This window comes from Vitis riparia, chromosome 5, assembly GCF_004353265.1.
Source record: "Vitis riparia cultivar Riparia Gloire de Montpellier isolate 1030 chromosome 5, EGFV_Vit.rip_1.0, whole genome shotgun sequence".
In the NCBI taxonomy this organism is placed as follows: Eukaryota; Viridiplantae; Streptophyta; class Magnoliopsida; order Vitales; family Vitaceae; genus Vitis; species Vitis riparia.
Window position 1 is genome coordinate 17,081,766 of NC_048435.1, and position 72,089 is coordinate 17,153,854.

Here is a 72,089-nt window from a genome sequence, read left to right on the forward strand (position 1 = left end):
CCCCAACTACAGCTCATTGGACAGCAACCAAGCGTGTCCTACGTTATCTGAAAAATACTCTGAACTTTGGCCTCTTTTACAAACTCGATTCTTTTGCCATTAACGTATACTGTGACTCGGATTGGGCTAGTGACGCTAATGACAGACGTTCAACGTGTGGCTATGGCATGTTTGTTGGTCCTAATCTTATCTCTTGGTCGGCAAAGAAACAACTAGTGGTCTCTAAATCAAGCACTGCGGCTGAATATAGATGTCTGGCTCTAGTTACCACTGAAGTATATTGGTTGCGTATGCTGTTATGTGAACTGAAAATTTCTCTTGATTCTCCTCCTGTTATCTGGTGTGATAACATTAGTGCTCTTGCACTTGTCTTTAATCCTATTTTTCATGCCCGTTCTAAGCATATCGAAGTGGACTATCATTTTGTGCGTGAGAAAGTAGCACATCAAGACATCATTTTGGAGCACATTTCTACTTCTATTCAACCTGCAGATATTTTCACCAAAGGACATACGGCTGATAGATTTTGTTTCCTTCGTGACAAATTAGCTATCTACAATCTTCCCGCCAGTTTGCGGGGCAATGTTAGTGATAACGATAATGATAATGATCATTCAAATATTCAAAACTCAATTCAGTGAGTTGCGTTTCAATCAAACCAGTGAGCTGCGTTTCCGAGTTTATCTCCAATGGCTCTATCCTATATTTGAATGTTAGTAATCTATGTTTAAACGTTTATCTCTTGTAACAACCTTAGATTTTCTAAGGTTTGATCTGATCCGAATGTAATTACTCCGTTATAAATATACGTATATACTTTGTATCTGGAAGTTTTTTCTAGAACAGTTTTGGTTTCTTCAAAGAGTATAAATTTTTCTTGTATTTGATTGTTGATTAAAAGGTTGAGGGAAAGGAAAATAAATGTCTATGGTTTGCATTTAAAGGAAAATAAGAAAGAAAATATTTTCACATTTTTTAAAATATTTTATTTCTTATCATTTTCCTTGGTACCTAAATATAAGGGGAAAATATTCATATTTGTTAGTATATTTTTTCCTAATTTTTAAACACCTTTTAGGAATGAAACATACCCTCGCTATTTAAAAAATAAACCAAATTAAGCATAAATTCTTAAATTTACAAAGGAAAATTCTAAGATATCGTATGCATCTCATGTTGAAGTCAAAATCTAGGTCTTTAAAGTAAACAATAAAATTTAAGTTGCTAAATAAAAGCATAAAAAAACTTGGTTCGATGACAATATTTCTAGATAAGAAGGTTTTGCATTTATATATAAGAAGGTTTTCAACGGAATAAAAAATATATTAAATTAAATATCAATTGCATTACTTACTTTTCCTAATACATGTTAGGAATATTGTTTATATGAGTCTGTTGACAATATTTTAATAAATTATTCTTTGCAGCATTTTATGTAAGTTATTTTAAAATTGGCATAAAATCAAAATTTTTTGCCTAACGGTTGTTAGAATTTTTATAACTTCATTATTAATTATTTCCTTTTTTATTTAATTTTTATTTTTCTTTTAAAAACAACTGAACTTATTATTATTATTTGTGTTTTTTCATGTCATTTAGCTTTTTGAATAATAATTTCTAATTTAGTATTAATTTAAAAAAATTATGCAATTTTAAAAAATTAATAAAGCTTAATTACATCAATAATAAAATTATTTAAATATAAAGTTTATTAACAGTAAATTAGTATAAATTTATTAAACAAAAATTATTATGATGAATTTTCATATAATAATAAACTCATCGAGGAGTCTAACCATCTAATTACTATTCAATATGGACAATAATAGCTTAGGAAGAAAATTCAAATCAATCTACTAAATTTCAAAGAGCATTCTAAACCGTTTTAATTTATGAAAATTTGGAAATTTTTAAGAACTTTTGTGGTACTTTGTATTTTAAAAAATAACAGACTCTTGAAAGAACTATCCATCCAAGTATGGAGTCATGTCAACCATAATAATCTAATAAGAAAATTTAAGACAACTTTATAAAGTTTAGTTTGTTTATGAACTTTTGGGCATAACTAATGAATTCCTCAAATTTTAGATAATTTTGGAAATTAATAAAGTTATTAATAAGTTCAAAGCATCAAAGCTCACATCTTTGGATTTGTTTGCTTAGGAATAAATTTGCAGAATTTTGTAAAAAATTCCAATGAATGAGTGGAAGTGAAGTAATTCTGAATAGGTGATTTTTATGACAAAATTGTTAATCTAACCATTACATTAATGTTTTCTTCAATTGAGGATTTATATGTTTTTATTTATTTTTATTTTTTCAACTTATTCTAGTATAACCATTGTTTTTAAACTATCAATGTCAACAAGTAAAGAACCTCACTGATGGGGTGGTTGCTTCTACTATAGACATGTCTAGTCTCATCTTAGTAAAGAGTTCATATCACTTAATTTCTAGAGTTCAACCTGCCAGTTGGGTGATAATGAACCCAAATCAAGATGGGTTTCACAATGAAGGTTGTGGACTTACCTAAGGTCTTCTCTTACTTAATCTTTTGAGATAAATAAGAGCATTTTAAAACCATTAATAATTTCTCTTATGAATAAATTATTTATTTTAACAATTTTCAAAAATATTTATTTCCTAATTAGATACTTAGTGTAATAGGAGAATATGAACTTGAAAAATTTAAAATTTTCATGAGAGTAAGTTTCAAAAAGAATTTTGATAAATATTCATTCTCAAAATTTTAAAATCTATTTTCATAAAATTCTTTTTCCGTATACAATTCCAATTAATAAATATTTTATTTAGGAAATGTTTCAAAGAATTTATTTCCATCAAATTACTAAGCCTTCTGGTAATAATATTTTAATGATAAATTATTTCTAATAAATATTTTTAAAATATTTATTTTTAAAATTAGAAACTTTAGTGTAATAAGGAAATTACCAATTTATGATATTTTGAAAATCTTGAGAGCACCTTATCTAAAAAAGGAACTTTTGTTTCTCATATTCAAAAATCCTTATAAGATTTACTTTCCTTATTCCTTATACTTTTCCAACTTAATAAACATTTCCATGAAAACTTCATAATAATTTATTCCATTAAGTACTACCAAAAACAAAACATTTTAGTAATCTCTTAATGGATCATGAATAATCTACACCCACTTAATTCATTATAAATTTCCATATTTTATATTCGACTCCATGTGATTTGTCTACTATTCTACCCATGGACTGCTAATTTAATTTTTAAATTTGATAGATTTGAATCTCTTTAAGCCACATTTTCTTATATACAACGGTCAAATTAATATTATATATACATATATTGAATGGCTGGCCACCCCATGCATCCTCGTATCTTATTAGATTATAATTTTGCATGTGAGTACATTGACATTCTTGTATCTTATTAGATTCTGATTTTATATGAGAGGAGGTTGATTGAATCAAACACAGCAACGGTGTTGTGTGAAAGGTGGGAGATTGGGAGCTGATAAAGTAAAAAATCTCTTTTATATGTATGAGATATGATTCAATGGTAAAAACATTACAATTTTAAATTAATTTCTAATTTTAAAATAAGTTTTTTATTTAAAAATAAATATTAAAATTTTAAATTTTAAATTAAAATTATGATTTTAATTTAAATTTCTAATTTGAAACTAATTTTCTGATTTTTCAAACAAAAATTTAATTTTTAAATAATATATAAATTGTTATTTTAATTTTTATAATTATTTTAAATTTTAATAATTTATAAATTATATATTTATGACATCACAGGTTCGATCGCTAGTCCGACTAGTGAACCGTGAGCCGGTAACTTTTCCGGTTCAATGAACGGTCCAATTCTGAAAACATTGTTATTTTCATACCTATTTCGAATGTATGATGGCCTTTCTATAGCGATGAAGCTACCAATGTGTTTCATGCTTCATTAATGTCTTAATTGCCATTAATCGGCATGCAAATAATGGTTCGCAACTTGTAGTTAGACGTTCGTAGTCAATTACCACTAGGGTTTAATATTTGTATAACGGTTTCGTGTATTTATTATGTGTGCAATAAATTAGGGTGTTGTCCGAACGTCTCTTTGTACAACTAACATTTGGACAGCCACGGGATAGTCTCCATACGATCGTGGGGTCTCGTAATGACCATAGGCTATTGCTTTTAATTAATAAAATGTCACTACCCATCACATTATAATATAAAGTATAGTAAATAAAATACTATATACTAATATGATATATTATTATTATTTATGTAGAAAAGAAAAAATTTAGAACAAATATAAGTATTTAGCCACTTTCATTTAAAAAAAAAAAAGTACCCTAGAATATATATATATATATAACGTTTAAAATATGAACAAAATAATAAAATTTGTTTAGTATATAAAAAAACTCTTAAAATACTAATAAATTTACATTTTATTCCTATCATAATTTAATATTTTATATTAAATATAAAAGATAAAATATCTTAAAAAACTTTTTTGTAACTTTTTATAATTAGTTTTAATTTTAATAATATATAAAATTTATATTCATAATGTCATGTTGATATCAAGATTGGACCATGATTCATCCATGGCTCTATCCCATAATTTTTGGTTCAATGATCATTCAATTCTAAAAACATTAATAATAACTATAAAATTTTGTATATATAAACTCATCGGCATGATTTTCAAACAAGTAAATATTTTTTATATTTATATTTTTTTATATATAAATACAATTATATTAATTACCACTTGCATGCATGGTGTTTCCCGGACGCTTCTCTACCTATTGTATCATGAAATTCACACCTCCAATGCATCATCAATAACCTACACCCACTTAATTCATTATAAATTTCCATATTTTATATTCGACTCCATTGTGATTTGTCCACTATTCAACCCATGGACTGCTAATTTAATTTTTAAATTTGATAGATTTGAATCTCTTTAAGTCACATTTTCTTATATACAACGGTCAAATTAATATTATATATACATATATTGAATGGCTGGCCACCCCATGCATCCTCGTATCTTATTAGATTCTGATTTTGCATGTGAGCACGTTGACATCCTTGTATCTTATGAGATTCTGATTTTACATGAGAGGAGGTTGATTGAATCAAACATCTAACATCCATCATGAAATAGATATATAATGCATTAATAATACATTAATCCATCACATCAATTAAACACAACGTTTTATATTTATCACCACTTGCATGCATGGTGTTTTTTCCCGCTTCTTCAACACATAGAGAGAGAGATGGCTCACTCTAACAATAACCTTTTTTTCCTCATTAGCTTGAATTTTGATATATGTGAAGTTTTTCAATTTGCCTAATTTCTTTTTCTTTTATTTTTTTTATTGCAATTTTGTGTTACTTTATTTTTTATTGCAACTTTGTGCTACTTTTATAAGATTGAGTTTTGTTTCGGGAAATTTTTCAAAAAAAATAAAAAAGAAAAAATAGAGAGAAAAATAAAATATAAGAGTGAAAAAAAGTGAAAAAAAAAAATTACTTTCACATGCTTTTTTTTTAAATTATTTCATTTTTTTCTTTATTTATATAAAGATTAAATAATTTTAAAATATATACTTCACTTTAATTAATTTTAATTATATTTGAATTTATAATTTGATAATAATTTAAATATGATAAAATCATTTTTCTTAATTTTCTTTTTCATTTTTTAATATCTTCCACATGCGTTTATTCTTTTTTAAAATATCCAATAAAACAATGACCTTTTCAAGTCAACCAAACACCCATTGGGAAAAAAAAAAAGAATAAACCACACAAGCATACTACACATTTCATCTAAAGTTGGAATATCAATGGATGTGGGCATGTGGAGCCACATTGTATGATATTGTATTGCTTCGACATCTTTAATAATAATTCACATTTGTTTATGCATTAATAGTACCCATATTTTCTATCATGGTCACATGGGGCTTTAGTCGTAGGTAGATAAGTTGATTGATTTGGAATGGTAAGATAATTAACTTAAAGTGAACATGTTCACTGATCAATTTGGAGCCTTCACGTATATAATATAAAGTGGACAATTGAAATGCTTTAGAGTCTTCACCTAGTGTTCCTACTTTCTATTAGGAGCCACATGGCCTAGAGTAGTTCTAAGTGGACAACTTAGCTTATTTCATATCTCCATCTACCTAATGCATAATTGACATGCGTCACATGATTACTTACATCCACCCACAAAAATTTTTAATTCAAATAGTTATGAGCTTTGATAATTATGGGCAAGAAATTCTTATGAATTAATTTCGACAACTTTGTTATTCTTTTAAATAATTTTTTTTTATTAAAAGTTTTGTAGTATCGTTTGGATAATTAACAAATTAGCTGGCTTGAATTTTAATAATTATAAGCTTCTTCATTTGATTTTTTTCTAATTTTTACATGATTGTGCTTTGTTTTATAGATTAGTTAGTTAATTATATTTATTTTATCTTAGCTTTTCATACATATTTTATGAAAGGATTGTTCATGTAACACATAAGATGAATGTACCCAATGGCAGAGTCAAAAATATTGGTGAGGGGGGCAAAATAGAAAATTTGTGAAATATAATAAATATAAATAAATTTTCATATTTTATAAATCGATAATATTGATACCATTTAAGAAAATAGGTAATAATTAATATTAGCTATTAAAGGAAAAAAAAATATAAAATATGATTAATTAAATTACAAAAATACTAAAAACATTGACGTAAAAGTCTTAGATTTTATTAAAAATTATCAAAAATATTCAAATAATATTTTCAAAAATTTAAAAGATAGTAAGAAATCTGATTATTTTATAATTTTAAAAAATCATTATATTCTTTTCATATTTAACATTATAAAAATAAATATGCATGTAAATGTTTGAATTTATTTAAGAGTTTAAACTCATGAAAAAAAAAAAAAAAACTAAAAAACAAAAACAAAAACCCAAGATGATATTAGTATATACTATGTCCATCAATTTTCATAAACCTTAAAAGTAGATTAGTGGTAGTGCTCCCCTTACTCAGGTAGACGTGCACGAGTGATTGCTATCCATCTCCCGCATATAAAAGGGATTGTTCTTTTTGGGCACCGAAGTTCAAACTTAGATATAACCAATTTTAAATTGAAAACTTTGAAGTGGGATTTTTCAACGCTTTTAAAATATGATACTCACTAGTTTTGACATATAAATATATAGTAGAGATATATTTGTATGACTATTTGTAATCTCCACATATAATTGTGAAGTGTGACAACTTTGAATTTGAATAAAAGTTTTGTTTCTCCATTTAACAAATTGTTTACGGGGTTTTTAATAAGTTTAGATGTAAAGTATTCGGTTTTGAATGTAAGAGGATACCACCAATCCAATAACTTTTTGGATTCATTGACTTATTCAATTATAAAAATATTAATAATAACTATAAAAAAAAAATCATGCACGCTTCTCAAACAAGTAAATATTTAAAATTTCTTGGTCCTTGTTTTTCTTATACATTTGAGCAATATTAATGGTTGAATTTTTTATCTTAATATGAGTTGTAGAAAGCATGGCGTTTCCCACTTGTCTACTTATTGTATTGTAAAATTCACACCATGGATGCGTCATCATAAAAACCACGTCTACTACATGTGACCCTCATGTGATATGTCCACTATACTCTTTTCCAACTCTTCCAACTTACCACAATTTGCGCACAAATAAAAGTTTTATACTTTTTTTTAAGGGAATAATCAGTTTTTAAATTATTTTTTTCACACATTATACATTTTAAATTTTTAATAACAATCCACACAAATATTTTTTTTTTTTAATTTCTCTTTTTGCATTTTGACAACATTAATAATTGAATATTTCATCCAAATCAAACAGTGAAATTAAAATAAAAATTAAAATTAAAAGAAAGATAAATAAATAATTAAGTCTTGTAAATATATAATAGTTTTTCATAAGAATTTATGAATTAATAATCTAATAGCTCTAGGCATACATGCTATATTGAGAATGGATTGACAGCCTTACTCTATGAATGGCCCTTTCTCTTCACGCCTAAAGGAAATCCACATTAGCTTGAATTTTGATATATGTGAAGTTGTTCAATTTGCCTTTTTTTTTTCACTTTTTTTTTTTTTTTTTGTAATTTTGTGTTACTTTTATAAGTTAAGTTTTATTTTAGGAAACTTTTCAAAAAATATAAGGGAAAAAATCAAAAGATTAGGGAAAATTAATAAATTATTTTCAATTACTTTTTCAAACTCATTTAATATATTTTCTTTATTTATATAAAGATTAAATAATTTAAAGTGTATAATTATTTTGATTTTATTTTTCTATTATAAACTAAATATCAGAAAAAACTTAATTTTTTATTTCTTTTCTATAGGTTTTCCATATGTGTTTGTTCTTTCTCAGAAATATTCCATTAAATATTGACCTTTTCAAGTCAACCAAACACCCATTCCGGAAAAAAAAAAAAGAAAAGAATAAACCACACGAGCGTAATTTAATAATGGATGTGGGCACATGGAGCCACATTGTATGATATTGTATTCCTTGGACAACTTTAATAATAATTCACATTTGTTTATACATTAATAGTACCCATGTGACCTGATCCTAAGAAACAGGGAGCAGTCAAAGCTGTACTTCTGGATGGTGAGGAAAAACCAGAACAACTATATTTTCAATCATGGTCACATGGAACTTAGGATAGTCCATGTGACCATGAATGGGTGTTGATTAATTTCTATCAGGAGCCCACTCTATCAAGGGCTCTTTCTCCTCATGCCTATAGAAAGTCCACGTTAGGCAGAATTTTGAGATGTGTGAGGTTTTCACTTTGCTTACTTTTTTTTTTTTTCTACTTTTAATTTTAATTAGTGTCCTACTCCTACATTAAGGTTGAGTTTTGTTTCTAAAAAATAATAACAAAAATGTAAAGAATAAAGAAAAAAGTGAAGGAAAATAAAAATTAATTTAAAATTAATAAATTATTTTAATATATATATGTATATATTTCAATTTTATTTTATTTATTTTTTCTCTTTTTTATAAGATTTAATAATTTAAAAATACATAAAATTTAAATTAATTTTAATTAAATTTAATTTTCTTACTTATTTTTTTATAATAAATAAATTAAACATAAAATTTATCATAATACTTTTCAATATTTAAACATATCTTAAGTAGTTACATTTATGTGTTTGTTCCTTTTAGAAATATATGATAGAAACCTTTGTCCCCTCCCTGAACCAAATTCTAGGCCAAAGGCAGACCTACATCAAGATAATCGAGCATTCTCCAAAAATATTCATAAAATATTGACTTTTTTTAGTGAACCAAAATCTAGTAATAAAAAAAAAGTATAAATAAAAATAAGGTTAATTTCATTGAGACCCCATAGATTTGGTATAAATACACTTCACCACCATTAGTTTCAAATTTCTTATGAATGGAATATACCCATAAATTTTGAAATTTATAAAAGAAAATTCTAATATATCAAATGCAAACCATATTGAAGTCAAAATTTGAGTCTTTAAGGTATTTACAATAAAATTTGGATTGTTAAATAAAAGTATGAAAAATCTTGGTGCTTACATGCATATTAAAAATAAGAGGGATTCATATAAGAATTTAGATTTATAAATAAATAGATAGAATTAAGATACAATGAAGGATTCATTTCAATTTTTTTTCAACCATGGGATGACTTTTTATTGAATGATATCGAAAAATGATTTTTGGCATGATGTAATGAGCTATTTATGAAATTAATCTTAGAAATGTTTGAATGTTATCTTCAAAGGCACTTCAAGAATGTTATTACCATCTCGACATCAAACCACTTATAAGCATTGAATATCTAACCTTCATCCACTAAACACTTTTTACCTATAATTATAGACCACTAATTTTTGAGGCACTTTAAAATGTTATAAAATATCCAATAAATATCATACCCTAGATATTTATAAGATGACAACTATTCATAAGATGAAAAAACAAAGCATTTAGCTTTTTAAATATCCAACACTTTTTTCCCTAGCATTTAGCTTTTTAAATAATAATTTTAAATTTAGTATTAATTTTTTAAAAAACAATTATTCAATTTTTTAAATTAATATAACTTAATTACATCAATAATAAATGACTTAAATATAAAATTTATTAATAGCAAATATAAATTTACTAAACAAAAATTATCATGATGATGTTTTTGCTTTCATATTTTTTATTAATTTAAATTTTGTTTAAATTTTTTTTGAAAAAAAAAAAAAAAACATCATGATAGAAGTTAGTGGATGAGACAAAGAAAGGACATATGCACCTCCCCATCACCACTTTGCAGTAAGTGGTGGTCTTCCAAGCCATAAATTTAATGATAGAAGTTAGTAGATCACCCAACTTCGCTTCATGTTTAAAATCTTACCAAAATTCAAAAAAGAAAAAGAAAAAGAAAAAGTGAGCGCCTCCTCTCCACCACGCAAGTAATCAACGTATTCTATCATATTTAACTCAACGGTGTTGTCGGTCCTTTCCACAGTTGTCGTACATGAGCTGGCAAAATATTTCAATGACATTCTATTAATATAAAAGAAAAACATAGAAATTAAAGGCTATATTTGGTGGTTTGAAAGCTGCGTGCTTCGAACCTCAGTGCAGAATTTCAGAATATTGACATGGATTCTAATTCCAATCAGGTTGTAGCTCAAGATCCTAGCCCAGCCCAGACCTCCAACCAGGCTGCAAATGGAGATGGCAGCCACACTGTCATCACAGGCATGGATGCGAAAGTGTACAAGGCGGCAGCAAGGGGGAACATTGAAGTCCTCGAAAAAATTTCAGATCATGACTTACTAGTCCATTTAACCCCAAAGCATAACACAATACTCCACATCGCCGCCCAGTTCGGTCAACTGGAGTGTGTGAATTTGATCCTTAGCTTGCCTTCATCTCCAACTCTACTGCAACGCCCTAATCTGAAAGGGGACATTCCGCTTCACCTTGCAGCAAGGGAAGGGCATTTTGAGGTTGTGAAAGCTCTTTTAGACGCTGCCAAAAAACATCCTACAGATATTGAAACTGGGCTTGAAGCAGATAAGTTGATGTTGAGGATGACAAATAAGGAGAAAGACACAGCCTTGCATGAGGCAGTGCGTGACCAATATTTTCGCATGGTGAAGTTATTGATTGAGAAAGACCCTGAGTATACTTATGGTGCTAATGTTTCTGGTGGGACTCCTCTTTACATGGCTGCTGAGAGAGGATTAACAGAAATCGTGCAAATTATCCTAGAAGAAAGTCACAAAACCCGCACTTCACCAGCCTACAGTGGCTTCATGGGTAGAACGGCCTTGCATGCTGCTGTACTCTGCAATGACGAAGGTAGTATGCTCATAATACGGAGGGTTTAATACAATGATTGTGTTATTTTCACATATTTAGACTAAAAGGGAAACTGCCATGGTTGATTTGACTTTATTTATTTTCTTCATTTTTCTGAACTTTCTTTTTGACTCTCTTTTTTCATTTATCCATTTATCAGAAATGACCGAGGCGATATTGGAATGGAATCCAGATCTAACTAAGGAAGTGGATGAGAAAGGGTGGTCTCCACTTCATTGTGCTGCAGAGAGAAATTGTAATCCAACAATTGTGAGGCAACTGCTAGAGAAATCAGATAAGAGTGTAGCCTATCTTGGGATCAAAGATGGTAACAAGACTGCCCTTCATATTGCATCTTTCCACCATCATAAAAACATAATAGAGGAGCTCCTATCTCACTATCCAGATTGTTGCGAGCAAGTCGATAACGACGGCCATAATGTTTTTCACTTTTCCATGATGAAAAACGGAGACCATGATTATAAGCCTAGTCATTACTTTGAAAATGAATGGTTAAGAGGCAAAGGACTTGAAAATGAGAAAGATGGTCAAGGAAACACACCCATCCACTTGCTCTCTTCTTATCAAATTTCAGATTATCAGTTCGTATTCAAATGGAATGTGGATCAGAAGGCGTATAATAACGAAAACTTGACAGCTTACGACATAATTATGAGGGCCAAGAAGGACATTTCCAAGAAAAAGGTAAAAGTCTCACATCACTTCAATTATACGTGAATGTTTGATATTTTGTTATGCAACTACCTACAAGGGGTGAATAGGTAGTCCTTTTTATAGTATAATTTTTATTTTTATATATTTTCTTATCATTTTTTTTACTTGTATCCAAATGTCAAAAATAAATAAATAAATAAATAAATAAAAAGATAAGAACAATTTATAAGATTTTCTTTTATTTTATCGTTCATAAAAATGTTTAGAAAACAAAAGATTAAATTGTTGAGAAATGCACATTTTCCAAACTTTTTCCAATTTTTTCTAAGGAAAATATTTTATTATTTCCAGTTTTATTTTTTATATTTTCATGGATTCTTCCCAGACTAAATTTGGTTAATGAAAGACACTAGTAAGACTATGTTTATCTCTTTATATTTTTCTTCTCTTCAATTTTTCCCTTATATTTTTCGAAAATAAACATAACCTTATTATTTGTTTTCACTTTTTATTTTCTTTTCTTTTATCATTTTCTATGAGCAAAAAAGTCTTAAGATTTCTCAAGAACCAAACATAACATCAAGAATTAATTTTTTTTCTTTTTCACATTTTAAAGTAGTAGAAGATGAATAGGATAAAGAGTTAATAAAATTTTATTTTGTCTTCCTTCTATTTTTTTAACCGCCATGGAATTATTACCTATTCCTCCTAAATGAAAAAATATGGTAAAATTAAAGGATAATAAGGATGCATGATTCTTTTTCTAATCTATCTTTTACCTATTATTATTATTATCATTATTATTAGTAAGACTCTTGTTTATCTTATCATTGTTGCCAAGATAATTGAAAAACATATATTCCAAAACTTATAAGAGTTAAAAAATAAAAATATAAATGAAAGGAAACTTAGAACTTTTTTCCTTGTCTCTAAATTTATTGGATTTATTGAATATGCTGATGTTCAAATTTAAATAAGTTGGCACTCATCATGCTATTTTTGTTAAGAAGTTTTAGAACCAACAAGTAAGTCGATTAACCCCAGATCTCTTGGAATAAATAAGCTTGATTGGATGTATTTAATTAAAGGTTGTTTAAGTTAGATGCATTTCTCACTTGTACGTATCAGATTTTCATTGGCTTGTTTACCCAGCAATGAGTGACTGAATGTGAAAAAAACGGATTCATCAATTAAATTGAAATGTTCCTTTTATTCAATTTCAGGATATGATCCAAGGTGCCTTCGAGATGGTTATGCCTGAAACTAAATCTTCGTTTTGGGAGACAGAAACTAAGAAATGGGAGAAATACTTGACAGTTTACGAAGGGATCGAGGAGGACATTTTTGGGGAAAATGTAAGGCTCCCACATCACTTTCAGTTATATATGTTTGAGCTCATTTGAACGAAAAGATATATTTTCTTTGAAATATGCTATGTTTTGTTACTCTTAAATATGTTTGGAAATAAGATAAATTCATTGGATTTATTTAATAATTTATATTGGTGTTGAAATTTAAGTAAATTGGTACTCATCATACTATTTTTATTAAGAAGGTTTAGAGCAAACAAATAACTCCATTAACCTCAATATTTTGGAATAAATAAGCTTGATTTGCTATTGTATTTAAGTTAGATGCATATATCATTTGTATCAGATTTTCAATGGCTTGTTTACCCAGCAATGAGTGACTGAATGTGACAAAAATTGATTCATCAATTGAATTAAATTGCAATGTTCCTCTTATTCAGTTTCAGGAAATAATTACGAAATTGAAGAAAGAAAATGAAAGCAAAGAGGATAAGGAGAAACATACCTCTGCATTACAAAAACAAGGTGAAACCCATTTGATAGTTTCTGCGCTTATAACAACAGTAACTTTTGCTGCGGGTTTCACTTTGCCCGGTGGTTACGATGGTGATGATGGCAAGGCAATTTTATCAAAGAAAGCAGCTTTCGGAGCGTTTGTTGTGACGGATACCATAGCCATGCTCTCCTCACTATGCGCTGTATTTCTTCACTTTTTTATGACCATGCGTAATGGGGAGGAGTTCCTTGCAAAGCACTTGGTTTGGGCCTTTATTTTGACCATGATTGGCATGGGAGCAATGGCCATCGCTTTCGCAACCGGCTTGTACGCTGTTTTACCACATTCCTCTGCCCTTTCATTCCTCACTTGCATCCTCTGCTCTTGCTTTTTCCTCTCCTTTATATTGGAATATTTTCAAAATTGGAGAGGTATGATTTCGGGCATGGTTAGAAGAATCCACTCATGGCTCAAAAAAAAAACAGTCTCTCTATAACCCCTCGGCTCTCAGAAATTGTTTTCGCGTGTTTGTTGGTCTGTTTGACTTTGACAAGAAAATGTGTAGATGTGTAGATGAGGGCTCTCGGATATTTGGATGAGCTCTTTTCTGAGAGGGGAAAGAACCTGCTCTAAGCTTATTCATATTGAAAAAGAAGAGTCCCCAGCAAGGAAAGTTAAACAATGCCCTATCGTCTTTTATTTTTACATCGAATTTGTTTTGGAATTGGAACTATATTTGTAGATGTACGTAGAGTATTGAAGTCCTGGCTTGTCTGAGCTGAAAGTCAATGGATACAGCTGTGATTATATATGAATAAGATTAATAATTATTGTAAATTTGGATGCAATTGATTCATTGAGATCAATGTAATCAAATTGTTTTTACAAACGATTTTTATAAGTTTATATTAATAATATCAGTTCCTAAAACTTTTTATTATTATTATTATTCATTCACATAATATAATAAAAATTTTATTTTAATATTATTAATATTATTATTTATTTTTTACTTTCCAATATCAATTAATTAATTAAGTATCCAAATTGTTTCAATTAACTTAGCAAAGATCAAAAGACTTTTTGGGACTTAATGGGGTGCCTAACAACTTCTTGCAGGTAAATTAATCATCAAATCTGTTCTTGGCTCGCAAACTTTGATCCCGTAAGTTCTTTTTGGTAATAGACAAATATAAAGTTGTGTAGCTATCCTTTGGGCAAAGGTTAATTGCCCAAAGATTAATTCACAAATGCCCGTGTAGAAAAATGTTGACTAAAATGTTGGTGCATTAAAAACATTTCAACTTAATATGCAATCAATGAAAATTTTCATTATAAGAGAAAACAGTTTTCATTAATATTTTTCATAGTATTTTATTTTATTAATTTTTAAGCTTATTTAATCCTATTTATTTATTTATAATAATTATTATAATATTTTATAATTTTTAAAATTTTTACTTTTCTTATTTTAAATATCATCCGATATTAAGTGAGATGTCAAGACTAATATGTCTCGAGAGCCTCCAAGTCAATGATCACAACCACGACTTTGAACCATGATTATTATTTCTTTAATACTATAGTATCATGTGTGTTGTTAGATGATAATTTGAAGGAGCTTCTAAAGACCATTCTATCTCCATGATTTATTGATGCATAATCCGATGACTACAAGTTAGAAACCTTTTTCCGTAAATGGATCATTTGTGTTTCATATACAAGTGCAAATTTTTAATGGAGCACCTTGCCATGAAGGCTTGTTAGTTACCCACATTTAAAGAAAACAAATTATTCATAATTTGAATTCTTTTCTTAATTTTTTTTTAATTCTTAGTTACCACATAGCTTTGCAATAAAGGGTGGTCTTCCAAGCCATAAGCTTAATGATAGAAGCATGTAGCTATGGATCAAATTGCAGAATCTTAACTTGGATTCTAATTCCGAATCCAGATTTCAAAGCAGGCTGCAAATGGATATGATAACCAAAATTGTCATCACAAGCATGGATGTCATTGGACTTACAAGGTATGGATGTCATCAAAAGCATCATGAAAATTTAGTCTTATTCCAATTTTATTTTATTTTTACAATAAAAAATTTTGATTAAAGAAATTAAAATTTTAGCTGAACAAAATAATTAAAAATGTGTATAACATAATATAAAATAATATTAATATATAGTATTGATTCATTGAGATTAATTATTACTATTAATGAATAAATGATGAGAAAAAATATAATGATGAATGAAATATTATCGTAATAAATTTTATTCCTTTCGGGGAAAAATCTCCTGTACACTCAGGCCGCTTTGTCTGGCCAATCAGAAGCGTTCAAACTACTTGTGGCCATCCGGATTGAGATAATAATGGTGTGTATCCTAGTTATGTACAAAATAATGAATCCAATAAGTGAAGATCAGGACCGTTGGATTTGATGAAAAAAATCTTCCAAAATCTCTGAACCTTCTCGTCGGCTCGCCGATGATTACCTGACGGTGAACCAACTCTCCGAAACTGACCAATTGGGCGTCTGATCGGTCACCAGTTGCCGGATTCGGTCCGCTGGAGATGTCCGGGAGTGAGATGATGAATTGAGGTCTCTGTCAAAGCAGGCCTCAGAATCCGGCGTCGGTGAAGGGGCGTGATCGGAGGCCCATTCCGGAAAATCGAAAGGACTTCTTGGGGAAGTGGAGACTTCGTCGGACTGTTTCAATGGAACAGTCACGTCGGTACCGGCGACGAACGGATGATCAAGAAGCATCTCCGCCGTCCATCTCTTTCTCAGGCCACGCAAGAAACACTTTTCAAGAAAATCTTTTCCCTTCTCAGACAACTCCGATGGAATCTCCGGCGACGCTTTCCCGCCCCAAATCCTAAACAACAACGCATTCGCATCAGTCCCCGGCTGGCACTGCCACGCTGGCTTCCCACTCGCCATCTCCACCACCGCACATTCTAGAGCCCAAATATCGGCCGCCGCGCTATGCTCCGAACTTAAATATTATACATATTATATTTAATAAAATTTAAAATATTAATACATTTATACTTATCTTTATGATTTAATTTAACATATTAAATATAAAAAGTGAAATATTATTAAAATTTTAATTTTATATTTTAAATTTTATATAATATATAAATTATATATTTATAATATAACTGGTTTGACATTTTTCAACCATCTGTTCGACTATTGAACTGTGAACTAATATATTTTCTAATTCACTGATCGATTTGATTTTGAAAATATTATTAACATCTCCTTATCAAGTAAACCTACTTATCAAGTAAATTAGTCAAGAAATTCATTCTTGATTGTTAAATTTTGACCCTTTAAAGTATTGAGTTCTTTTTGGTACTTACCCATTAATGTTTTTTCATTTTTTTAAAATAATAATTAGTAACTTCAAATAAGTAAATAATTATTTTCAAATAAAAAGTGTGTAGCTATCTTTTGGGTGAAGGTTAAGTTACAAACGCACATGTAAAAAAAGTTAACTAAAATGTTGGTGCATTGAAAACATGTCAACTTAATATGCAATCAATGAAAAGAATATTATGTTAGACCTAAAATCTAAAAATCAATAATATTAATAGTGAATCAATTATTTGTTAGCTTTTTTTTTTTCTATAACGTGTGACCATATATAATTACATTTGTGTAAATATTATTTAAGGGTATCAATTGATACATAGGTGAATCAATTAATTGGGCATCCAAGGGTCTTATGTATAGAAGACTCAAATTATAAATGGGGAGTTAGAAAATTTAACTCATATAAATGTGGTGTTACAACTTTTGTAACCCCATCATTATGAAATTTATTTGGTATATTATGTTTATGAGTAATGAAGGAAAATAGAAAAGTATAACCTATGCAATTATAGAGATGAATTCAAGTTCATAACCCACCATTACCCATTAATTTGTACATAATGGGTGTAAATAATGAGTAAAACTCCTATATAGTCTTTAATGGGAAAACTAAGAGATGTACAATTTTTTATAAGTTGAGGTCCCAAGCTACACTCTCATTCTTATATTTTTTTGTTGTTTTATTTTCAACAACATACACCACACAAGTGACCCATCCACTATATGAGAGTAGTGAGTTGAAGACATTGACAATACAATTCACAAGGTGACTCAATCTCACTTCATGGATCAACGTAAGAATATGATCATTATCTTAGTATTTACATTTATTTTGTTTTATGCATCAAAAATTGTTTTTTAAAATAATTACTTCCGCATAAAGTTTATAAAAGTTTGGTTAACAATTGGTATCAGAGGCAATCAATTTTGGATCATAGAACATATTTTTTCGTTTTTTTTATTATTGTTTGATCTTATAGACAACTAAAATATATATGATGTGATACATATGAATGATGCAGTAACACACATTTTCAATGTTTCATGATTTCAATCATATCTATTGCATGATTTTATGAAAGTTGCAAAAATATGATTAGTAATTTAAATGTGTGATTATGGAAATCTCAAGAAATAACTTTTCTAGTATGTATGTTTATTTACTTGTTTGTTTGAAGATGGTCATATATATATATATATATATATATATATTTGTGTGTGTTGTTCAACTTATGAAACAAGTGTTGATCAACCCAACGGAGGATCATCACCATGTTTGATTAGATGACAAGAGTTTAATAATAAAATGTTGATGAAATTTTTACCCAACGGTATTAAACTTCTTTACGTTTCAATACTTTTATTCTAATAATTATGTCATATCTATATGATTTATGAATTATTATAATTCAACCCAACGAAAGGATTATAATAATGTACTTTTGAATTATATGATTCTAGTTCGGTCCAATGAAAGAACAATGATATGATCTCTTATGTTTATGATTAATGTGATATCAAACTTAATTTTTGTTGTAGTTAGACATTGTAAAGTGTGGTGTTAAATATTGTCATGATATAAAATAATTTTCCTTTTGAATTAAATTTTATTTTGCAACAATGAATCCTACTGCTATTACAGGCTATTTGTCTAGTATTGAACAATTAAGTGGGACAAATTTTAAAAAATGGAATGAACAAATTGGAATTGTTCTTGGTTGTGTGGATTTGGACTATGCCTTAAGAGAGCCTACACCCACAAAGCCTACTTCTGAAAGTACTAATGAACAAAAGGCTTTATATGAAAAGTGAGAAAGCTCTAATCGCATGAGTCTAATGATTATGAAAGGTTCAATCACTCCTGCAATTCGTGGAGCAATCCCAGATTCAGATAATGCAATGAGCTATATTAAATCAGTTGAAGAGAAATTCTTAGGAACTTCCAAGTCCTTGGCAAGTACTCTTATGATCAAAATGATAACAATGAAATATGATGGTCATAGTGGTGTACGTGAGCACATCATGAAGATGAGTGACATGGCTTCTCAATTAAAAGGAATAGGCATGGCAATTTCTAAAGGTTTTCTTGTTCACTTCATAATGACTTCCCTTCCTTCACAATTTGGTCCTTTCAAAATTAATTATAATACTCAGAAGGATAAATGGAAAATGAGTGAACTAATTGCCATGTATGTTCAAGAAGAAGAGAGACTTAAAGTGGAAAAGCCCGATATGACTCACCTCACTATTGGTCCAAATAAAAAAATCCTTTAAGCAAGGTAAAGGTAAGAAAAAAAAGCAAGGCAATGATGTATCTCACAATGGGCAAAAGGACGAAAATAAGATACAATGTCATTTTTGCCACAAGAAAGGTCACAAAAGAAGAGATTGTTCTGGCTTTAAGGCTTGGTTGGAAAAGAAAGGTAAAACTCATGCTTAGTATCATATGAATCTTATTTAGTTGATATACCACCAAACTCTTGGTGGATTGACACTGGTGCAAGCATTCACATAACGAATTCATTGCAGAGATACCTTATAAGCAAGAGACTAAGTAAAGGAGAGCGAACCATTACTTTGGGAAATGGAACAGAAGTGGAAATTGAGGCTATTGTCATTCTTCATTTAATTTTGGATACTGGTTTCATTATGGATTTAGTAGATCCAGTTTATGTTCCTGTTTTTACTAGAAACCTAATTTTAGTTCCAAGACTTGATTCTTATGGTTATGAATTAAAGTTTGGAAATAACGGAGTTTTCTTGTTCTATAATTCTTGTTTGGTTGGCTCCAACACTTTACATGGTAATCTTTATTCATTGAATTTAGATTGCAAATATTCACAGTCTCTTTTATCTTATCATGTGTATGAATTCTCTAAAAAGCGAAATCGAGTGAATGAAAATTCATCCATATTGTAGCATAAGCGATTGGGTCACATTTCAAGAGAAAGGATGGAACGTCTTATTAAAGATGAAATTTTGACTTCACTTGATTTTTCTAATTTCACTAGTTGTGTTGAATGCATAAAGGGAAAATACACTAAGGTTAAGAAAAAGGGTGCCTCAAGGGCTACTGAATTGTTAGAATGTATTCATTCTGACATTTGGGGACCTTATTCAATTCTAACTATTAATGGACATAAGTACTTTATTAGTTTTATTGATGACTTTTCAAGGCATTCTTATGTGTATCTTATTCATGAAAAATCTAAAGCATTAGATGTTTTTAAGATTTATAAAGCTGAAGTTGAAAATCAACTCAATCAGCGAATTAAAAGTGTAAGATCTGATATAGGTGGTGAATATTATGGTAGGTTCACCGAATCAGGTCAACATCTTAGTGTTTTTGCCTTATTTTTAAGAGAGCATGGTATCATTGCAAACTACATAATGCCTGGAACACCAAAGCAAAATGGTGTAGCAAAGCGACGAAATCGTACTCTAATTGACATGGTGAGAAGTATGATGAGTAACTCAACCTTGCCTAGATTTTTGTGGGGTGAAGCATTGAAAATTGTTGTTCACATTCTCAATCGTGTTCCTAGTAAGGCTGTACCCAAAACTCCTTATGAGTTATAGATGGGTAGGAAATCGACTTTGAATAATTTACATGAATGGGGATGTCTAGCTGAAGCTAAAATTTTTAACCCCCAAATAAAGAAATTGGATTCTAAAACCATAAGTTGTAATTTCATTGGCTATCCTGAAAGATAAAAAGGTTTTAGATTTTACTGTCATGGTTAGGGCCTTAAAATTGTTGAAACTAGACATGCTGTGTTTTTAGAAAACGAATATTTTGGTAAGGGAACTGAGCTTAAAAAGTTAACCTCTAATGAAGTATCAACACTAATGATGGAATATGGTGTAACTCAAGAGGTTTCTCGTAATGAAAAAGAGAATGTACCAACTACAGAAGTATCTTTACGTAGATCACAAAGAGAGAAAAGACCTGCTATATCAAATGACTATGAAGTTTATCTTAATGAGTGTGATTATGATGTTGGCTTGGAAAGTGATCCTACTTCTTATGGTCAAGCCATCAATAGTGAAAATTCAACTCTATGGCTTTATGCTATGGAAGAAGAGTTGAAATCAATGAAAGATAATGAAGTTTGGAATCTTGTAGAATTGCCCAAAGAAATTAAAACTATTGGTTGCAAATGGATTTATAAAACCAAACATGATTCTAAGGGCAATGTTGAAAGATACAAGGTTAGGTTAGTTGCAAAAGGATACACTCAAAAAGAAGGAATCGACTATAAGGAAACATTTTCTCCTGTTTCTAAGAAAGATTCCTTAAGAATAGTCATGGCTTTAGTAGCTCATTTTGACTTAGAGTTACATCAAATGGACGTTAAAACTGCCTTTTTGAATGGTGACTTGCATGAAGAGGTTTATATGGATCAACCTGAGGATTTTCAGGTTAAAGGCAAGGCACATATGGTATGTAAACTTAAAAAGTCCATATATGGTCTAAAGCAGGCTTCTAGACAATGGTATCTTAAGTTCCATGAAATTCTCATCACTTTTGGTTTCAAAGAGAATCTAGTGGATCAATGTATATACCTTAAGATCAGTGGGAGCAAAATTTGTATTATTGTATTGTATGTTGATGATATGTTGCTTGCTAGCAACTATATGGGAATGATTTTGGAGATCAAACAATTTTTATCCAAGAATTTTGATATGAAAGATCTTGGTGAAGCATCCTATGTGATAGGAATTGAAATTCATCGAGATAGGTCACGTGGATTATCCCAAAAGAACTATATTGAAAAAGTTCTTAAAAGACTCAACATGCAAATTGTTCTAGTAGTGTTGCTGCTATTGTGAAAGGGGACATATTTTGTGAACTTCAATGTCCCAAAAATGATCTTGAAAAGAAACAAATGGACAAAATTCCTTATGCTTCTGCAGTAGGGAGTATCATGTATGCTCAAGTTTGCACTCGACCAGACATAGCTTATGTGGTAGGCATGCTTGGTCGATACCAAAGTAATCCAGGTATTGATCATTGGAAAGCAATAAAGAAAGTATTGCGTTATTTGCAAAGGACTAAGGACTACATGCTTACATACAGAAGAACAAATAATCTAGAGATTATTGGTTATTCTGATTCTGATTATGCTGGCTGTAAGGATACCAGAAAGTCTACATCTGGCTATATTTTTATGTTATCAAATGGACCTATTTCGTGGAAGAGCCATAAGCAATCACTGATAGCTTCTTCTACAATGGAGGCAGAATATGTAGCATGTTATGAAGCCACAGGTCATGCAATATGGTTGATAAACTTTGTCTCAGGGCTTCATGTTATTGATTTGATAATGAGACCATTGAGAATATATTGTGATAATAGTGCTACTGTGCGATTCTCCAAAAATAATAAGACTATAGGAGGATAAAAACACATTGATATTAAGTATCTGGTTGTAAGGGAGAAAGTTCAAAATGGAGTTGTCTCTATTGAACATATTAAAAATACACTCATGTTGGCAGATCCATTGACAAAAGGTCTTCCACCTAAGCTTTTTATGGATTATGTTGCGTGCATGGGCTTGGTGGCAAGTTTGTCAATCTAGATTGATTGAGAGTGTAGTGCATGTGATCACATTACAATGAGAATAAAGTTCTTGATTATGATATATTGATGATTATTATGTTACTTTTATACATCCATTCTATGCACAATCTAGATGTTTAAAAGTTGATGGGACCATTATGTGAATGAATTAGCATTATCACCTTAATGTAGCTAATGTCATAAAAGTCACTGATTGATGTTAATGGAGGTGCTAGTACTATAATCCTTGAAGAATATTGGATCGTTGTGTGATCCAATCATTTCAATGATTTGGTGTTAGTGGTTCCATGAAACATAATTTTAATGTAAGGGATGCCCATTTTTGAGAAATTGTTATAGCCATATTATGTTTTAATCTATTACAAATATAATTATGTAGGCCAAGTGGGAGATTGTTAGCTTTTTTCCTATAATGTGTGGCCATATATAATTACATTTGTGTAAATATTATTTAAGGGTATCAATTGATAGATAGGTGAATCAATTGAGTGGGCATCCAAGGGTCTTATGTATGGAAGACTCAAATTATAAATGGGGAGTTAGAAAATTTAACTCATATGAATGTGGTGTTACAACTTTTGTAACCCCATCATTATGAAATTTATTTGGTACATTATGTTTATGAGTAATGGAGGAAAATGAAAAAGTATAACCTATGCAATTATAGAGATGAATTCAAGTTCATAACCCACCATTACCCATTAATTTGTACATAATGGGTGTAAATAATGAGTATAACTCCCATATAGTCTTTGATGGGAAGACTAAGAGATGTACAATTTTTTATAAGTTGAGATCCCAAGCCACACTTTCATTCTTATGTCTTTTTGTTGTTTTATTTTCAACAACATACACCTCACAAGTGACCCATCCATTATATGAGAGTAGTAAGTTGAAGACCTTAACAATACAATTCATAAAGTAACTCAATCTCATTTCATAGATCAAGATAAGAATATGATCATTATTTTAGTATTTACATTTATTTTGCTTTATGCGTCAAAAATTGTTTTTTAAAATAATTATTTCCGCATAAAGTTTATAAAAGTTTGGTTAACATTATTATAATAATAAAAAAGAATATGGGTTAGAAAATGTTTGAATTTGAATTTTGAGACAAATGTGCTTTCATAAGAGAAAATATGCCACTTCTACATAGAGTTAATTGGTCCTCTTCTCCCAAAATATACTGATTTTGTTGTATAAATTTAACTTGAATCAAATAAGATAATTTCAAACAATAGAAGAAGTTATCTAGCTTAGAAGAATCAAGTAAGAAACGTAGGTATATTAGAATCCCATCTTCTTGTAAAAAATCTCACCTATTCTTCCTGTTTAGAAAAAGATAAAGATACGAAATTAGTAAAATAATAAAATAAGAAAATAAAATAAATAATCATAAATTTTAAATTAAATATAGCACTTTAACCTTTTTTTTTTTTTTTTGTATGGATAATTTTGTCTACTCCACGCTAATTTGCTTTAATTGTGCCCTGTTGCTGGTTTGATTTTGTATAAGAGTGAAACTATCATTTCAAATGAAAGTTGATAGTGAATCTGCTTAGGGATGATAATGGGTTAAGCTTAGAGGATAATCCGCCCGCCCCTCCCCTATTGGAATGTGTATGGAAGGCTTTTATTCAAGTTTGAGATGGGTTTCGAGAAGCTTTTGAATACTCAGATTTGGGACGGGTTTGGTTTTACTCCGCCGTACCTCACCCCATTTACCAACATAATGTGTACCCTCCACCATACACCACATTACACACTCCTTAAAAGGTCATGTGTATAAAGTATCTTTGAAACCCTAGCTTTCCACTGCTTCTCTTACTCTCCATTCTGTGAAGTTCCCAATGACGCTATCATGTGTATTGTTGATGTTGTCCAACGATGTTACCATCAAGCTATTCTTCTGCATCCCACAAGCTTCGTCACAAAAGAAGGCATCATCTTCTAGAGACACCACTGCAAACCCTAGATGCACTTCTAGTGTTGATCTCTGAAGCTCCATTTTTTTAGAATCGTACAAAAAAAGATTGATGGGATTTGATTGGTTTACAAGAAAATTGAAGGGAAAAAAAATTGTATGTTGGGATTGTGGGATGGGTTGTTTTAATTTTGCATATTCCTTTCTGGGTTTTGGTTTTACCTTTTTTTTTTTTTATAGTTTATTTGTTGAACTGTATGTGTGTTGTTCATTTTGGTTGTTTGAGGAGCCTTCAGCTTCTTGGATCTAAAATGGAAAAATCAGAATTGAAGGTGCGGACTGTGGAATCCAAATATATATAAATTAGAGGTTTAGGTCATGGATTTGAGGGTTTTTTTTTTTTTTTTCTCATATGAAGGCAAATGGAGTTAAGTTTGTTCTCTTAACCAAATTTAAAAAGAAAAAAGAAAAAGGAAAAACCCTAACTGAAAGTTGACTGGAAAAAAAGAGAAAACTAGCAAGGTCACCATAATAATATTAATATATAATATTATTTGGTATTATAATATTTAATCTTAAAAAAATGCTTTTATATAGTTAACAACGTAATGCGATTTTTTTATTCATAAATTTTAATAAATGTTATTAACAAATAAATAAAAAATTATTTATTAAAGTGTTTGTTTATACACTTTTTTTTTTTTTTTTTTATAGAAAAAAGTAGTGACTTTCTATATAAAATATAAGAACCTTTAAAGCTTTATATTAGAGTTACTGATTTTTAAAAATAGTTTTAAAAAAAAATCAGATATTAAAAAAATATAGATCTTATTTAGCTATGTGATTTAAAAACAATTTTTTTTTAAAAAATAAAAAATTATTTTTAAAAATTTCTAACTTTGTTTGTTTGTTATTCTCTGAAATCAATTTAAAAAAAAAAATGAAATAGAGAACATTTTTTGAAGAATAAATTGAAGTCATTTTCACTAATTTTTAAAAACAAAAAGAAAACATATAAAATTTTAGAAAAACCGCAAAAAAAAAAAAAAAAAACCAGAACATGATATCATTTTTTTTTCTCTCTCCATAATCTAATACTGATATAAAAAATCTTTAAATATGATATTCATTTAAATTACATGTGTTTTTCTAAATCTCTTTTAACTTATTTAAAATTTTTCATTAAGCAAATAAATTTCAAATCAAACTACACTTCATACATAAAATTTATCAATTTTCAAAACTAATTTGAAACTCAAAAATCGATTTAATTAATACTAAAAAGTCATGGAACTTAATAACATTAGGAAATCATAAACCAAAATTTATTTTAAATGTTTGGGTTAGTTTTCTTTTTATATATAAAAATTTTGTTCAAATTTTTTTATCAGCCAAATAAACTCCAAATTAAGCAAAACTTAATGTGTTAAATTTATTAATGAGTTTAGTAACTTTTTAAAAATTAATTTAAAACGACTTTATTGTTTCTCTTTTACATATAATCATTATTTTGTGATTTTTTTTAACTAGTAAATAAACTTTAAACTAAACAATTCATTAATAAGTCTAATAATTTTTAAAAGTATCTAAAAAGGCAATTAGTAAATCAATTAATATAAAAAATTTATGGACAAAAATTAGTTTACAACGATTTTATTGTTTTTCTTTTACACAGAATCATTATTTTTCGATTTTTTTTTCATTAGGCAAATAAACTCTAAATTAAACAAAAATTAATGTGATGAATTCATTAACAAGTCTAATAATTTTTTAAAATATTTCAAAACTCAAATACTGAACCAATTAATACAAAAAAATTATAGATAAAAATTAGTTTAGAACTAGTTTATTAATGTTTCTTTTCTACATGAAATCATTATTTTTTTATTTTTTCACTAGGCAATGACTTCCAAATTAAACAAAAATTAGTACGTTGGATTCATTAACGAGTCTTATAATTTTTAAAAATAACTTAAAACTTAAATAATAATTTAATCAATATTAGAAATTTATGGACAAAAATTGGCATAGAATGACTATTATTTCTATTCTACATAGAATCATTATTTTTAATTTTTTTCACCAAGAAAATAAGTTCCAAATTAAACAAGATTTAATTTGTTCAATTCACTAACAAGTTTAGTAATTTTTAAAAATAATTTGGAACTCAAATAATTAAATTATTTATACGAAAAATTTATGGATAAAAATTGATTCATAATGACTCTATTATTATTATTATTATTATCATTATTATTATTATTATTATTTTGCACATAATTATATTTTATAAATTTTCTCACTTTAAAAATGAACTTCAAATCAAGTGAAACATTCTATTGAAATTATTAATGAGTATAATAATTTTTAAAAATAAGTTGGAGTTGAAAAAATAGATCTAATTACTAAAAACAATAATAGGTCAAAATTGATATATTATGAGTCATTAGTTCATTATTTTTCCTATACAGATAACTATATTTTTTGAATTTAGATAAATAAATTATAATTAAGACATAATTAATAATTTAAATTCTTTAATGGATTTTGTAATTTTTAAGAATAATTTTGAATTAAAAAAAATGCTCTACTTAATTGGAGATTAAATCAAAACATTCTACAATACAATGTTCGTAATTCAGTGCTAAATGTGTACATGAAATGAAAAACTTAACTCATTTACATGTTAAAAAAGTTAAACTTTATTTATTATTTATTTTAAATAAAATATTATTAAAAATTATTATTTTAGATTATTATTTAATTTTTAACATGAAAGAGAAAAAAATAAATAAAATAAGTTTCAATAATATACAAAAATAATCTATTAATTTTAAATTTATTTTTTATTTTTATTTAATTTTATTTCTATTTTTCTTCTCTATTTTTTCCCTCTATTTTTCTCTTAATTTTTCAAAAACCAAGCATACCTAATACGAGGAGGAAAACTAAAGAAAGAAGAGACCATGGAAGGGAAAGGACATATGCGGCTTCTCTCCATTACACAACTTTTCAAGAAAGAGAACCACCTTCCAAGTTACATCCACAAGGTGCATTACTTCCAGGATAGGGAAAGGACATATGCACCTTCACTACACCGCTCAACTATCCAATAAAGAGGACCACCTTTCAAGCAATGTTAGTAGGCGCTTTATTTAATGGGAAGTCTAAAAAAAAGAAATTTCAATTCATTTGAAGTGCTTTGTTATTTTTTAACTTCTATCTTCCTTGCAATTGTAAAAAACACATCTTCTTTGAATTATCATTTGGTATCATAGTCAAGTTGATCAGATGGTTATCCCAAGCCAACCTACCATCCCATTTTTTCAAGGAAATGGATATGATACTTGGAGCATAAAGATGAGGACTCTGTTTATCTCCGAAGATCTATGGGAGCTTGTGGATAAGGGTTATGTAGAAGAGGAAATTCCAAGAGATGCTATTAGAGATGTACTAAAGAATGATGCTAAGGCATTGTTTTTTATTCAACAAGCAATCATAGAGAGTATTTTTCCTCAAATTTCAAAGGCAACAAAGTCTAAGGAAGCATAGGACACTTTGCAAACAAAATATCAGAGCACAACTAAGGTACTTATCATTGATTAGTTACAATGAATTGAAGTCTTAGATTTGGTCAAATAAAATCAAATATATGCTCCTACTAATTTTTAAGAGTGGAATGTGTGATTCTAAAACAAATATATGCTTCCTACTAATTTGTAAGAGTGGAATGCGTGATTATGAGAAGAGTTTTGACTATAGGCTTTATTTTAATAGGTTGTTGGATAATTTATTTAGGAGTTTATTTGTTTTTGGTTGCTTATTTAATGGAGAATATGATGAATAATTTTTGAGTTCAACTCAATTAGAATTCTTACCTTTCATCCTAAACTCTTTTTAAGCCCTTTATCATTTTTTAACTTCTCCCTTCTAGGAAGGTATCTTTTTTAGATTACAGTTTACTAACATAATGACATAATAGATCACTTCCATTCATTTAGCTTTAGTTTAATTCACTTTTATTTGAGAGGATTGAAGGACCTAATCAATACTTAGATTATGTTTAGTTCCAAAAAGTAGCAAAAAAAGAAAGAAAATCAAATAAAATTATTTTCTCATGTTTAGTTTTATCATTAAAAAAATTAAATATAATTAAAATTAGTTAAACACGTATTCATTTTAAAATTATTTATCCTTTATATAAAATAGTTAAAATGAAATAAATGAGTTTGAAGTAATGTATAAATATAATTTATTGATTTTCTAATTATTTTTTATTTTCATTTTTATTTATTTATTTATTTTTACTTTTCCTCCTTTCTTTGCATTTTGCCACAAATTTTCAGGGTGTCGACAGCCACGATGCAGAATTGTTGAATGTTAACTCAGGTTCTAATTCGAATCAGGTTGCAGCTCAAGATGGAGATGGTAGCCAAACTGACATCACACCCATGGATGACCCTGTGTATAAGGCGGCAGCAAAGGGGGACATGACAGTCCTCGCCAAGAAAATTTCTGAATTTCAACTCCAATTAAGCCCAAAGCATAACACGATACTCCATATTGCATGCGAATTTGGTCAAATAGAGTGTAAAATGGATCCTTAGCTTGCCTTCATGTTCATCTCTACTGCAACGCCCTAATATGAAAGAGGACACTCCACTTCACCTTGCAGCAAGGGAAGGGCATTCGAAGGTCGTGAAAGCTCTTTTAGAGGCTGCCAAAAAACCTCCTGTAGATATTGAAACTAGTGATGGAGTAGATAAGAAGATGTTGATCAAGATGACAAATAAGGAGAAAAACACAGCCTTGCACGAGGCAGTGCGATTTGAGCATTCTAATGTGGTGGAGTTATTGATTGAGGAGGACCCCGGGTTTCTCTATGGTGCTAATGATTCAGGTATGACTCCTCTTTACATGGCTGCAGAGAGAGGATTTACAGGCTTGGTGAAACTAATCATAGACAAAAGCGTGGAAGCTGGTACTTCACCCCCTTACACTGGCTTCATGTGTAGAACGGCCTTGCACGCTGCTGTAATATGTAATGACCGAGGTAGTATTTTCATAATACTAATGATTATGTTATTCCCCCGTATGTAGATTAAAAGGGAAAATATATTTATTTATTTTGTTCATTTCCTTAATTTTCTTAAAACTTTTTTTCCTTTATCTATTAATTAGAAATGACAAAGACGATATTGGGATGGAAGCCAAACCTCACCAAAGAAGTAGATAAGAATGGTTGGTCTCCACTTCACTGTGCTGCAGAGAGAGGTTGTGATCCGGAAATAGTGCAGCTATTGCTAGAAAAATCAGAAGAGAGTGTAGCCTACCTTAGGAGCAAAGATGGGAACAAAACTGCCCTTCATATTGCATCTTTCCACCATCATACAAAAATAGTAGAGAAGATTCTATCTCACTCTCCTGGTTGTCGAGAGCAGGTCGATGACAAGGGCAATAATGTTTTTCACTTTGCCATGATGAAAAGGGGAGACGATGATTCTAAGCCTAGTGATTACTTCAAAAATAATTGGTTGAACGTCAGAGGACTTGTAAATGAGAAAGATGCTCAAGGAAACACACCCCTCCACCTACTCTCTTCTTACCAAATTCTTGATTATAAATTCATATGGGGGCATCAAGTGGATAAGAAGGCGAACAACAATGAAAACCTGACAGCCTACGACATAATTTTGAGGGCCAAGGAGGACATGTCAGGGAAAAAGGTAAGGCTCCCACATCACTTGAGTTATATGTTTTTTTTTTTTCCAAAAATGCTCCTTTTGCTATCGTTCTCAAATTGCTTGTGCTCATTTGAATAAAGTATATTTTATTTTGAAATATGCCATGTTTTGTTGCTTTTCACTATGTAATTGGTTTCCTTCCACCTAAACTTACCATCCTTTCATCCGTAGCCAATCGACTCATGTTGGGAATAGGATCCCTTACCGTAGCATTAGCTAGTTTTTTTATTTTCTTCTCTCCAAAGTTTTAGGATAGGATAATAGAGAAAAGGAAAAAAAAGGAAATAGAGGAAAAAAGAAATTATAAAATGTTTCTTGCTTTTCATTATTCATTGAGAAATTAAGCAAAAGAAATTTAAGTTTAAGAGGAATGTACTTGGCATAAACTTTTTTTCATAAAAAGAAGAAAAAAAAATTGGGAAGAAAAATCGTTAGTATATTTTATTTAGTAATTTTTTTCTTGTTAATTTTTCACTTGTGTCCAAATGTGAAAAAAAAAAACCATTTTTCTTAATATATATTTTTTTCCATTACTTTCCAAAATCAAAATGTTGTTTAAGTTTAATTTGAGGAAAAGAAAAGGAAAAAAAGAAGAAAATAAAAAGATAAGAACAATTTATAAGATTTTCTCTTATTTTGTATGTTTATAAAAAAGTTAAGAAAAAATTTTAATTATTAAGAAATGCACTCTTTTCAAACCTTTTCCACATTTTCGAAGGAAAATATTTTATTATTTCCATTTTTTTTTTCATGCATTCTTCTCAAACTATATTTGGTTTATGAAAAATACAAAGGTTTTGTTTATTTCTCTCCATTGTTTTTCTCTATTTTCTTCTTTTCACATTTTCTCTTATATTTTTAAGAAATATTAAACATAGCCATAACATTTGTTTTCAACTTTTTATTTTATTTTTTATTTTTTATCAAAAATAGTCTTAAAGACTTCTCAAGAACCAAACATAACATCAAGAAAATATTTTTTCTTTCCCACATTTTAACTATTTCTATCACATTTTAAAGTAGTAGTAGTAGTAGAAGGTGAATAGGAGAAAGAGTTAATAAAATTTTATTTTGTCTTCATTCTTTTATTCTTTTGTACCCTCATGGAATTATTACCTAAACCTCCAAATGGTAAAAATAAAGGAGAATAAGGGTGCATGATTCTTTTTCTAATTTATCTTTTACCTATTATTATTATAATTATTATTAAGACCCTAGTTTATCTTTATTGTGGAGATAATTGAAAAACATCTATTCCAAAACTTATGAGAGCTAAAATATAAAAATAAAAATGAAAGGAAAATAAGGAACTTTTTTTCTTGTTTATAAATTTATTGGATTTATTGAATAATTTATGTTGATGTTGAAATTTAAATAAATTGGCGCTCATAATACTATTTTCGTTAAGAAGTTTTATAACAAACAAATAACTCAATTAACCGCAGATCTCCTAGAATAAATAAGCTTTATTTGATGTATTTAATTAAAGGTTGGTTAAGTTTGATGGATGCATCTCTTGTATCATATTTTCATTCTCTTGTTTACCCACCAATGAGTGACTGAATGTGAAAAAAATGGATTCATCAATTGAATTTAATTTTTAATCTTCCTCTCATCCAATTTCAGGATTGGATCCAACGCGGATTTGAGTGTGATATGCCTGAAACTAGATCTTCGTATACGGAGAAGCAAAAGAAGAAATGGGAGAAAGAAAGAAGAAGCAAAGAGTACCAGGAGAAACGCACCTCTGAATTACAACAAAAAGGTGGAACCCATTTGATAGTTTCTGCGCTTATAACAACAGTAACTTTTGCTGCGGGTTTCACCTTACCTGGTGGTTACAAGGATGATGATGGCAAGGCAATTTTATCAAAGGAAGCAGCTTTCATAGCATTTGTTGTGACGGACACCATAGCCATGGTCTCCTCACTATGCGCTGTATTTCTTCACTTTTTTACGACCGTACGTGTAGGGGAGGAGATCCTTGAAAAGCACTTGGTTTGGGCCTTTCATTTGACCATGATTGGCATGGTAGCAATGGCCATCGCTTTCGCAACTGGCTTATACACTGTTTTACCACACTCCTCTGCCCTTTCATTCCTCACTTGCATCCTCTGCTCTTGCTTTTTCCTCTGCCTTATATTTGAATTTCAATATTTTAGAGGTATGATTGGGTACATGGCTTACAGAATAAGATCTCTGCTCAAAAAGAAAATAGCCGCTTTGTTTAACAAGCTGAATATGGGGTATAAAAGAAAAGAAAATGCAGATGTGTAGATGAGGGCTTTCGGATCTTTGGATGAGCTCTTTCTGAGAGGAGAGAGAGAACTGGCTCCACTGTCTTATTTTTACAATAAGTTTGTATTGTAGTGGGAATTATATTTTAGATGTAAGTAGAATATTGAACTGACTTGTGTGAATTGAAAGTCGATGCATACGACTGTGGATATGAATAAGATTAGTAATTATTGTAAATTTGGATGCAATTGATTCATTGAGGTTAAGATAATCAAAATTGTTTTTACAAATGATTTTTATAAGCCTATATTAATAAAATCAATTTTTTTTATATAAACTATTTATTTTATTCACTGATATCAATAAAATCAAATTTGTTATAAGCTTATTTATTTATTTATTTATTTATAAGATTATATTAATAAAATCAATCTTAATAAATTATTTTTTTTACTTTATTGATTTAAAATCAATTTTTTTTTTTATAAATAATTTATATTGATGCAATCAATCGTTTTTTATGCATTGATATAGATCGTTGTATAAGATATGTCATCAAGTTAGAATTTAATTTCAAAAAATTGGTTCTTCTAAAATTGATACTAGCTAATAAAGTTAGAGAATTGATTATTATAAGCTCAATATTAAGGAAATTAGGATTTAATTTATAAATTGATTCTAATATAACTGATATTAAAGAAATTAAAACTTCATTGTATAAATTATTTATTATTACAAAATTCCAAGTGTTGTCTTTAGAGGTCGTGGAAGCTCTCGTATGCAAAGCAAGAGAACTTCATGCAGATATTGAAACTGGAGTTGGAGTAGATAAGGAGATGTTGATCAGGAAGACAAATAAGGGGAAGGACATTGCCTTGCATGAGGCAGTGCGATATGGGCATTATGCTGTGGTGAGGTCATTGATTGAGAAAGACCCTAAGTTTACCTATGGTGCTAATGATTCAAGTACCACTCCTCTTTACATGGCTGCGGAGAGAGGATTTACAGACTTGGTGGAACTAATCATAAAAAAAAGTAGTACTTCGCCCTCTTACCATGGCTTAATGGGTAGAACGGCCTTGCACGCTACTGTAATATGCAATGACAAAGGTAGTATGCTCACAATACTAATGATTATGTTATTTTTCATATATGTAGATTAAAAGGGAACATGCATGCCTTCATTTATTTTGTTCATTTGCTTAATTTTCTTAAACTTTTTTCCTTCATCTATTAATCAGAAATGACAAATAAGATACTGGAGGAAACCAAACCTCACCAAAGAAGTAGATAAGAATGGGTGATCTCCACTTCACTATGCTACAAAGAGAGGTTGTGATCTAAAAACAGTGGAGCTATTGCTAAATAACTCAAAAAAGAGTGTAGCCTACCTTAGGAGCAGAGATGGGAATAAGACCGCCCTTCATGGTGCATCTTTCCACCATCATACAAAAATAGTAGAGAAGATCCTATCTCACTCTCCTGGTTGTCGGGAGCAGGTCGATGACAAGGGTAGTAATGTTTTTCACTTTGCCATGATGAAAGAGGGAGACGATGGTTTTAAACCTAGTAATTACTTTGGCAATGATTGGTTAAGGACGAGAGAACTTATCAATGAGAAAAATGCTCAAGGAAACACACCCATCCACCTGCTCTCTCTTAATCAAATTTCAGATTTTTGGTTTGTATACACACACAAAGTAGATAAGAGGGCATACAACAATGAAAACTTGATAGCTTACAACATAACTGTGAGGGCAAAAGAGGACATTTCCGGGAAAAAGGTAAGGCTCCCACATAACTTCAAATATATGTTTACTGGCAAATGCTAGTTTAATTTACCATGTTTCTCATTTCCTTGAGTTGTGTTATGTTTTGTTATTTTTATTATGTTTGGTTTCCTTCAACCTAAACTTACCATCCTTTCATCCATGGCCAATCGACTCATGCTGGGAGTAAGATCCATCACCATAGCATTAGTTTATTTCTCCTCTCCAAAGTTTCAGGAAATGATCATAGAGAAAAGGAAAAGAATGAAGTAGAGGAAAAAACTTATAAAATGTTTCTTTCTTTTCATTGTTCATTGAGAGAAATTAAGCAAAAGAAATTTAAATTTAAGAGGGATGTACATAGCATAAACTTTTTTTTCATAAAAAAAAGGAAAATGGGAAGAAAAATCATTAATACATTTTATTTAGTAATTTTTTTCTTATTATTTTTGGCTTGTATCCAAATGAGAAAAAAAAGAAAATAATTTTTAAAAAAATATTTTTGTCCATTGCTTTTCAAAATCAAATGTAGTTTAAGATTAATTTGACGAAAAGAAAAGAAAATAAAAAGATAAGAGCAATTTATAAGATTTTCTCTCATTACATTGTTCATAAAAAAGTTCAAAAAAAATTAATAGTAAATTGCTGAGAAATGTACTCTCTCCAAACTTTTTCCACTTTTTCTAAGGAAAATATTTTATTATTTCCATTTTTTATTTTTTATATTTCTATGGATTCTCCTTAGACTATATTTGGTTCATGGAAAACACTAAAATTTTGTTTATCTCTTTATTATTTTTCTTCTCTTCATATTTTTTCTTATATTTTTTGGAAATAAACATAGTCTTATCATTTGTTTTCGTTTTTATTTTATTTTATTTTATTTTATTTTATTTTTTTCCATGACCAAAATAGCCTTAAGATTTCTCAAGAACCAAATATAACATCAAGAAAATATTTTTGCTTTTCCACATTTTAATTATTTTGATCACATTTTAAAGTAGTAGTAGAAGGTGAATAGGATAAAGAGTCAATAAAATTTTATTTTGTCTTTTTTATTTTATCCTCATGGAATTATTACCTATACCTCCCATATGAAAAAATATGGTAAAACTAAAAATTTAAATAAATTGGCACTCATCATATAAACTATTTTTATTAAGAAGTTTTAGAACAAACAAATGACTCGATTAACCCCATATCTCTTGGAATAAATAATCTTGATTTGATGTATTTAATTAAAGGTTGGTTACGTTTGATAGATTTATCACATTCAGTTGTTTACCCAGCAATGAGTGACTGTATGTGAAAAAAAATGGATTCATCAATTGAATTAAATTTTAATCTTCCTCTCATCCAATTTCAGGATCAGATTCGAGAGCAGTTCGAGTGGGTTATGCCTGAAACCAAATCTTTGGAAGCTAAGAAAAGGGAGAGAGAAAAAAAAAGCAGAGCGGACGAGGAGAAATCCTTGACAGCCTACGACATGATTTTGAGGCATGAGGAGAACAGTAGAGGGGAAAAGGTGAGGCTCCCACATAACTTTAGTTATATGTATTTTGGAAAATGCTCATCTCAAACTCTCAATCTGCATGTGCTCATTTGAATGAAAAGATATATTTGTTACGTTTAAGTATGTTTGGATTCCTTGAAACCAAACTTACCATCCTTTCATCCGAAGCCAATTGACTCATGCCAGGAATAAGATCTCGACACCAGAATTTATTATTGTTAGTAAGACTCTTGTTTATCCTTTTTGTCAAAATTAAGATATATAATTGCAAAACATCTATGAGTTAAAAGATAAATTCATTGGATTTATTTAATAATTTATATTGGTGTTGAAATTTAAGTAAACTGGTACTCATCAAACTATTTTTATTAGGAAGGTTTAGAGCAAACAAATAACTCCATTAACCTCAAGCTTGATTTGCTATTGTATTTAAGTTGGATATGCATTTTTCATTTGTATCAGATTTTCAATGGCTTTTTTACCCAGCAATGAGTGACTGAATGTGACAAAAATTGATTCATCAGTTGAATTAAATTGCAATGTTCCTCTTATTCAATTTTAGGATATATTTAACAAATTAATGGACAACAAGAAAAGCAAGGAGGACAAGGAGAAACGCACCTCTGCATTACGAGAACAAGGCAAAGACCATTTGATAGTTTCTGCGCTTATAACAACAGTAACTTATGTTGCGGGTTTCACTTTGCCCGGTGGTTACAATGGTGATGATGGCAAGGCAATTTTATCAAAGAAAGCAGCTTTCGGAGCATTTGTTGTGACGGATACCATAGCCATGGTCTCCTCACTATGCGCTGTATTTCTTCACTTTTTTATGACCATGCGTAATGGGGAGGAGTTCCTTGCAAAGCACTTGGTTTGGGCCTTTATTTTGACCATGATTTGCATGGGAGCAATGGCCATCGCTTTCGCAACTGGCTTGTACGCTGTTTTACCACATTCCTCCGCCCTTTCATTCCTCACTTGCATCCTCTGCTCTTGCTTTTTCCTCTCCTTTATATTGGAATATTTTCAAAATTGGAGAGGTACGATTTCGGGCATGGTTAGAAGAATAACCTCATGGCTCAGAAGGGTTATTTCGTGTTTTCTGTTTTTCAAGTCCTTGGTCATTTGGAGAATTCAGAGATTGGTGGTCTGGTTAAAAGAAAAGATAATGCACATGTGTAGATGAGGGCTCTCGGATCTTTGGATGAACTCTTTTCTGAGAGGGGAGAGAACCCGCTCTGGGCTTATTCATATTGAAAAAGAAGAGTCTCAAGCATGGAAAGTTAAAACCATGCTCTACTGTCTTTGATGTATGTAGAGTATTGAAGTATTGACTCGTCTGAGTTGAAAGTCAATGGATACAGCTGTGATTATATATGAATAAGATTAATAATTATTGTAAATTTGGATGCAATTGATACATTGAGATTAATATAATCAAAATTGTTTTTACAAATTATTTTTATAAGTTAATATTAATAATATCAGTTCTTAAAACTTTTATTATTATTATTATTCATTCACATAATATAATCAAAATTTATTTTAATAATATTATTATTATTATTATTATTATTATTATTATTATTATTATTTAAATTTGACTTTCTATTATCAATTAATTAATTAATTAATTATTAAAATTGTTTCAATTAACTTAGCAAAGATCAAAAGACCTTTTTTGGACTTAATGGGGTGCCTAACAACTTCTTGTTTGGTAAATTAATAGTCAAATCCATTCCTAGCTCACAAACTTTGATCCTTTTAAGGTATTGAGTTCTTCTTGGTAATAGACAAATAAAAAGTTATACAGCAATCCTTTGGGTGAAAGGTTAATTCACAAATGCACGTGTAGAATAAAGTTGACTAAAATGTTGATGCATTGAAAATATTTCAACTTAATATGCAAACAATGAAAATTTTCATTAATGTCTTTCATAGTATTTTATGTTATTAATTTTTAAGTTTATTTAATCATATTTATTTTTAATAATTATTATAATATTTCTATAATCTTTAAAATTTTTACTTATCTTATTTTTGTGTATCATCTGATATTGAGCCAAGATGTCAGGACTAATATGCCTCGAGAGACTCTAAGTCAATGACCACCATCGCAACTTTGAACCATAATTGTTATTTCTTTAATACTCTTGTATTGTGTATGTTGCTCGATGCTAATATCTTGAGTTAATGACTGATATTGCAACGTTGAACCCTATAGCCAAGTGGATTAAATGGGCTTGCAATGACTGATACTCAGTTACAGACTTTTAGGACAGAATTGCCAATATATATATATTGCCAATATATGTTGGTATCAGAGCCATCGGGAAGGGAAGTTGGGTTTGTTTTGGGTGTTTTGAGCTATCCTATGATAGGTAGCAGTGTACCTAAGAGAGCGAGCCCTGCAGGTTGAGCCGTTGTTAGCCTTGGATAGGCGTTTGTTAGGCTGTAAGAGGATTGGGGTGACGTCTCATAAGGTTTGTTAATCTGCTATTAGGCTCTAGATCAAAACCCTAAAATGAGTTCAATTTTCAGAACCATGTCTAGGAAATCCACTGATTCTCAAGATACTGTTGTAAACAGTGAAGAGATCAATTATCCTATTAGATGATTGGAAGTTACCCAAGGTGTCTAATCAAGAAATTTATAAGAAAGGAACCTTTAAGTTTTTCATAGATTATACCATCAAGACCTCTGAAATATCAGTCAGCTTAGAACAAGACGACCAAGTCATAAGACTTCTAGATAATAGGTCCATTGAAAAGCATAAGAAAGATGGCTATAATTTCATACAGTTTGGAATGATTCAAGTAGCAGCCAAGCCTTTGACAAGATTAGGTTTAAACACCTCTATTGTCATGTGTTTAAGGGATAATAGGCATCTCGAATATCGAGATTCTATTATAGGCACAGTCTAAGCTGGACTGAATGATGGCCCAGTTTATTTCCAGTGTTATCCTAACTTCACAGTTAGAATAAGAGATGCAGACATCTTAGATTCTGTTATCCTGCATATTAAGGCCCATGACTTTAAGATCAAGCCAGGAAACAATCCTGTTTCTATCATAACCAGGTTTGCCTATAAGAGCATGAACACAAGCGTTGGATCTGGGACTCTTTGCACCAGCCCTAAGGGTGAGATCACTTACTTTCACTCAGATGTGCTTGATAAGTCAAATTTCATCATCCCCAAGAAGATCTTGTGGAAAGATGTTGAGTTTCCTGAAAACTGGCATTTCGCTAATGACGTTCCAACCATTGCACAGAGATCTGAAAGGATTGAACAGATAGTTCAATATCCCGATGGAGGAGGAGATCTGATTTTCTCCAACTCTTTCAGACATTCCAGCAGTCCTAGAGTTTCAGTTTATGAACCCTCTAGAGCTTCAAGCTCTTTTATCCTAGTTAGAACCACTAGGGAAGAAGAAGGTTCCAGCTCAGGAACTCCTAAGAACATTAAGCTAACAGGTGTTAGAAGTCACACCAACGTGGCTAAACCATTTTACACAGAGGAAAATGAGTTTACTCAGGAATCCCAACAAGATGAGTTCCCTGTGATGTTCCTACCTATTCCCAGATGATTAACACAATAAGCCTAAGTGATGAGGACTTTGAGATCAACAAGGATCTCTTAAGAAAGGAATTCTATTCTGAAGTCAATAAGAAAATAAATGATTGGTTCTTTAGCACTGTCCCTAAAGTCATTAGATCCATTTACCAGGAAGAATTCTATGCCTACTTAGGACAAGAAAAGAAAAATATTAAGTTTTGGATTTGGTTTGAACTCTTCAAACAAGAGGAATGTCCAGATTATCCTTATAAGCGTGTTAATAACAATAAGAGCACTGATAAAATTAAGTCTTTTGAATTTTCTAAGGAATTCCAGGAAAATCCCCAAATTAACCAGGCTTTTGTTGATAGGATTAACTAGAAGATTAAGGATAATCTTGTTGCCCCTTTGACTGTCCAGCCTCATAAGAGAATCAATATAGTTAAAGGTGATATTAGTTCAGAAGAAGAAGCTAATGAATTAATTAAGATGTTTGAGGAACCCCATAATCAAACTATTCCAAAAAATATTAACAATTTGGAAGCCTTTAAGACTAGGAATTACTATCCTAGACCTACCTTTCCTGACATGCAGTTTGAGGAAAGAAATCAGTATACTCAAGCCTCATACACCAATGGTACTATCTATGAATGGAACATATATGGTATGACCGAGTATAACATACTCACTAAGCTTCAAGAAATTACCATGGTAAGTAAAACCTATAAATTAAACAATAGACTGCCAGATCATGTTGTAGCTCAGACCATTGTTGCTGGGTTTACAGGCCAGCTTAAAGGTTGGTGGGATAATTATCTCACTTTTGATGATAGAAATAGTATCCTAAAAGCCTATAGGATTAATGAGAATAGTGAAGTTGTTAAGGACGAAGATGGCCAAGATATAGAGGATGCTGTGGCTACTCTAATCTACTCAATATCCAAGCACTTCATTGGAGATCCTGCAAAAATTAAGGATAAAACTGCAGATCTCTTAACCAACCTTAAGTGTCCCAAGCTTCATGATTTTAGGTGGTATAAGGAAGTCTTCCTAACCAAAGTCATGCTAAGATCAGATTGTAACCAGTCTTTTTGGAAAGAAAAATTCATCTCAGGATTACCCAAGCTTTTCTCTGAGAGAATTAGGATTAAGATAAGGGAACAGTATAATGGTCAAATCCCTTATGATAAGCTAGCCTATGGTGAGATTATAAGCATTGTCACAGCTAAAGAGATTAAGTTGTGCAATGACTTCAAGCTTAAGCAAAAAATGAAGAATGAACAAAAAATCTACAAGAATGAATTTGGATCATTCTGTAGCCAATTTGGTTTCAGCCAAAAGGAAACTATGCCTCCCTCTAAGCAAAAACCAATCAGGAAGCCTAGCAAAGATAAGTTTGACCACAGTAAGAGAGGTACCTATGACAACTATAGGATGAATGATACTAAGCAGTCAAGACACGTCCAAAGAAGGGTCGACAAAGCTACTCAAAAAAAGGTAGAAGCCCCTTTAGATGTTAAACCAATTATCTGTTTTAAATGTGGCAAGGTTGGCCATTATAAAAAAAATTGTAGAGTTAAGCAAAAGATTAATAACTTAAGTATCTCAGATGACCTAAAAAATATGATTTGTAAGGTAATGTTAAACTCCACAGATTTTGAATCAAGGACTGATTCAGATAATGAAGATGACATTAATCAACTAGACAGTAGTGGTGAAGTTTCTAGCCAATGTTCTAGTGACCAAGTAGAATGTATTAAGGGTAATTGTAATTGTCGTTCTAAAACTATAAATGTCATAAGCCAAGATCAGGAATTTATCCTAGATACTTTAAGGAAATTTGAAGATGAAAAGACTAAGCAAAATCTTTATGAAGTTTTTAAGAAATCTGTTGTTAAGATAGAAGCTAAGAAGACTGTAAATCCTTATAACCTTAATGATATCTTAAACAGGTTTGACCAACAGTCTCCTAAGGAAATTAGCATTAAGGAACTTCATGATGAAGTCAAGCAGTATAGAAAAGAGATTAAGGAGTTAAGACAATTCATAGGTTTAGGTCTCTTTGATCTCCCAGAACAAATCAATAGAATCGTCAACCAAGGAAACCTTATGGATATTCCAGAATCTTCTCATGTTAATGATAATGAGACAAATATTTTTTTGAATACTGTGAGTAGGGTTATCTTCCAGAGGTGGGAAATCTCTCTTACTATAGTAGTCAAAGATCAATTTGTCCTTGATATTATTGCTTTGATTGATTCAAGAGCAGCTGAAAATTGCCTTCAAGAAGGTCTTGTACCTATTCCTTTATGTGAAGAGACTAGTCAGTCTCTATTTGGAGCCAATGGCAAAAGGCTTGCCATTAAGTATAAATTAACAAATGTTCATATCCGTAACCATGACATCTGTATTAAGCAAACCTTTATCCTTGTTAAGGATCTTAAGAAAAAGGCCCTCCTAGGAATACCCTTCTTAAGCTCTATTTATCCCTTGTGGGTAGATAACCAAGGTATAAGAACAAAGCTTTTTTATAAGGAAATTCATTTTGAATTTGCTAATCCTGTTGAAAATATCGCTCATTGTGATCAAGAAATTAATCTTGTTGGAATAGATGATCCACCTAAGATATTAGGTATCCAATTCATTCATAATCTCATTATAAATGATATTTTAAGCATTCCTTTATGCATTTCAAAATTTCAAACTGATATTTTGAACCAAGGATTTTTAAAAGTTGTTTTCACATCTGAGAAAACAATTAAGTATATAGCTTTTAAGTATAATTTAACTGATTGTATTATTTTAAACCCTAATTTTCAAATTAAGTTTATCAAAGGAGAAAGTTCCATTCCTAATCACTCAACTCGTGGAATTTGCAGGGTTCACGAGACCATGGCCCCTAAAAAGAGTACCCAAGCTCCTAACCAGAAAACCTAATCCAGTCAAGCTCCTTCTCCCCATAAAATGCTATGGAGCCAACAAGTTGAAGAAGAAGAAGCAAGGCTTCATTCTTCTAACCCTATGCCTAATAAGATGATGACCTTGTACTATGATCATTCTGATCCAGCTAATCTAGTCAAGGCCACTCAATACCCAGCCATTTTAGGGTCTCAGACCTTCAAGCAGGTTACTAAGGCTAATCCCTCTCAAAAGGAATTAGCATCAAGCTCCTCTTTTTCAAACAAGCAAATTGTGCTGGCTGCCAACCCCACACCTCTTTCAACAAAATCAAGATATTGGAAAAATGATTTAAATCAACCTCTTTTGGTTATTGAAAGAGAATTTTTCTTTGAAAACCCCAAAGAGATTGCTGCAAAAGCTTTTCAAGAAAATTTTCATTATCCCTCTAGTGATATTTTAAAAACAAGAGAGTTTTATGAAGCAGTCCTTACAGAAACTGGTTCTATTAAAATTAAGCATAACGTTGATAAATTCATCAATGTGGGCTTGGCATTCTTCACCTGGCATATCTATAAGATTCTTACTATCAAGCAATGGGGTGGAAATCCTAATCTTTCAAGGGAATTTTCTGAACCATCAAAGCCAAGGTTTTTTAATTATTGGGATTATCAGAGAACATGGTTCAATGCTTTTCTGATATAGAATAGGGACTTCCATCATTCATGGATGTTCTATTTTCCATCTAAGAATAAGCTTTCCTCTTTCCCATTTTGGTTCCACAGTTGGTGGACTTATTATGGTCCAACTATTAAGATTCTTCCTAAGCCCATTCTGGATGGCTTTGAGCTATTCATCAGTTCTTTTGTTATCCCCAGAGAACTTTCAGCTTTTCCCCATTTACTATTCTTTTTCAGCAAATTTTGCCTTGCTTGGATAGTCCAGTGGGACTATATTATCATTGCAGATGAATCAACAACCTTTCCAACTCTGGGAAGGACTTTTAAAACTAAATGGTGGGACGCCTTGAAAAATGATGCATCTATTGATGCAATTAAGCAGTATTTCCTCAAGAACCCCACACAAGTCTCAGCCAGTGATGATATGTCTCAGTTTCTCCTCAAAAAGCAACAGCTACAAGCCATGCTCGCAGCAGCTAAGACCCCTCAAGACTTCTAGAAAATCCTTAAAGAAGGAAGCTCAAGCTTCTCCCAAGAAAATTCTTATGCAGAATTTGATGATTCAACAAGCTACCTTCCAAACAATGGTGACGACTGTGAAGGAATCCTTCCTCCAATAAGAAGATCCAAGTAATCATCAGCCTTATGTCTTCCTACCCTCAAGAATATTTTACAGTTTTGCAGTTTCAACACCAAAAGCAGCAAGCATGTGACTACACAGTATAAAGCAACCTATCAGTAGTCTTCTCAGCCGAAAGTGGGTTTTTCGGTGGAATTCGGTGGAAAAGTGAATTTTACTATTTACTATTCACTATTCACTATTCATGCACGAGATTACTATTCATTGCAGTTAGTAAAAAGGCAAACAATGCTTTGTCCCCTCTTTTTTGCTATTTAAGGAGGCTTGATCCTCATTTGTAAGAGGCAAAATTTTAGATCTGAGATTTCTCATTCTCTTTCCCAAGCCTATGCTCCTCCTTCTCTCTTCTTTCTCTCTCAACATGTAAGCCCTTCATGCCCCAAGCTTTCTTCAAAGCTTTCTTCCCATTGTAAGATATTTCTCCTTATGTATCTATGTTTTACGATTTACCTCCTATGATGGATGGTCTTTAAATTATGTAAATTTTCAAGTTTATTTAATTTACCTCCTATTATGGATGGTTTGTTTTATGTTTCCAGTTTACCTCCTATCATGGATGGTTTTAAATTTATGAACTAAAAAATTTGTGGTTCCTTCTCTTTTTAAATTTCTTTGGTAATTTATCTTGTTTGATTTCTAATCCTCTTCTTTGTTTTGAATCATAGCATAATTCCTGTTTTCATTGCATATGACCTTGTCCTGGGTGTTGTTGGTATATATTCTAGAAACTATATCAAACTTTGCTCAAGGTTGGGGAAGCCAATAACAATATGGTCAAGCCCTTGCTTTAAGGAGATTGCAATGGTAGCTAAGTTTGCATTTCTAGGGAAGGATAGTGATTGTAAAGATCTGTTTTGCCTCTGTTAATCACAAAACCTGATATTTGAACATGTATTCAATATTTTCCCTGTGCAAAGAACATATATTAAGAGGCACCGAAGGGATGCAACTTGAGTGCATGCAAAGTGCATGTCACTTCCCAAGTAAATATTGAATGGAAATGGGTGAGAAAACATTTCTTCTGGGATCCCTTACTCATGTCTTTTAACACCAAAGTGGAAGTGTATAAGCTACTGCATTTTGAGTTACTTTGATACGATCATGAAGCATTTTGAATGGCATTCTCTGTTGTCCTTGACCTTTAAGTCAATTCAATAATCAATTATTTTAGGCTTAGAAATTGATAACTGATTTGAAATTTATGTAGCTACTGATTCCAACCTATATGTCAAATTTCTTGGTCTATAGCAAGAAGATTAATTAAAAGTAAATAATAACACCCATAACATATATTCATTCAACATTGTCAATTCCTTAACAAGTAAAAACAATAATAATATCTATGGTATGAGCATATCTAACTTTGTCAATTCCATGAGGCAGCAAAATCATGTAATGACGACTGCCAAATACATGAACAATTTGAAATCAACACCCGTATGTGTTCTTTCAGGTTTGTTCATCTATTAGTAATTCAAACTGAGGTTCTAGTCCTGAGCTTGTTTATGTAGCTAATGAGCTTGAGGAACCATAGGCTTGGGTTGGTAGGTTCTGAACATTACATGCTTTCCCTTAATTTCCTCAATGAGTACTTGAATGCATGCTACATGAAGTTCCTTGAATTCTTTGTTGTTTATGTGGGAGCAATTCAAGCTTATATTCTAGTTCTAAGCTGGTTTATATGACATGATGAGCTTGAGCAACCATAGGCTTGGCATGGTAGAGCCCTTGGAATTTAACTACGTTTGGTTCCGAAAAATATTAGGGAAAAAAATTGTTAAGGAAAATAGTTTTTTTAATATTTGATTTCATTATAAAAAAATATAAAAGAATATCAAATATAATTAAAATTAATTTAAAATTTATATATTTTTAAATTATTTAATCTTGCTATAATAGAGAAAAATAAGTAAAATGAATTTAAAGAAACGTATAAAAATAATTTATTAAATTTAAATTTATTTCTTATTTTCCTTCACCTTTTCTTTCCTTTTGCTTTCCTTTAAATTTTCCATGAACCAAACATAACCTAAAGTTATTTATCTGAAAAATGTGAATGCATATCACCTGTGTCTTTCAAAAATACCGACTTCACATGCATCCAAGCTCCCATTGAATAGTGGGAATAGAATGGGAGACCAGAGTTGAACGTTGTAAGCATTGGGTCTTTGCTTAAGCGATGTCGTCTTAGGGAAGTTTGGTGAGTAGGTGGGGGATGGTGTTACAGAGCTAGTAGAGACAGGTTTGGTTGGTTTATGGAAGTAAATGGTATTGGTTGGGAGGTAATCCAAGGCAGGACTTCCTTGGTAGTGGCAGATGAGAGAGAGCATAATTGGGAACTGTTTTTTTAAAGTAATTTTTTGTTTTTTAAAACTAGAAGACTATTTTTTAGACTTGAAAACATATTTGATAATTTTATGATGGAAAATAGTTTTTGAGAATTTGTTCTAAAAACAAGATGTTTTATAAGAATATTTGATTGTTTTCACTTGTTTTAAAACTTAATTATATAAATATGGAGAATGATAAAAAATAATATAGCATAAATAAAATTTATTTTTAGTAAATATTTGAAAATATAAAAAACAAGTTGAGAACATTTTATGTTCTCAAATAAATATTTGTTCTAAAAAAATATTTAAAAACTGTTTTTAAAACTATTCTCAAATTCCAGTTTTAAAGAAATGTTTTCAAAATGTTACCAAACAAGCTCTTATGTTCTGACTTGTGTGGTGTTATGATTCTTTATTAAGTGCCTCCTCCATCTCCTAATCATGGAAATGCCTCACAAAACAAGGATTCCAATGCCTTGAACTCCCCATTTCCTCCTAAACATTATAGCTATCTTAAATGGAGTTAGAAGGTAGCAATAATGGGGAACATGGAGAATAGGATGATTTGGGTTGTTTTAAGGATGGAGTAATCTTTTTATTAGTCCCTTGAATTAGTAAAAGGAGGTTTCCTAGGAAAGTGATTTATGTTCATCAGCTCCTTTAAATGGGGGTTTCTCCACTTTGGAAGAAGCAATATGGGCAAGATTTTGATAGGAGATTAGTTGATGGGGAGAGGTGGCCTGTAGTGAATTGGTGCTGCTTGTGCAAGAGGAATTGAAGGAAGAGTCATCTAACCACATCTTGATCAATTGTAAATTTATAATCTAGCTTGTGCCCTATCTTTTTTCATTTTTCATTTTATTTATTTATTTATTTAATTTTGTTTTTTCTTGGGCTCTCTATGGTGGGTAAATTAGATTTTATTGGGGCAAAAGGTTTGGAGAGCAGTCAGTCAAACAATTAGCACATTGGTGTATAATACATCATTTTTACCTTTTGTACAAGGTTTAAGTTCTCCGACACACACTCAATTTTAGCAGATTAAGTAGCCTTTGGGGCCATGACAAGCGTGGAGTGGCCCGTATGCTGCATATGGAGGCCCATTCTGCCAACAGTTACCCAATGAACCGAACCGAAGGTGAACCCAACCGACTTGATCCGATTTTTAAAATACTGATTATTACTCTAATTTTTAACACCTTGCATGTAACTTTACTTTTTAAAGAATTCTTGTCTATTTTGATTTGATCTTTTGCATCAAATCTTTTATTTATTTATTTTTCTATTTTACACACTTTATTTTTTTTTAGTTTAATCAATATATTCTTAAAATTATTTTCTTTTAATTTTTACTTTGATTTACCTTTTCTAATTAGGGACTTTTAATTATTTATTTATTTGATGATAATATTGAGAAATTAAATCATATGGGGAACTCTTATTCTTCCGGATAGAATGAAAGGTGAAGAGATACATGGTAAGAGGTAATTTTCTTTCTTTTTCGTAATTTTTTTTGGCCAAATAAAAGATAATTATATTTCTAAGAAACTTTCAAAAAAATAAATAAATAAATAACTACTTGAAAAATAATATGCCAAAAAAATTATATGAGTTTAAGAAAACCTTTAAAAAAATAAATGAAAAAACAATTAAGAAATAAAATAAAATATAAGATACAAATCCCATATGGTTATATAAAGAAAAAAAATGCAAAAAAAAGTTTTCACCTTTTCCTTTTGAATTTAAAGAAATTATTTTGATTTTAATAGTAATAACTAAAGAACAATTTGAATGAAAAAGAAAATAAGAATATTTTAGTTATTATTTTTTAGAAATATTAATTAGTTCCTTATAGGTTTTAAATAAATAAACAAATAAAAAGGTGTGTAGCTATCATGTGGGCGAAGGTCCACACATGAGCATTTGAAGAAATGTTGACTAAAATGTTGGTGCATTGAAAAATGTTAACTTGATATGTAGTCAATGAAAAGGTGATTCAATTTAAACTCAAATCCAAAAATCAATAATAATAATTAATATATTAATAATAATAATAATAATAATAAAGAACATAGATGAGGAAAAGCTTACTTGAGGATCTTGTGCCATACAATTATGCGCTTTTAAGCAATAATATGTCATTTTTTATTTATATAAAGTTAATTGGAGCCTTCTTCAAATAGATTGATGTTGTTACATTTGACTCCAAACTAGCTGGATTGGTTCTTCAACAAAATCAATAATTAAAAAAAGAAAAAGAAAAAATAATTCAAACATGCAATAAAAGCCTTTTCCATCAACAACTTCAAAACTTATTTAGCTTAGAAGTATCGGGTAAGAGTGAAGCAAGTCTGTTGTACTAGACCCCATCTTCTCCTAGAAAATCTTAACTACTCTTCAAGTTTAGAATATAATATGTGTATATAATTCCTTTTGCTTATTCCATGCTAATTTGTTTGATTGTGCCTTGCGACTTGATTTTGTATGAGTGACCAAGTCACTTCAAATGAAGGTTGATAATGGATATGCTAAAGTTACCCTCCATTAAATTTGTCCAAAGGTGATGAATGAAATAATTAAAATTAAAAATTCAAGTACAAATGCTTACTATGCCAATTCAATAGTAGAATATTTTGCTAAATGGACTAAAATAAGTTTAATTGAAATTAGAAAAATAGCCACACTTGTTCATTCTTAATGGAGATGACCCAAAACCGGTCGAGTCATCCGATTCATCGATCCGATTGTTGATTTCAGTGGCTCAACATCGGTTCAAAGGCTCATTGGTTCAAACGAAAGAATTGGATCGAATTGGTGTTCGGCCGGTCCGATTTTAAAACAATGGTCAAAACATGTGTCAGTCAGTCTGTCAGATTCTTGAAGATTGTTAGCCAACATATATGGCTCTAGTGTTTGCATTCCATTACTATTGTCAGTTACACCTGATTCCTTTAGACTGCTACCAAGACTGTGCCTACAATTGGAATGTGGAATCATGCCTACATAGACATAAATATTGGAAATGGATATGTGTGCATGGTAGACATAGCCACTTTATTATTACATTGAGATTTACACATTTTCAGTATTAGGAGTTGAGATTGATCTTGATTTGATGATGTATTTGAGACATAGCCCTCTCATCAGTGATGGAGTTTGTTTTATCTTGGTGCGTGGCCATTTTAGGCAGTTTACACTAAGGCATTAACCATTTTATTCATTCTCATATATAGAGCACGTGGATCATGAGTTGTATGGATCATGTTGAGATGCATCCATTTTTAGCACTAGGGGCAGAGATTGATTTTTGATCAATTGATGTACACTATGACATGATGGTCCACTTAGCGGTTGTTGATTTAGATATACTATCACATTCTGAGACATAGCTACGACGGAGAGTAATTTTTGTTGGAACCTAGCCACTTTATTGGATTCTTTACACCGAGGCATATCCATCTTTTAGAGGGTGATTAGATTCATTCATTACGTTGGAGCATTGGATGAGTGATATAGGGATTATTGGATTGTTTCATCTTGTCCTCATTGCATACTGGGGTATAACCATATCAGAGGGCATCATTTCATGTTAGGGCATAACCACCTTGATGGATGTTTGGCAATGAGATATGGTCATTTGATAGAGGATTTTGATGGATCATGGAGTTGGTGACACTTCAGGTTTAGCCTTCTAGCATACTTGGTTAATCTATGGATACTAAGTAATAAACATGATAAACTATGGTCCCGATGAGCATTGAAAAGTAATCAAATAGATGAGTAAAGGTACGAGCATACCTGAGCAATGAGAAAATCGCTTAATGGAAAACAGGATTAGCGTGCAATGACTGGTACAAGATATATCATGTAGCAAGGAAAAATCAATATGTACTAATCAAGCATAGCAATTGGAACTAAGAGTGTCATAAATGTTGGGCCCCACCACTACCCAATTTATTTTTGTATGAATTAATTTTATAAGTTTCATTTTCCTTATGATCATAGAAAGGGGTCTTGGGAATTTGGATGAATTTCATTATTTTTAGAATTATAGAATTTATTCATGTTTATTAAAAATCGAGAAAATTAAGAAATTTAGCAAAAATCAAGGAAAACTATTAAAGATGCTTTTCGAGAGAAAATGGCAACACATTATTTAAAAGAGCTCTTATTAACTTTAAGATCACTAAAAAAGAATAAAAAGATAAAAAAATTAAAACTATTTAAAAACCGGATTTTTGAAAATCAATTTTTAAAAGCATGCAAGAGGAATTAAGGGATGAGTCACATGGCTTTAAAATAATGCACAGGAGGGATGGCCATGCACAGCCATGGAAGAGTGGGTATGGGGTGCAATTGAGACTGCATGGTTAGTGATTACAGTGGTTACTTCTTTTTGAACTTCTCCTCCCACTCTCTTTATGTGCACCATTTCACACCCATTTGAAACTGACCGAAATCAAAGGAGTGTTGGGCTTTGTGGAGCCTAGTTTTGTTTGATCCAGTTTGACGACCCGACCCGAATAATATTACATGGCTTTTTAATAGGAGATTTACTGAGGCTTGTTAGGCCCGTTTAGCCCATTATGAAACCACCTTTTGTAATTAGGGTTTTTTAGTGTGGTGTGGTTGTCGTGTTATATATAGAGAGAAAATATTGTAGCTGCTATGGTTGTACTCTGTATTCTTCCCTGATAATAATAATATTCCTACAACTCCGTGGACGTAAGCAAATTGCCGCACCACGTAAATACTGTCTTGTGCATGTGATTGTTTTTCTTTGGCGTGTGTTTTCTCTTTTTTTTTTTTTTTGTTTCTCACAGGTTGGGAATTCGGTTTAATTCCCTACAACTGATATCAGAGCCTATGGTTAGGTTTGAGTGGGAGCAATAGCAGAGGAAGTAGGAAAGGCGCCTGGAATAGAAAAGTTTGATGACACAAACTTTGCGTATTAGAGGATGCAGATTGAAGATTATCTCTATGGGAGGAAATTGCATCTGCCTCTTTTGGGGACAAAACCTGAGAGTATGAAGGCTGAGGAATGGGCGCTTCTTGACAGATAGGTTCTAGGAGTTATTAGGTTAACTCTATCTAGGTCTGTTGCACACAATGTTGTAAAGGAGAAGACCACAACAAATCTGGTGAAGGCTTTATCCGGTATGTATGAAAAGTCGTCCGCAAACAATAAGGTGCATCTGATGAAGAAATTGTTCAATTTGAAGATGACAAAGAATGCATCAATAGTACAACATCTGAATGAATTTAATACAATCACAAATCAATTGTCGTTTGTGGAAATTGATTTTGATGATGAGATTCGTGCTCTAATTGTCTTGGCTTTTTTGCCAAACAGTTGGGAGGCAATGAGGATGGCAGTAAGCAATTCTACAGGAAAGGAAAAGCTCAAGTACAATGATATACGAGATTTAATTCTGGCTGAGAAGATTCGCCGAAAAGATGCAGATGAAACCTCAGGATCTGGTTCTGTCCTTAACCTTGAGACAAGAGATAGATGTAATGACAGAAATTCAAACCGAGGTAAATCAAAATCCAGAAATTCTAATTGGAATAGAAGCAAATCTAGATCAAGCCAACAAGTACAATACTGGAACTGTGGGAAAACAGGTCACTTTAAAAGGCAATGCAAAAGCCCTACGAAGAATAATGAAGATGATTATGCTAATGCTGTAACAGAAGAGGTATAGGATGCATTACTTCTTACAGTAGATAGTCCACTTGATGATTGAGTTTTGGATTCAGGAGCTTCTTTTCATACCACTCCACACCAAGAAATCATACAGAATTATATTGCAGGTGATTTTGGTAAGGTGTATTTGGCTGATGGTTCAACCTTGGATGTTGTGGGTTTGGGAGACGTTCGGATATCGTTGCCCAATGGGTCTGTTTGGTTACTGGAGAAGGTTCGACATATTCCTGACCTGAGGAGGAATCTGATTTCTGTTGGACAACTTGATGATGAAGGACATGCAATACTATTTGTTGGTGGTACTTGGAAGGTTACAAAGGGAGCTAGGGTATTGGCTTGTGGAAAAAAAGACTGGTACTTTGTATATGACCTCATGTCCAATAGACACAATTGCAGTTGCTGATGCAAGTACTGATACAAGCCTATGACACCATAGACTTGGTCACATGAGTAAGAAAGAGATGAAGATGCTGTTGTCAAAATGAAAACTACCAGAATTGAAGTCCATTGATTTTGACATGTGTGAAAGCTGCATCTTAGGAAAGCAAAAAAAGGTGAGCTTCTTGAAAACTGGCAGGACACCGAAGGCTGAAAAATTGGAACTAGTACACACTGATTTGTAGGGGCCTTCTCCGGTTGCATCCCTTGGAGGTTCAAGGTACTACATCACTTTTATTGATGACTCAAGCAGAAAGGTATGGGTTTATTTTCTGAAAAATAAATCTGATGTATTTGAAACTTTTAAGAAGTGGAAGGTCATGGTTGAGACAGAAACAGGTTTGAAAGTAAAATGTTTGAGGTCAGATAATGGAGGAGAGTACATAGATGGAGGGTTTAGTGAGTATTGTGCTGCATAGGGAATTAGGATGGAGAAGACTATTCCTGGGACACCACAACAGAATGATATGGTTGAGTGCATGAACAGAACTCTCAATGAGCGTGCTAGAAGTATGAGGTTGCATGCTGGACTACCAAAAACTTTTTGGGCTGATGCTATTAGCACTGCAGCTTACCTGATAAACCGAGGACCATCAGTTCCCATGGAGTTCAGACTTCCTAAGGAGGTTTGGAGCGGTAAAGAGATGAAGTTTTCACATTTAAAAGTTTTTGGTTGTGTTTCTTATGTTCATATTGATTCTGATGCTCGTAGTAAACTTGATGTAAAGTCAAAAATATGTTTTTTCATTGGCTATGGTGATGAGAAATTTGGCTATAGGTTTTGGGATGAACAAAACAAGAAAATCATCAGAAGTAGAAATGTGATATTTAATGAACAGGTTATGTACAAGGATAGGTCAACTGTAGTGTCAGATGTTATAGAGATAGATCAAAAGAAATATGAATTTGTCAATTTAGATGAATTGACTGAAAATACTGTCCAAAAAGGGAGTGAAAAAGATAAAGAGAATGTAAATTCATAGGTAGATCTGAGTACACCTGTAGCTAAAGTTTGCAGATCTTCTAGGAACATTAGACCTCCGCAGCGTTATTCATCTGTTTTAAATTATCTCTTGCTGATTGATGGTGGTGAGCCAGAATGTTATGATGAAGCCTTGCAAGATGAGAATTCAAGCAAGTGGGAGTTAGCCATGAAGGATGAGATGGATTCCTTGTTAGGGAATCAAACATGGGAACTAACTGAATTGCCAATAGGAAAGAAGGCTTTGCACAACAAGTGGGTATATAGAATAAAGAATGAGCATGATGGTAGCAAACATTACAAGGCCAGATTAGTTGTTAAAGGGTTCCAGCAAAAGGAGGGCATTGACTACACAGAGATATTTTCTCCAGTTGTGAAGATGTCAACAATCAAACTTGTACTGGGAATGGTGGCTGCAGAAAACTTACATTTTGAGCAGTTAGATGTGAAGACAGCATTCCTTCATGGTGACTTGGAGGGAGACCTTTACATGATTCAACCAGAAGGGTTCATTGTTCAGGGACAAAAGAATCTAGTCTGTAAACTGAGAAAAAGCTTGTATGACCTTAAATAAGCTCCTAGACAGTGGTACAAGAAGTTTGATAGTTTTATGCATAGAATTGGGTTCAAGAGATGTGAAGCTGATCACTGTTGTTACGTTAAGTCTTTTGACAATTCTTACATCATATTACTGTTGTATGTGGATGATATGCTTATTGAAAGGTCTAACATTGAGAAGATTAATAATCTGAAGAAACAATTGTCCAAACAGTTTGCAATGAAGGATTTGGGAGCTGCAAAGCAAATCCTTGGTATGAGAATCATTAGGGACAAGACTAATGGTACATTGAAGCTTTCACAGTCAGAGTATATAAAGAAAGTTCTCAGCAGGTTCAACATGAATGAAGCTAAACCAGTGAGCACACCCTTAGGTAGTTATTTCAAATTAAGCAAAGAACAGTCACCGAAGACAGAAGAAGAAAGGGATCATATGAGCAAGGTGCCCTATGCCTTAGCTATTTGCAGCTTGATGTATGCTATGGTGTGTACAAGGCCAGACATTGCACATACAGTGGGAGTTGTGAGCAGATTCATAAGTAAGCCTGGAAAGCAGCATTGGGAGGCAGTCAAGTGGATTCTAAGATATCTAAAGTGTTCATTAGCTACATGTCTTAACTTCACAGGTGCAAGTTTGAAACTGCAAGGTTATGTAGATGCTGATTTTGCTGGTGATATTGATAGTAGAAAGAGTACTACTGGATTTGTTTTTATTCTAGGTGGTACAACTATATCATGGGCTTTAAATCTATAGAAGATTGTTACTTTGTCTACTATAGAAGCTGAGTATGTTGCATCAACTGAAGCTGAAAATGAGATGATTTGACTATATGGTTTCTTAGATGAATTGGGTAAGAAGCAGGAAATGGCTATTCTACATAGTGATAGTCAGAGTGCAATTTTTCTAGCCAAAAATTCGGCTTTTCATTCAAAGTCGAAGCATATACAAACAAAATATCACTTTATCCATTACCTTGTTGAAGATAAACTGGTAATACTTGAGAAGATTTGTGGATCTAAGAACTCGGCAGACATGTTGACTAAGGGTGTCACTATTGAGAAGTTGAAGCTGTGCGCAGCTTCAATTGGTCTTCTAGCTTGAGGACAGGAGGATGAGTTGCAGGGATGCGGGATTGTTTCTTGGAGGATAGCGGTTTGATGTTGGTGATTGAACTAGTCTCCAAGTGGGAGATTTGTTAGGCTTTGTGGAGCCTAGTTTTGTTTGATCCAGTTTGACGACCTGACCCGAATAATATTACATGGCTTTTTAATGGGAGATTTACTGAGGCTTGTTAGGCCCATTTAGCCCATTGTGAAACCACCTTTTGTAATTAGGGTTTTTTAGTGTAGTGTGGTTCCCGTGTTATATATAGAGAGAAAATATTGTAGCTGCTATGGTTGTACTCTGTATTCTTCCCTGATAATAGTGACATCCCTGCAACTTCATGGACGTAGGCAAATTGCCGAATCACGTAAATATTGTCTTGTGCGTGTGCTTGTTTTTCTTTGGCGTGTGTTTTCTCTATTTTTTTTTGTTTCTCACAGGTTGGGAATTCGGTTTAATTCCCTACAAGGAGTCCCCAATACTGGGGTCCATTAGTTCATGTAGTCTTGATTCTGATGCCATGAATGTTTGGAACCATTCTACCAAATTCTTGTTGTCTTGTATCTTGTAGTCACAAACTCCAATAGCTCCACACCGTAACACACCACTTTTCTCATTGAGCTCAAGAGCGATCGCATATTCAGGATCCATGTAACTAAACATCATCTTGAAAACTCAAGTTCTCATGTCACTCATCACGAAGAACTGGCCATGCAAGGTAATTTCCAAATCCAATTTTTTTTTAAAACTTAAAAACAATATTTAAAATATAAGTCTCTCAAAACATGATGGGATCTCATTATTTTTTCACGAAATTTTAAAAATTACTTTTAAAAAATTTAAAAATTATTTGAAAAAATTCTTAAATTGGCCCATGATAAGTACTTTTAATAACTTTTTATGTAATATATTACTAAAATCATAATCCAAAGTATATCTTAGTTGATATAAAAACATCAATTCATTTTTTAGAAATGATAACCTTAGGAACCCAAAAAGGTATAAGTATCAAAAGTTACTTGAATTTGTTTTGTAGGGATCCAATCAAGAAGAAATGAGGATATGCCTATCTTGGAGGTAATGCAAAAAGAGAAATCATTAACATTGATAATTTTTTGTAATGGTATTTCTCAAAAAATTTAAACTCCTTAATTTCAAATATTATTTTGCTAACCCTAAATCATCTTTGATAAAAATATTTTTAAAATGGTAGTTTGATTTATCATTTAAATGTAAGTGTTTTATATAAATTATTAATTAGTTATCCTTTGTAATTTTTTTATATAAATTATTGTAAATTAACATAAAAACTTTTTAGTTATTATTTGTTAGAATTTTCATATTCTTTCAAAAGAGTAAAAAGTTCATGTCATTAATTGTATTTTTTTTTCCTATTATTGTGCTTTTTATACAATAATTTTTTTAATTGCATTATTAAAAAATTATTTAAATATAAAATCTTATAAAAAAAGAAATAAAAATTTATTAAACAACAAATATGAATTTTTTGCTTTTACATTCTTTATTATTTAAAGTTTGTTTATATAGTTATTGCACCAATATTGGCCTAACGATGGACTGACCAAAACATTTCCAATAACCACTCAATTAATATAAAGGAAAAGACATAAAAAAGGAAAAAGAAATTTAAAGAAGAGACAAGAGAAAAGACTAGAGCACATCCTCTCCACCACAAAACTAATAAGCATCTTCCAACATATTTCAACCTTATCGACATTTACACTGTCCTAGTGCATGGGATGCCAAAACAGACTGGAGAATTTTCCATAACAATTCAAATAATGCAAAGGGAAAACATAGATTTTATTTTATTTTTATTTTTATTAAAAAAATAGAAATTAAAGAAGAGACAAGGGAAATGACATATGCAACCCCTCCACCACACAACCTTGCAGTGAAGGATGGTTTTCCAAGCCATAGGTTTTTAATGATAGAAGTACATAGATATGGACCAGATTACAAAAGACTGTAAAATGGAGATGACAACCAAAACTGTCATCAAAAGCATGGATACCATTGTACTTACAAGGCATGGATGTCACCACAAGCATCATGGAAATTTAGTCTTATTTCCATTTTATTTATGTTACTCATTTTTAAAATAAAAAAATTAAAATTTTAGCTAACAAAAAGAATTTACAAAATGTGTATAACATAAAATAAAATAATATTAATACATAACATTATTCAATATAAATAAAATGATTTTATATATTTAATAGCATAATGCAATGTTTTTTATTTATAAATTTTAAATATTTTAAACACAAATGTTATGAACAAAGAAAAAAATTACTTACTAAATTTTTGATTATATACTTCATGTTTTCTATTTTCGAAAACAGAAAATGGTAGCAACTTTCTATATAAAGTGCTAGAACTTTTAAAACCTTACATTAAAAAACTAATGATTTTTTAAAACTATTTAAAAATAAATAAAGGTATTAAAAAAATTTAATATCTTAAATTTTAAAATATTTGAAAGTTATTTTTAAAAATAAAATTTAGTGTATACTTTTTGTATAAAAGTATCTATTATATATATATATATATATATATATATATATATATATATATATATATATATATATAAATTCTTACTACCTTTTTTTACTTAAAAAAAAACACACCTAGAAGTATGTTGAAATGGACATGAAATTATAAATTATCAAATGATTTTCAAATAATACTAAACATGAGAAAGATTATGTTTTTTTTAATAGGAATGCAATATATTTTTTTATTCCTTTCATAAATTAAAAATGAACATACAATAAAATATTGTGTTGGATATAATATCTAAAATACCATTTTCACTTAGATATAATATCTTAAGATTTGATTGGATATAATATCCAAGAGATAGGTTATGTCTTATTTTATCCTATTCAACCAATCAAACTTAAATTACCTTATTTAATGTTGTTATCCATGAATCAAATGCATCCTCCATATTTTATATTGATCTTGCACATGGAAAGGCAAAATGGAACTAATTAGGTCACGCCATGTATGTAATTTAGGTTTGATTGCTTTATATCCAAGTCCTTTTACTTTTACCTCAAATATGATTTTGCTACTTTGTGCCATAGTCTATTATTGTTAACATCTTTATTCAATGGTCCAAATTTTGTCATAAACTTCAAAGGATTGGGATTTGAACTTCAATAGGTGTCAATTTGGTACCATAGACTTTTCCAGACCTTAAAAACATAAAAGAAATATAAAATTTTAACTAAATGAATTTTAAGAAAAATGACGCCCCTTTCATTTTAATTTGAAGAAAAAAAAAAAGAAATTGAAAAAATAAAAAATAGAAAATTAAATTAAAAAAGACAAAAATATAAAATATGAAGAAGGAAAATAGGAAAATGAAATTTATTATCATTTTTCATCATTTTTGTTTGGTCTTTTATTTCCTAGTCTTTTTTTTTTTTTTTTTGTATTTAAATATACGAAAATCACATTCCTTCATATTATTTTATTATTTCTTTACTTTTTTATTTTTTTTTATGAATGAAACACATTCTCATTATTTGAAAAATGAATTCAATTGATTTTAAATTCTTAAATTTATGAAGGAAAATGATATGATACCGACATATCAAGCTCAAAATTTGGATTCTTAAAATATATGAGTAAATTTGAACTCTTGAATAAAGGTGCGATATATATATATATATAAATGATATGCCACGACATATCAAGCTCAAAATTTATGAAGAAAAATAATATGATACCAACATATTGAGCTCAAAATTTATGAAGGAAAATGATATGATATCAACTTGAGCTCAAAATCTGGATTCTTAAAATATATGGTTAAATTTAAACTCTTAAATAAAGGTGCCCACTACTACAGAAAACCAAAACAAGGACGCTTATATCCTTGGCGCTTTTAAAAAAGCGTCATTATTTAGTTGGATATACACAAATGTTGGCACTTGTTTACTATGGCACTTTTATAAGCATCATTGAGTTGAATAAGCTTAAAGACGTTGGCGCCTATTTTTAAGTGTCATTGTGTACAATCATCAACACGCATCCTTGGCACTTCTCACAAGCATCATGTACTTTTTAACACAATATTTAATATTTTTTTATTCCCTTCATTGAATTCTTTGCACCCGCAAAAAGCATATTTCACAACCCGATAAACCTTGGCCATTTTCTTACACATCATATAGATGTGAGTATAAAAGCCCTTAGAAGACCCAAACCCTCATATCATAGCATAAAAAACCCTAAGCCTTCATTCCCTTCGAAAACCCTAAGCCTTCACTCTCTATCAAAAACCGTAACCCTTGGAAGAGTACCATATTCACACCTCGATCTATATTTCTCTTGACTTTTAGGGAATGGAATCTCATAGATTCGAATGGGAACAAATAAGAAGTGAGGTAGAAGGCAATTTTGAGGTGATTCATCAATTCGTGAAGCGACAATAATAATAATAATAATAATTATTATTATTATAATAATAATATAGTTTGTACACATGTAATATTATTATTATTAATTATTATTATGATCAACATTATTATTATTATTATTATAATAATAATAATAATAATAATATTACATGTGTACAAACTATATTATAATAATAATAATAATTATTATTATGTCATAATAATAACAATAATAATAATAACTTTACAAATTGATGAATCACCTCGAAATTGCCTTCTGCCTCACTTCTTATTATAATAATAATAATAATAATAATAATAATAATTATTATTATTATTATTATTATTATTATTAACACAATATTTAATATTTTTTATTCCCTTCATTGAATTCTTTGCACCCGCAAAAAGCATATTTCATAACTCGATAAACCTTGGCCATTTTCTTACACTTCATACTAGATGTGAGTATAAAAGCCCTTAGAAGACCCAAACCTAGAGCATAAAAAACCCTAAGCCTTCACTCCCTTCGAAAACCTTAAGCCTTCACTCTCTATAAAAAACCGTAACCCTTGGAAGAGTACCATATTCACACCTCGATCTATATTTCTCTTGACTTTTAGGGAATGGAATCTCATAGATTCGAATGGGAACAAATAAGAAGTGAGGCAGAAGGCAATTTCGAGGTGATTCATCAATTCGTGAAGCAACAATAATAATAATAATAATAATAATAATTATAATATAGTTTGTACACATGTAATATTATTATTATTATTATTATTATTATTATTATTATAATAATAATTATTATGTCATAATAATAACAATAATAATAATAACTTTACGAATTGATGAATCACCTCGAAATTGCCTTCTACCTCACTTCTTATTATTATAATAATAATAATAATAATAATAATGTTGATAATAATAATAATAATAATAATTATTATTATTATTAACACAATATTTAATATTTTTTATTCCCTTCATTGAATTCTTTGCACCCGCAAAAAGCATATTTCATAACTCGATAAACCTTGGTCATTTTCTTACACTTCATACTAGATGTGAGTATAAAAGCCCTTAGAAGACCCAAACCCTTAGAGCATAAAATACCCTAAGCCTTCACTCCCTTCGAAAACCTTAAGCCTTCACTCTCTATAAAAAACCGTAACCCTTGGAAGAGTACCATATTCACACCTCGATCTATATTTCTCTTGACTTTTAGGAAATGGAATCTCATAGATTCGAATGGGAACAAATAAGAAGTGAGGCAGAAGGCAATTTCGAGGTGATTCATCAATTCGTGAAGCGACAACATGTAGTTGGTTGTAAACTAGAGCTATTTGGGGGTTTTCATTTTCAAGATCTTGCTCTCGTCTCCTTTGTGAAGCTACTAGAAGATGTGGAGGTTTTCATTTCAACACCCATGCAAATCTGATTTGCATCTTGTGAAGAAGATTTATTTTGGGGTCAATGTAGTAAAGATCAAACGACTAACTAAAGAGACCAGTCTATGGGTTGGAAGAAGAGAAAGTTTTATGGTAATGGCAGTCGCTAAAGACAGCATAGTGTCACAAGCTTATTCAAATGAGCCTCCCCATGGCCTTATATAGAGCCAGGAAGCTTCTGGAGACTCCTAGAAGTGGGAAGAGTGTGGAAGGTTCTAGAGAAGCCTGGAAGAATCCACACAATTCTACACCATGGTGGAAGGCACGAGAGGAGTCCGGGGCTTTCTAGAAGAATCTAGAAGACTCTTGTACATACTTGTATATAGGCTTGTAACTAGAATGGTGTAGGACATTCTAGAATAGTCTTGAGTTGTAAGGAACCCTCCAAGGTTCCAGAGAGTTCCCTTGGTGCCTATAAATAGGTGAGGGCCTCATTTGGCCAAGGCACCACCCAAATCACTTCCTAACCAAGCAAGTGAGCATCCAAGCACTTGTAAAGGCTTTCTTGAGTTAATAAGAGCTTCCATTCTTTAAGGAGTTGCCTACCAAGCTTCTTAAGCCTTTGAGTTGCAAGTGTCTTAGCTTAGCAAGCTAAGCATTGGGAACAAGGCTGACTTAGCAAGATCAAGCGTCTTGGCTTGTCTAAGTGCCGCACGAGCTTAGTGAACGACTAAGTCCGTGACAAGTGGTATCAGAGCGCGGTTACGAGGTGGGCATAGCAAAGGAAGCATGTCGGGCTCTAACGTGGAGGAGACTAGTGAGCAAACCCGTGGAAGGGAGACCGAGCCTACTGCACGGGGCAGGGGTAGGAAGGATAAGTCTCGTGACGCCTTAGCCAACATGGAGGCAAGGCTAGCCAAGGTGGAGCTAGCCATGGCGGACACTCGGGAGGGGTTGGACTTGATTGAGCAAGGCATGGAGAAGGGCTTAGAGGATCTAAGGGAGCAGATCCAAGACCTTCGTGAGGGGGTGCGAGTCTCACAGGTTCAGCCAGTGTCACACGAGGAGTTCATGTCCTTCCAAGGAAAGGTCTTGAGCATGCTTGCTAGCATGGAGTCAAGGATAGAGGCCTTGGCCACTCGAATGGAGTCCCGAGACCAGGAAGTTAGGCAGGAGTTGGCCATCTATAAGGCTGCTGTGTCGGCACGGGTCATGGCCACACAAGAGGCATCTAGGGTGGAGGTGCCGAAGCCACATGGGTTTAGTGGCAAGCGGGATGCCAAGGAGTTGGATAACTTCTTATGGCATATGGAGCGATACTTCGAAGCTATCGCATTGACGGATGAGGCGGCTAAGGTGAGAACTGCGACCCTCTACCTTACTGACACAGCTACTCTATGGTGGCGTCGAAGGTTTGCCGATATGGAGAAAGGCATTTGCACCATAGAGACATGGGAGGACTTCAAGAGGGAGATCAAGAAGCAGTTCTACCCCGAGGACGTGGCTTACCTGGCTAGGAAAAACATGAGGCGTCTCAAGCACACAGGTTCGATACGCGACTATGTCAAGGAATTCTCTTTGCTCATGCTTGAGATTCCTAACATAACCGGGGAGGAGTTGCTATTCAACTTCATGGACAACCTGCAAGGGTGGGCCGAGCAGGAATTAAGACGCCGAGGTGTTCAAGACTTAGCCACTGCCATGGCAGTAGCAGAGTCTTTAACGGATTATAAGAAGGAAGACTCCCCCAAGATTGAGTCTTGGGAGGATAGCCACGCCATGGGTGGGGGAGACGAGGCTTCAAGGGACCACAATGCCCCTAAAAAGGGATCAGGCAAGACGCCTAACGTCCAAGAAGAAAGGGGTAAGGCGGAAAGGAAGGAGTTCACGCCTAAGATCAAATGCTTCCTATGCGACGGTCCACATTGGGCACGGGATTGCCCAAAGAGGAAGGCGCTTAGTGTCATGATCGAGGAGAGGGAGCAGGAGGACGAAGCACATATGGGCTCAATGCAGCTACTAGGTGCCCTCCAATTCAACCCGAAGCCTAGTACGCCTAAGACCTCCTTACTAGCAGGGGTGCAAGTAAAGGAGAAAAAAGGGGAGCGAGCTGAGGTAGCCCGCACACACGTGGAAGAGGTCACCAAGGGGAAGGTGAACTCAATGGATAAGAGGAAGCAGCACTCTAAGCGTCGAAAGCGCACAGGTCTGCATCCATCTGGAGCCTCACGGGAGAAGGAGGTAAAGAATATCCTGGCTGAACGGGTCACCAGGAGGCAAGGGGTCCCTCCTGTGATAGAGTATCTCGTCCGATGGAAAGGACTACCTAAGAGGCAGGTAAGCTGGGAACAAGCGGATGCCTTGAGAAAGTTCTGGAAACACATCGAGAGGTTTCAGAACAAGGCAACGACGAGGACGTCGACGGCATCGGTGGGGGAGAGTGTCACAAGCTTATTCAAATGAGCCTCCCCATGGCCTTATATAGAGCCAGGAAGCTTCTGGAGACTCCTAGAAGTGGGAAGAGTGTGGAAGGTTCTAGAGAAGCCTGGAAGAATCCACACAATTCTACACCATGGTGGAAGGCACGAGAGGAGTCCGGGGCTTTCTAGAAGAATCTAGAAGACTCTTGTACATACTTGTATATAGGCTTGTAACTAGAATGGTGTAGGACATTCTAGAATAGTCTTGAGTTGTAAGGAACCCTCCAAGGTTCCAGAGAGTTCCCTTGGTGCCTATAAATAGGTGAGGGCCTCATTTGGCCAAGGCACCACCCAAATCACTTCCTAACCAAGCAAGTGAGCATCCAAGCACTTGTAAAGGCTTTCTTGAGTTAATAAGAGCTTCCATTCTTTAAGGAGTTGCCTACCAAGCTTCTTAAGCCTTTGAGTTGCAAGTGTCTTAGCTTAGCAAGCTAAGCATTGGGAACAAGGCTGACTTAGCAAGATCAAGCGTCTTGGCTTGTCTAAGTGCCGCACGAGCTTAGTGAACGACTAAGTCCGTGACAATAGGCATGGAAATTAGACATCCTACAGTGAAAAGCAAAAAGTTTTTGCAAAAGTGAAAATTTTTTAATTGGAAAGATTTAGAAATTAGGACTGTGGATCGTGAATTCGTGACTTCCTAAGTTAGGCTATTTGGAAGGAGTTTTTACATTTTTGTGGAATCAAGTTGAAAATTTTCATATTTTTTAAAATTGTGTTGTTTATAAATTATTTAGAATTCATAGATTTTTTAAATTGTTCATAAATTTAATTGATATTTGGAATGGGTAAAATATTTTGAAACATGTCAATGATCAAATTATGTGCAATGACCTTGGATTGTTTCAGTTGGGTTGCTCATATCGTGAGTGAACAGAGCATCAGAATCTCACTTAATAGCTGTTGCAGAGAGGGACTCAAAAAGGCATTGAATCAATTTGTTTATCTTTGAAAGTTTGTTTTCTTTTATGCTGAGATTGTTTGGTGTCTATATTTGCAGGGTTTATCTTTTGTTGCTCCAATTCCCACCCAATATAGAGATTGATGCCATGATAGAGAAGGTATCAGATCACTAATTACCCATTTTTATTTACTTCATTAAATTTTTTATTCGAACTAAGTTATTTTACATCCATATTTGAAGATGTTTTAATTAGTAAAATTTGAATTCAGTTTGACTTTTAATTTTTTTTATTTTATTATACAGGAAATTTATTATTTTAATAAAAGGATATAAATATTATTTTTAATATCAAGTGTTCAAAGATGATGCTTTTAGAAGTGTCATTGATAAAACTATTCAAAGATGACGTTCTTATAAGTGTCAAAATTAGTAATTTTGTAAAACATATTTCAATAAAAATTATTCAATTACGACACTTATACAAGTGTCATTGTTAATATTTTTCAAAGATGACGCTTTTTTAAGTGTACAATAACAGTCCGGAAGATGACACTTTAGAGAAGCGTCATCTTTTCTTTTTCTTGACACTTAAAAAACGTCATTGTTTCTCTTTTTTCTTGTAGTGGCCAACAAATGTTAGTCAAACAAAAGAAAAAAAAAAATCAACAATATATATATATATAAGTAATATAAAGAAATGAAATCTAAGTATTATTATTTTTGTTTGACCATGTGATGATTACCAATTTTTTTATACAATGTGAAGTGTGGAATAGAATGTGACATTTATTTAATTAATTCAAGAAATGTACAGTACCATCTTCAATGGAGCCCAAGTAATACAAAGACGTCACCCTCCAAACAGTTCATAAGCATTGAACATCCAAACTCTATCCACCACACACCCACCAATCACCCGTAACACATACCTAACCTTTGTTAGCAATTGTCATTCAAATTATTGAGAAAGTTCACATGTGACAACGAGACAAGTACTAAAGGATAATATTGATAGATTGGGAACCAATTTCTCATCTCCACATTTTATTGAGAAAGATAATTAATTGGAAGGAGCCAAAAGAAATCGCTTTCCTCCAATTCACGTACAACCAAAGTATGATAACAACATATAGAAAAAGATGGTACTCATATTGATGAATGATGTTGAAAGGTTGAATATAGGTTGTGGAAAAGCTAGACAACATTCAACTTCGTTAGTTAGGACAAAACATTAATAATACCAAGAATGGATAGGAATACCATAGAAGGGGATTGCCACAATGTGTTACACATCCATGTTGCAAAAGCGCCAACAATATTTTAAAGGCAAAAGTCTTTGTAAAGAAAAGAGAAGCATCCATTATCATTGTGGCAACCCATTATCCCCAAAGTCTACCAATATAAATGTGATAACATCAACCTCAATTTTTTAAGTTGTCCCTGTCTGAAACCCAAGATGCGTACATATGAAGGGTAGTTCCCATCATATTTTCTGTGCCTATAAATTCAGGCCACCAGCATCACATCTGCCGCCACACCTCCACAAAACTCCATCCAAAACCCACAACTTCGACACGCCCCCACAGGTATACAACTTGGAGGAATGATGGCCACTCCACCATATTTTCTGTGTCTTTCATGTTGGAACTAGATTCCAAATAAATCAATGATTATCTATGATTTTAAGTAATTATTTTTCTAGTTGTTCTTGATTTTTCATGCATGTTTAAAAATAATATCTTAAAACCATTTTATTAAAAGCAAGTAAAAATAATTTTAATATTTTAATTGAGTAAAAATATGTTTTTTTGGCAATTGAAAAAGTCTGGAATTCACTTTTGAGAATATGAACCCAATTTTCTCTTAAATAAAATATATAGATATAAGTGTAATTTTTTCCATTTTTTCTTCATCAAATTTTTTTTTCTTTTGTTTATCTTTTTCTTTATATTAATTGGGTGGTTATGCAAGATACTTTGTGTGGGAGACAAATATTTACTCCATAGTGATGCTAGCTCAATAGAAAAAAAGAAAGAAAGATATTGTTTAGATTTTTCTATCTTCAAAAATAAAAAATATTAGTAATTAATTTCTATCAAAAATGCAAGAATTTTTGAAGATTTACTTTGAAAAAATAATAATTTCTAAAAGTATTTGAAAGGTATTAAAAAAATTTTAATATCTCAAATTAAAAATTTTTTAAAGTGATTTTTAAGAATATAATATAATTTCATACTTTTTCCACAAGAACTTTCATGCTTTATATATAGAATACTACTACTTTTGTTTCTGAAAACAAAATAATACAAAGTGTATCCAAATGAGTACAAAACTATAATTTTTTTCTTAATAAATTTTTATTTACCCTTAACAAAATTTTATATTTAAGCAATTTTTTTATTAATGTAATTGTTCATTTTTAATTTTAAAAAACTAATAATTAAATAATTAAACAAATTTAGAACTAAATTTAAAAAAATATTGTGTAAGAAGCTAAACATTTTGGTTTCATTTCATTTATTGGCCTTATTTTTCAGTATTTGAGATTTTTTTGGTACGTCTATTCAATGGTTTAAATTTAACCATACTCAATGATTTCTTTAAGGACTTATAATGAGTTTTGTTCCCCAAGAGCATTAAAGAAAGGAGAAACAAAAAAATTACTAAAGAAAAGATGGATAAAAATGTTAGTAGATTTTCTTTCCTATTTTCCTTTGTATTCAAACACTTTTAATTTAATTTCATATTTTACCTCAAATATGATTTTACCTTAATTCGGTACCTTTGACTTTTCTGGACTTTAAAAACATAAAAGAAAAAAAATTGAAATTGAAAAGGTAAAAAATAGAAGATTAAATTAAAAAGGACAAAAATATAAAATATGAAGAAGGAAAATAAGAAAATAAAATTTATTATCATTTTTTGTTTGGTCTTTTATTTCCTAATCTTTTTTTATTTAAATATAAGAAAATCTCATTCCTTAATATTATTTTATTATTTCTTTTTTATTATTATTATTATTATTATTATTATTATTATTATTATTATGAATGAAACATATCCTTATTAAAAACGAATTCAATTGAGTTTGAATTCTTAAATTTATGAAGGAAAATAATATGATATTAACATATTAGGCTCAAAATTTAGATATCTATCTATCTATAATTAATGAAGGAAAATGATATGATACCGACATATTGAGTTCAAAATTTATGAAGGAAAATGATATGATGTCAACATATCAAGCCGAAAATATGGAATCTTAAAATATATGGTTAAATTTGAGCTCTTAAATAAAGGTGCCAACAAATATTACTAAAAAAAAAAAGAAAAAAAAAACAAATATTACTCAAATATATATAATATAAAGAAATGAAATCTAAGTATACTAGCATATTGAGCTCAAAATTTATAAAGGAAAATGATATAATACTAACATATCAAATCCAAATTATGATTCTTAAAATATATGGTTAAATTTAAACTCTTATATATATAGATATATATATATATATAAAGAAATGAAATCTAAGGATTATTATTTTTATTTAACCATGTGATGATTGCCAATTTTTTTTATGCAACGTGAAAAAGTGTGGAATAGAATGTGACATTTATTAAATTAATTCAAGAAATGTACAGATGCCATCTTCAATGGAGCCCAAGTAATTCGAAGATGTCACCCTCCTTTCATCAAACAATTCATAAGCATTCAACATCCAAACTCTATCCACCGCACATGCAATAAATATCTAACCCTTGTCAGTAACTAATTCAACCGATTTCAAATGCTCTAAGAATTAATCCAATAAATTATATTCTAGAAGAGGTCATTCACTGGATAAGAAAATGTGAAACCACTCAACCATTAACTAAATGAATTTTAAGAAAAGTATGACCTTTTATCTTAATTTGAAGAGAAAGAATGAAATTGAAAAAGAATAAAACAGAACATTAAATTAAAACGACATAAAAATATGAAAGATGAAAATAGGAAAATAAAATCTATTATCATTTTTCCTCATCTTTCTCTTTGGTATTTAAATATAAAAAAAATCACATTCCTTGATATGATTTTATCATTTCTTTAATATTTTTTAGGACTAAAACATATTCTTATTATTTAAAAAATGAATTCAATTGAATCTAAATTCTTAAATTTATGAAGGAAAATGATATGATATTGAATAAGTATCATATCAAGCTCAAATTTTGGGCTCTTAAAATATATGGTTAAATTTGAACTCTTGAATAAAGGTGTGAATATAAAAATTATTTAATCATTACCATTATTATTATTATTATTATTATTATTATTATTTATTTAACCAAGTGATGAATACTGTTTTTGATATGATATGAAAAAATGTAAAATAGAAATCTCAAATTTTGGGCTCTTAAAATATATGGTTAAATTTGAACTCTTGAATAAAGGTGTGAATATAAAAATTATTTAATCATCATCATCATCATTATTATTATTATTATTTTGTATTTAACCAAGTGATGAATACTGTTTTTGATATGATATGAAAAAATGTAGAATGGAAAGTGACATTTGTTAAATAGATTTAAGAAATGCTTAGATGCCATCTTCAAAGGAGGCCAAATGATTCCAAGATCCCACCATCCTTTCATCAAACAACTCATAAGCATTAAATATCCAAACTTTATACACCATGCACCTACCACCCACAATAAATACCTAACCCATGTGGGCCACTAATTCAACCAATTTCAAATACTCTTAAGAATTAATCCAATAAATTATGTTCAAGAAAAAAGTCATTCATTAGATAAGAAAAAAGAGACATTTTAAATGACATAACCTTTATTGAAGGCAAAATGATGGAAAGATTACGGTCCACAATGTACAAAAACGGAAACTAATTATAATGTGTCATGAGTATATATAATTTTTTTTTCTTGCTTTGTGTATTTCTTTGTATCTTGATTACATTCCTTTGTTTTTATTTTATTTAATTTATTTCGTATTCTTCTCTAAAAATCTAGATTTCATTTTATATTTTCAATGATCAAGATTACAAGTTTGGTATCCTATAATTCCCTTTTATTAAATAGATAATATATAAGATTAAAAGGTGAATCATTTTTAGAAAATATTCAAAATTTTGACACACAAAAATGTCATTATTGCCTAGGATGAAAATATCGGTAATCACGGATATATCGGTACTTCAATTTTACGGATATATCGAAGATATATCGGTGAATATTTTGGAAAAAAATATCGGTAAGCTTAAAATTGTTAAAAACTCATAAAAATATAAGGAAAACCTCATAATAATATAATTAAAAGTATAATAGACATTTTAAAGTTATTTTATCTAAAATTTTGATATATGTATAACATGATTTATCATATTTGATAATAATATCATATGCATCAATAAAAATATGAATTTTATAAATGTACATTTATTATTAAATTACACCTAATATTATGATATTTGGTTATAATATGTCTAATTTTAAAATATATATTAGTATTAAAATATGATCCATTTAATTCAATTGTATTAAACAATATAAAATAAATAATGATATATATATATATATATATATATATATATATTTAATATTTAATTAATTATTAATGATATTAAAAACATTATGAAGAAAATTATATAATTTTTATATTTTTGGTAATTAATTAAAAGACTTTGCATTGAATTATAAAATAATTATAATTAATTTGCTCTTTAAAATATTCTTATATTTTCTTTATATAATGAGTTTAAGTATATATATATATATATATTTGTTGCATATTATTTATCAAAGGGCAAGTTAGCCCAGGTGGCACGCGGTCCTCTCGCCTCCTTGATTATTGCAGCTCACACTAAGGCCATAATGCAGTTAATTAAATTGATCTACTCTATTGTGGTCATTTTAAAAATTATATGCAACCCTATAATGAAAATTCAATGAAGGTTTTCATTAATATAGAAAAGGTTTTTAAGGGAATAAAAAAAAAGGGCAAAATTAAATGTCAAGTGTATGATAAAATTATTGGATTTCTTAAAATAAATGAAGTTTAATTAAATGAATGATAAACTTACTTAAATATAAATTCTTATCAAGTGTAAATATAAATTTATTAAACAAAAATTATAAAGTCTATGCTTTTATACTCTTTATTAATTAAATTTTTTTATATTACTCTAAATATTCCACTTTGAGCAAATCATTTTCCTGACCACTCAATTAATGTAAAGGAAAAAACAGAAGTAAAAAATTAATAAGAGACAAAGGAGAAGACTTGAGCGCCTCCTCTCCACCACACAACTAACCAACGTCTTCCATCATATTTGATTCAACGTTGTTATCGGGCCTTTCCACAGTTCTAGGATATGGACTAGCAAAATATATCAAGGAATTTTCCATGATATTCTATTAATGTGATAGAAAAAACACAGAAATTAAAAGAAATAATAAATAAAAAAGAGACCAGACGTACAACTTTACTGTGAAGCAGGCCACCTTGCAAGCCATATCAATGAGGCGCTTTATTTCACGATAAATCTAAAGAATAAAATTTCAAAGTTCTTTCTTTTATCCCAAATATTTTTTGAAGTGTTTTGTTATTTTTCAAATTCTTTCTTGCTTATTATGGTAGAGAACGTTTTTTTAACATCTTTCTTTATTACAATTGCCAAGAATATGTCTTTTCTGGATTATCGTCTGGTATCATAGTCAAGTTGATTCAAGTTCTTATTTTTTATACACAAAATATATAGCTAATGATTATTTCTTGTTTTCGACTTAGTTAATCCCCATTTCCATTCATGAAGACGTGGTGGATGCTCAATCATTCAATGTACTTCAATATCTTGTTGCTGATTATGTTTTTAATAAATCATTGTCAACAAGGTTTGTAGTGTTTAGAACATTCATAGATATGTTGTTACAATTTTAGCCTTCATATGTTTCCATGTGTGTAAAGAATGTTTTATCATATTATTGTTGTAGTGAGCTTTTTGTTGACTTTGATCATGAACATGAAGTGTGTGGAGATTTTGAGTGCTTACGTTCCAAACAAAATTTGTTGGATGTTGTAAATATCTATTTGATTTATATCAAATGAGTGTTTTATTAATTAAATAAATTTATTAAAGTTATTGGTTAACAACAGGTAATGAATCTAGAAACGTCAAAGCTAAATTATTTTGAGAAGCAATTCATAGGCATACGAAGTATAAGATGTTATCTCCCCATGACATTTTCAATAAGCTTACATTTGTCTTGTTGTTTAGTTACATATTAAGTATAATATACTAATGTTCGTATTATGTTGTATTATTAGCAAATGATTTTGTGCGGGAGTCCGTAGCCTTTTTTTCATAGGAAAACATCCATCATAAGTACATTAGCGAATTGGATGATTGCGAGAAGGTTAGTAATTATTTGTAATGTTTAATTGCATATATCAAAGTTAGAGTAGATATTGTTTTCACCTACAATAGAGTAGATATTTTGTGCGCCAATTCATAGATATTGTTTTTCTAACTTTACAGCTATTTATTCCAATGCATGACAATTGCATCGGTCATTGGAATCTTTGTGTCATTGACTTTAAAAACTCTCATATCCAAATTTTGGATTCATTGCGATCAAGAAGTCGGGACGAGTTTCGGTTTAAGAGTGTCAAAATAGTGGTATGCTTTCAAACTATGTTTTTTGTTTTTTTGTTTTTTTTTTTCTCTTGCACAATTATTAACACTTTCATAATAAATTAGGTTGAATTTTTTCCAACGTTCTTCAAACTCTATGACATAGGGAAAGATGTCTTCGATTCTCCATTGATTGGGCTTCTTCGATTTCAACCCAAGATAATGGGTTAGTATGAATATATAACTCACAT

At 30.9% G+C, this 72,089-nt stretch overlaps 4 protein-coding genes across 4 annotated transcripts; 3 read left to right on the forward strand and 1 right to left on the reverse strand.

Moving 5' to 3' along the window:
* The first annotated feature begins 10,705 nt into the window (after positions 1-10,705).
* LOC117914211 (ankyrin-3-like) lies at positions 10,706-14,767 on the forward strand. The gene is made up of 4 exons (XM_034829442.1): positions 10,706-11,447; positions 11,608-12,152; positions 13,346-13,477; positions 13,873-14,767. Exons 1-4 carry the CDS (start codon positions 10,742-10,744, stop codon positions 14,422-14,424), a joined length of 1,935 nt encoding a protein of 644 aa, XP_034685333.1. The 5' UTR covers positions 10,706-10,741; the 3' UTR covers positions 14,425-14,767.
* Positions 14,768-16,232: 1,465 nt separating this feature from the next.
* Positions 16,233-16,871, reverse strand: LOC117915218 (mitogen-activated protein kinase kinase kinase 17-like). The gene is made up of 2 exons (XM_034830781.1): positions 16,423-16,871; positions 16,233-16,311 (listed from the first exon to the last, which is right to left on the reverse strand). Exons 1-2 carry the CDS (start codon positions 16,869-16,871, stop codon positions 16,233-16,235), a joined length of 528 nt encoding a protein of 175 aa, XP_034686672.1.
* Positions 16,872-29,467: 12,596 nt separating this feature from the next.
* LOC117915219 (protein ACCELERATED CELL DEATH 6-like) lies at positions 29,468-33,015 on the forward strand. Its single transcript, XM_034830782.1, has 3 exons — positions 29,468-29,876; positions 30,005-30,549; positions 32,194-33,015. Exons 1-3 carry the CDS (start codon positions 29,468-29,470, stop codon positions 32,842-32,844), a joined length of 1,605 nt encoding a protein of 534 aa, XP_034686673.1. The 3' UTR covers positions 32,845-33,015.
* Positions 33,016-33,641: 626 nt separating this feature from the next.
* LOC117915220 (ankyrin repeat-containing protein NPR4-like) lies at positions 33,642-38,582 on the forward strand. The gene is made up of 4 exons (XM_034830783.1): positions 33,642-33,896; positions 35,941-36,099; positions 36,650-36,901; positions 38,472-38,582. Exons 1-4 carry the CDS (start codon positions 33,642-33,644, stop codon positions 38,580-38,582), a joined length of 777 nt encoding a protein of 258 aa, XP_034686674.1.
* The last annotated feature ends 33,507 nt before the right edge of the window (positions 38,583-72,089 follow it).

Excerpts from the sequence above, each read along its gene's own strand:
- LOC117915220 (XM_034830783.1), top strand. The coding sequence starts at position 33,642 with ATGTTGATCAGGAAGACAAATAAGGGGAAGGACATTGCCTTGCATGAG. Across the intron at positions 33,897-35,940 it reads GAACGGCCTTGCACGCTACT|GATCAGATTCGAGAGCAGTT; the intron begins GTAATATGCAAT and ends ATCCAATTTCAG. Across the intron at positions 36,100-36,649 it reads AGAACAGTAGAGGGGAAAAG|GATATATTTAACAAATTAAT; the intron begins GTGAGGCTCCCA and ends ATTCAATTTTAG.
- LOC117914211 (XM_034829442.1), top strand. The coding sequence starts at position 10,742 with ATGGATTCTAATTCCAATCAGGTTGTAGCTCAAGATCCTAGCCCAGCC. Across the intron at positions 12,153-13,345 it reads AGGACATTTCCAAGAAAAAG|GATATGATCCAAGGTGCCTT; the intron begins GTAAAAGTCTCA and ends ATTCAATTTCAG. Across the intron at positions 13,478-13,872 it reads AGGACATTTTTGGGGAAAAT|TTTCAGGAAATAATTACGAA; the intron begins GTAAGGCTCCCA and ends CCTCTTATTCAG.
- LOC117915218 (XM_034830781.1), bottom strand. The coding sequence starts at position 16,871 with ATGGCGAGTGGGAAGCCAGCGTGGCAGTGCCAGCCGGGGACTGATGCG. Across the intron at positions 16,312-16,422 it reads GAGAGTTGGTTCACCGTCAG|GATACACACCATTATTATCT; the intron begins GTAATCATCGGC and ends GTACATAACTAG.
- LOC117915219 (XM_034830782.1), top strand. The coding sequence starts at position 29,468 with ATGAAAGAGGACACTCCACTTCACCTTGCAGCAAGGGAAGGGCATTCG. Across the intron at positions 29,877-30,004 it reads TGTAATATGTAATGACCGAG|AAATGACAAAGACGATATTG; the intron begins GTAGTATTTTCA and ends TCTATTAATTAG. Across the intron at positions 30,550-32,193 it reads AGGACATGTCAGGGAAAAAG|GATTGGATCCAACGCGGATT; the intron begins GTAAGGCTCCCA and ends ATCCAATTTCAG.